Source organism: Scardinius erythrophthalmus (genome assembly GCF_964197995.2).
Source record: "Scardinius erythrophthalmus genome assembly, chromosome: 14".
In the NCBI taxonomy this organism is placed as follows: domain Eukaryota; kingdom Metazoa; phylum Chordata; class Actinopteri; order Cypriniformes; family Leuciscidae; genus Scardinius; species Scardinius erythrophthalmus.
In genome coordinates, this window is record NC_138234.1 from 33,154,858 (window position 1) to 33,226,946 (window position 72,089).

The following is a 72,089-nucleotide window of genomic DNA, read 5'->3' on the forward strand; positions in this document are numbered from 1 at the left end:
ATTCCCTTCTCAGGGAACAAGGGTTACAGTCATAACCCGTGACGTTCCCTTTCGAGGGAACTCGAATTGCGTCGACTACGACACTTTGGGGAACGAGTACCCACTATGCCACAATGAGCCCTGCCTGTCCCAGTGTGAACGAGGACGAGAGCATTAGAGTGCCTGGCGTAGAAGGAATGTCCAGGCTATATAATCTGATAAAAGTGTGAGGGGTGGCCCATCCTACTGCATCGCACACTTATGGGTTTGGGGCCCCTGAAAGGAGGGCTCAGAGGAAGCCATGCCTCTGGTTGAATGAGCCCTCACGGCCAAAAGTGAAGGCAAGCTGCGTACCTGATATGCCATAGAGATAGCCTGAACGATCCAGTTACTGATGGTCTGTTTGGATGCAGGAAGCCCCTTCTTGGGTGACCCGAAGCACACCAGCAACTGGTCTGACTTCTGCCATGAAGAAGACCTCTGGACATAAATCTTGAGAGCTCTGGCAGGGCAGAGCAAATTAAGTCTTTCTTCATCCGCCGTCACGTGAGGTGGAGGATGAAAAGCCTGCAGAACCATAGGCCGTGCCACATTAGATGGCATTTTAGGCACATAGCCCGGCCTGGGATGCAAGATAGCCTTAATGTCGCCTGGAGCAAACTCCTTAGATCTATCGTGACAAACCAGTTCTCAGATTTGATCTGACTCACGATGATGGCAATAGTGAGCATCCTGAACCTGAATCTCCTCAGAGACTGATTCAAATGTTCCTTTTTGGGAACTATGAAGTAGCGGCTGTAGAACCCTATGGCCTCCTTTACCAGGGAGTTTACTTCCAGTTCCAATACCTGACCCTGCACTGGGTCGACTGCAGTCCACACCAACCCGTTGAATTTCGGTGGGCAGAATTGAACTGCAGCCTGTAACCCTTCTCTATTGTGCGTAGGACCCAAGGAGAAATATTTGCCAGGTCTTGCCATGCTTTGAAATATTCTACTAAGTGAACCAGCCTCTCGAGACTGATTTTGGGTATTATTCGAGATTTGTTTTCGATCCCCTGATGCGGCTCTCTGGCAGGGTTTGGTCGAAACGATTCTCAATGTACAGACGTGAGCGCCGTCTGGCCGCAAGCCTGTGGAGCAGACAAAGCAGTGTGCATTCGCTGGAAACCGATGTGTCTCGAAGTGCACTTAATGGTGGGATACAGACATCGATTTCCTCTTTCGGTTTCATTCTCGACACCCTGAAGCGGAGGACCGGCAGGAAAAAATTATCGAAGACGATTTTCTATGTGCGGACGGACACTGCATGTCTTCGATCGAATCCTATCATATCTTTGAAACCGTTAGACCGATCGAGACAAAACCACCATAGGAAGTTTGGAAACATAGGTCATTGGATATATGCTAATACCCAAATGTCAACATTTTGATAGTAAGTGGCAAAAAAATCCAATCAAAGTCGCCCACGGGTCATTTTTTATGCTCTCATACATATAAATGTCTATAACTCTAAATCAAAATGAGATATTTTCACCAAATTTGACACACACATGTATGGGCTCACTCTGAGAACTGCTGTGGAACTGCACCACTTGGTGGCGCTATAATAGAACAAAACAAGGACATTGCCATTAATTACAATATAATATCATGATATTAAATGCTACACTTTACGAATGCATTGTGGCTCTTCAGCTATCAGGTTAACCACAAGCTACATTAGCATTAAGATAGCTTAGCATGTTAATCTGGTTAACATGCTTTTGTGTGCTAATTCTTACACTGTAGCCTCTCCTCTGCAATTTGGTAAGTAAGCGTCAACTGAGTGGTGCAAGCTGCTAAACCACGTGCCACGAGCCCCGAACCATTCATGGGTTCAAATCCTGTGTGGCACATGCCCAGACCACAATAGGTACTGTTGCCATAAGTGGTGCAAAGATGCTTCAGTTCCAGACATGGTGTCTATCTGAGAAGGAACTCAAAACATGTGGCACATATAAAAATTATTCATTTTGAGTTGATTCTCACTTGAATTATGGAACATCGGCATCTTGGCGAATACATGTCTTCCCAGTGGCGTGACGAGATAAGTGACAGGCATCTGATCCAGAAATAATGGGTTTGAGTTCCGTGTGGGAAAAATTGTGTGGAATATTGTGTCATTTCGATTCCTTTATTATTCAAGCATTGTACTAATCTTTCTTTCTATTGGATTAGAAATAAGTATGTTTTTGTTCATTCTGTGTTCATTCTCATCTGAACTTCTGTTCATTTTGAGTTCATTTTCACCTGTACTTCTGAACTAGCTGTTTTTTCATGTATACACAATTTCTGCTGTTTTTTTTTTTTTTTTTTTGCTTGGCCCCATATTGCTGCTTGCAGCTATATTTTTATTTTATTTCTTTTAAATTGATACTTTTATTCAGCAAGGATGTATTAAATTGATAAAAAGTGATAGTAAAGACAGCAATTTCTATTTTGATTAAATGCTGATCTTTTTTTTTTTTTTTTACTTTTATTCTTCAATGAATCCTGAAAAACGTATCACAGGTTCCAAAACAAAACTGTTTCCAACATTGATAATAAATCAGCATATTAGAGTGATTTCTGAAGGATCATGTGACACTGAAGACTGCAGTAATGAGATTGAAAATTCAGCTTTGCATCAGAGAAATATATTATATTTTAAAGGATATTAAAATAGAAAACCATTATTTTAAATTGTAATAATTTTAAAAAATCAATTAAATGCAAGCTTGATGTGCATAAACATAAAACATAGTAATGTCCAAATTTGTTGACCAATACTGTACATACTATTATATATACTATTGTCAAGTGTATTTTACTGTGAGGTGCCCACACTTGAAAAGGACTTGGGATTTCACTCAGAATAATATTTATTTTTGATCAGTTGATGGTAGCAATGCAGTAGGATCAGATGTAACAGGTGAAAAACCTTTAAATAAATAAAAGAAAAAGAAAACACAAACATTTTAAATAATCAGGTATTTTCCTTACACAGGAAAGGTCAAATGCATTTTTACAGGCAACACAGCTTGGTACTTTTACTCTGCATTTTACAAGCAACACTATACCAATGAAAGCATTTGGTCTTATCAGTTGTCAGTTTCTCTTTTTTAAACCATGCAGTATTAATTTCTTTCAAACTACACCTGTAACATTAACACATTTAACACATTAAATACCAAACAGACAAAACAGACAAAACAAACAAGGTCCAAACGAGAGTCTGTGAAACAAGAGTCCATGTGAGCTTACCGATAGCCCGTCATAATCAAAAAGTCCCAGTTCCTCACAGTGAATGAATTTGTGCCTCTGCTGACCTCTTTGTCCTCCGTCGTACTCCAGTCAAATGACTAATGCGCATATTTGAAACACTGAACTAGGCGCGAGCTTCTAATTTCCCCAATTAAGTAGACCTGGTTGAGCCTGCAGCAGATCGCGCACAGTCACGTGAGCGCCGGCATGCAGAGCGCGCGCAGGGGAGGCGGCATGCAGGAGAAAGAAATGACAGGTACACGGAAGACAGCCACACCTCCACCGGGTTAGCGCGACAACTATTGTTGCATAATTATCAAAAATGTTAGAATAATAAAGTCCTTTCATGTCACCATTTTGCGTGTTGTTGTCAGCCTACACTTCACATGAAAGACCTGTAGGTGCCGCCTGGGCTTCATTTAACCAACTATGATAGTTTGATCAAATGGTAAATGGTGTATAAATATACATAGACTAAATACAAGTGACTTGGATACTACTGAACATTATTGTGACTTTTGGTGCTTTTGTGAAGTGCTTTGTAGTCAAATAACATCCATTGTTTCAACAACACTGATTCAGATCACTTCATAAATTTAAATTCATCTGTCCATGTCATTTTCTAATGATTTATGGAAAATTACCGCTCAACTTCACATTGTTCAATGAAATTTGAACATGTTGTGCCAGATGATGATTGCTCGGTGTATTATGACAAACAGGCATCAATGAATAATGTAATATTTTAAAATATGTAATATGGATTTTTAATTGAATCAACACACTACCTACCGCACTCACTGAAAGAACTATATTTGGCTCAAGAGCATCGGTTCCCGAGCAGACTGTGAAATACCTGTTTACACTAGTGCATTTTTGTTTTAAAACGCATAACTTTTGCTACGGTTACGCCTGCCGTCCACACACTACTCCGGAGTTTTAGACCCTTGAAAATGTAGACTGACCCCTTCAGTCAATCAAGTCCGACACACACAAGTGACGCAACCCATAGCAACGCGTCGGCAACGACACCTCAGACTGACAGATACGTAAAAATAAACATGAATTTAGGCTACTTTAGTTTTGTACACATTGCCATGTTAATTATAATCAAATGCATTTTGTTTTATTGACCACAATATTTTCATTGACATTTGTTTGAAAGGGGCACTTTTGATTGATTTTGACTCCATAGCAGGTAAATAGGTGAGGAAGCATGACCTGGTCATCAGGTTCCTCGGCGGGGCGAGAAGGTTAAATCCTCCTCGCCCTCACTCCATATCCTCTTGGGATTTGTCTCTGGTGCTTAGAGCACTCCAGAACGCCCCATTTGAGCCTTTGCAGTCAGCTGAGTTGAAAGTCTGTCGATGAAGACATTTCTCCTGGTTGCATTGGCCTCCATTAAGAGGGGACCTTTAAACATTTTCAGTTGACGATTCATGCCTGGAATTCGTGCCGGCTGACTCTCACGTGATCCTGAGAAAGACCTTCAGGGACCAGGTGGTGAACCTGCAATTGCTGCCCCTGGAGGAGGTAAAACCAGCCCTAGCTTTGCTTTGTCCTGTCTGCGCTTTGTGCCTGTACGTGGATTGAACGCAAAGCTTTCGGACCTCAGACCAGCTCTTTGTCTATTACGGAGGCCAGCAGAAGGGAAAGGCTGTCTCCAAGCAGAGGATGGCACACTGGAAATTGGATGCCATCGCCTTGGCCTACCAAGCCCCAGGCGTGCCCTGCCCGCTCGGGTTGAGAGCTCAATCTACAGCCCCTTTCACATAAAGATTCCGGAAAATACACGGAAAAAGTGACCCAGGATTTGACCCGGGTTCGTTTGATTTTGGTTCATTCATACTGCCAGTGATTTTCCGGAATCAGAGAGTGCGTTCACACACAGCCCGGAAAAATCCCGTAAAGACACGTGACATCGATGTGAGTTGTAATATCTCAGCAGCGACTTAAGTTTGCTTATGAGCTGCGATTTCTCTCTTGAGAAACCACGCTTGTGCATTCTTTTCTCTGATTCGATCATAAACTTGCGCATTACGTACCATTTCACTCGCTGGCGAACGATCCGGGCTTCAGCGTCATCACTACGACAGTTACCTATGGTTTAGTTACCTATGATCACGCGCGTGAACTCGACAATCGACTACTTTGGCCTTCAACCGAAAACAGGATGTAAATACAGGTATGTGCGCTGGCTGAAATAACATAATTTTTATTCATATCTTTCACATCTACTGCAGTCAGATTAACCCACGTTCACCCCGAAGGAATCACTTACATTGGCTGTGCACTTGTAATGACACATCAAGGATGTTAAGAGGCTAAAAGCAGGTTTAAAACTTGCCCCATTGAAGTCAACAGGGTGCAAATTTTAAAAACCGGATAACACGGTGTAGGCAACACCGATTTTTGTCGTTGTTCTCTGTACTGACAGCACTCCAAATTTACAAAAAAAATGAGCTCAATGTTAAAATTGACCGGAGTTCTCCTTTAATTAGAGTTTGCGAGTCAGTGACTAAGCACGCTGCAGGTGGCTTTAGAGGCACTTCCCCAAAGTAATCATCAAACATGCTCTTAGGCAGAACTGAGACAGAAGCACCAGTGTCAACAGTCAGTGTAACAGGCCTCTGAATCGCACCAGCTTTGACTTGAACAGTACAGTGCCGTTTAGCGCTTACATTCTTATCTTGTAGTAACACAACAGTAGTGTGTGCATAGGCATTACTACTTCATGCACTACAGACACATGCAAAATGTCCCTTTTTCTTGCAATTTTTACTGGTTACCTTGACTGCTGGACATTCTACTGCATTTGCAAGATGTTTATCTTATCTGCACTGAAAGCAGGTATGTGCTCTCCAGCAGATTCAACTTGTTGCGAAACTGTAACAGCATCAGCTAATGTTAACTTATGCAATCGTGGGTCGCCACGTCACTAAAATGACGATGTTAATTTTATTATTATTAATTATAAACAATTATAACAGACAATGTTAATTACATATTTACTTTATTACTAACTTAACACACATGCAACTCGTGCTCATCATTCCTCTTTTCTACTCTCCTATTCATATTCATATTCCCCTCTTAATACCTACTTCCCCCTAGTGGTTTCAGTACGTATTGCACTGAATAACAGGACACCATAAATGGTTTTATTCAGTTCTGGAATGTTGTCAGTCTGGGTTTGTAGTTTGTAAACTGAAAGCATTATTGCACTTTTATTCTTCTGGGTAACACTTTAAAATACGGATCCTTCGTTAATGAATAACTACACAGGAACAAATGAGTAACACAATATTAACAATCTAGTAACTACAATTAACTAACAAGTAACTCTGATTAACGAATTAGTAAGTAATAGCACACAGATTTAAGTGGTAGTTCACTATTATCTAATCAATAACTACTATTTTTTAATACTTCACAGAGAACTACTGATTTTTTTTTACAGATTTAAGTGGTAGTTCACTAATAACTAATCAATAACTACTATTTTTCAATACTTCCCAGAGAAATAATGAAAAAAAAATCACAATTCATGCAAAACTAATTAATAACTAATGCAGGACAAATTACTAGCACTAGATTAACATTACTTCTAGATACTGTACACTAATTATCAATATGTAGTAGCGTAGCAGACTTATGATTTGGGAAAGCTGTCAATAATTAGCCTATGCACTGCTGTCTTTTAGAGAACTATTCATAAACTAAATAATTTTTAAGAATTGTTTTTATAAATGCACTTGTCTGGAACACTTACCCTGTGGCCGATTTTCCGGCATTCCTCTGGACTGGCTTTAAATAACTAGACTCATCATGGTGAGTACTGGAACATACTGAGTCATCAGCCATCCAAATACCAGTTATTTTATTATAGCTTGAGTCACTTGAGACACTTGAGTCATTACTAGTTAGTTAACATGATCTTCACTTTAGAATACGGATCCAAATAATTAGTAGTTCATATAGGGGTATGTAGTAACACTTGAGTCATTACTAGTTAGTTAACATGATCTTCACTTTAGAATACGGATCCAAATAATTAGTAGTTCCTATAGGGGTATGTAGTAACACTCGAGTCATTACTAGTTAGTTAACATGATCTTCACTTTAGAATACGGATCCAAATAATTAGTAGTTCATATAGGGGTATGTAGTAACACTTGAGTCATTACTAGTTAGTTAACATGATCTTCACTTTAGAATACGGATCCAAATAATTTGTAAGTCCTATAAAAGTATGCAATAACACTTGAGTCATTACTAGTTATCATGATTCCATGCTGTAGTTACTAATGAAGAGCCAACCCGAAAGGGTAGAATCATCTAATCATTCACAGGATATATATACACACACATATTTATATATATATATATATATATGAAGAGTTCAGATGCAAAAGCCTCTAAATGCCATCTGAAATTTTCTTCTAGAATGATCATTTTTATCAAGCTCATATATTTATGTTCAATAATTTCACTTAAATGGCAATTAATAGGTAATTTTCATTGCCATTTAAGTGAAATTACTGAACTTAAATATACAACATTCATAAAAATGATCATTCTAGGAGGAAATTTCAGATGGCATTTAGAGGTTTTTGCATCTGAACTCTTCATATATATATATGAACAAAGAGACATACATAAAAACAATTTTGAGAGGTAGGTTAAATAATAAAATAACTGGTATTTGGATGGCTGATGACTCAGTATGTTCCAGTACTCACCATGATGAGTCTAGTTATTCAAAGCCAGTCCAGAGGAATGCCGGAAAATCGGCCACAGGGTAAGTGTTCCAGACAAGTGCATTTATAAAAACAATTCTTAAAAATTATTTAGTTTATGAATAGTTCTCTAAAAGACAGCAGTGCATAGGCTAATTATTGACAGCTTTCCCAAATCATAAGTCTGCTACGCTACTACATATTGAAAATTTATGCACAGTATCTAGCAGTAATGTTAATCTAGTGCTAGTAATTTGTCCTGCATTAGTTATTAATTAGTTTTGCATGAATTGTGATTTTTTTTTCATTATTTCTCTGGGAAGTATTGAAAAAAATTTTAGTTATTGATTAGTTATTAGTGAACTACCACTTAAATCTGTAAAAAATTCAGTAGTTCTCTGGGAAGTATTAAAAAAATAGTAGTTACTGATTAGTTAATAGTGAACTACCACTTAAATCTGTGTGCTATTACTTACTTATTCGTTAATCAGAGTTACTTGTTACAGTAGTTAACTGTAGTTACTAGATTGTTAACATTGTGTTACTCATTTGTTCCTGTGTAGTTATTCATTAACGAAGGATCCGTATTTTAAAGTGTTACCTTGTTCTGTTCTCATCCTCGTGTACATCTGTAAGGTGACAGTACACAATTAAAGTCTTTGGACAAAAAAATAATTTTGAGGTAGAAAAATCAACATTTCTCTTATTTGATCAGGTGAATGAATATTAAATGGCATAACTGGAATTATCTGAATCAGCGGATTGTTTAATTTATATATAGCAATTATTCTGTACACTGTTAAAAACACCAATAAATATACAGCTGATGTGAAACATGAAATGGACAATCACACACACACACAGACACACAAACTGATCTTGTCTATATGAGGATTCATTACACGTTTATTCTGACATTATTTCAGTGACAGAAATTCAGCTGTAATAATTAAGCAATATTTATCAAGCAGCTCAAAGTATAACAGGTAAAATCTCTCTACGGTCTATTCTGATGCATCAACACAGTTTCACTGATGATTTATAAACATAAAACCCAGGATAGAGTGGCTGAGTGAATGTGGTCTGGACTGTGTGGATGAGGCTCATTGTGTCTGAGACGCTGTAGAAGGAGAGAGTTCCTGCACTGTGATCCACATACACTCCTATTCTACGGCTGATGGACACTGCAGGAAGATCAGACGCTTTCTTATTATGTCTGAATGAGTAACTGGAGGGAGTGCAGTACAAACTCCAGGACTGATCATTCCCTCCAAACACACACTCAATGCCCCGTCCCTTCCTGCTGATGCTCTTATATGACACTGATATATACACACCATTATTCCCACTCCACTCAATCTCCCAGTAACAGCGTCCACTCACACTCTCTCTACACAACACCTGCAGATATCCATCAAATCTGTCAGGATGATCAGGATACGGCTGCTCTATGTCAGTGTTAGTAATCACTCTGTTGTTCTCAGACAGACTGAGGCGTTTATTCACTGTGTTCAGATCCAGAGTGAGCTGACGAGAATCTGATGGAGAGAAAACACATCAGAATCAGGAATTATGAATCTGTCTGATCCTTTAATGTATCTGAACTCTTCATGACTAAATGTTCAGTGTATCAGCAGTGTCTCAGTACAGCTGATAATCGTTTAAATGATCAGTTATTAAACTCATAAATCATGATTTCTTTCAGCTTCTACAGGAAGAACATGAACACACTCAGTGAGTTTTTCTGCTAGTTTTCTTAGTCACTTACATTGTAGGAAGTCGTTCCTGGTTTTGGGATTAATGTTGGTGAATGTGACTGTGGAAATAAACAGACATGAACAGTGTGAAGAAAAATGTGAAGATAAAGTTAATCAATTTCTAAGACATTTCTAATGTGATGTTTTTCATATTAGATGATGTTGGACTCATTTCTGAGAGCAAATGAATCTCCAAGGGCCTCATTTATAAAACACATATATTGGATTTGATCCCAAATTCCATGGATTCCATCCTACATCAATAAATACACCATATTGCCAAAAGTTTTGAAATGTCTGCCTTAACATGCACATGAATTTTAATGACATCCCATTCTTAATCCGTAGGGTTTCATATAGATTTGGCCCACTCTTTGCAGCTATAACAGCTTCAACTATTTTGGGAAGGCTTTCCACAAGGTTTAGGAGTGTGTTTATGGGAATTTTTGACCATTCTTCTAGAAGCACATTTGTGAGGTCAGGCACTGGAGAAGGCCTGGATTGCAGTCTCTGCTCTAATTCATCCCAAAGGTGTTCTATCAGGATGAGGTTGCAGGCCAGTCAAGTTCCTCCACACCAAACTTGCCCATCCATGTCTTTATGGACCTTGCTTTGTGCACTGGTGCAGTCATGTTGTAGCAGGAAGGGAACATCCCCAAACTGTTCCCACAAAGTTGGGAGCATGAAATTGTCCAAAATATCTTGGTATGCTGAAGCATTAAGAGTTCCTTTCACTGGAACTAAGGGTCCATGCCCAACCCCTGAAAAACAACCCCACACCATAATCTCCACCCCCTCCACCAAATTTTACACTTGGCACAGTGCAATCAGACAAGTACCATTCTCCTGGCAACTGCCAAACCCAGACTGGTCCATCGGATTGCCAGACAGAGAAGCGTGATTCGTCACTCCAGAGAACAGGAGGAAATTTCACGAATGAACTTATTGCACAGGTGGCAGCCTATCATGATACCACGCTTGAATTCACAGAGCTCCTTAGAGCGACCCATTCTTTCACAAATGTTTGTAGAAGCAGTCTGCATGCCTAGTGCTTGATTTTATACAATTGTAGCCATGGATGAGATTGGAACACCTGAATTCAATGATTTGGAGGGGTGTCCCAATACTTTTGGCAATATAGTGTATACATATGCTTGTCCATGATGATGAGTGCCAAACCTCTGAACCATTAAGGGATTTTTGTGACCGCTCTGTAGGTGAAAATGATGTGCTTGTTCACAATCCATTTGCATTTTAGGTGAACTGTGATTTATAAAGTGGTATGCATTTGCAAACATTTTTTGTCCGTATAGATGTTTTATAAATTGTAGAAGCATTCCTGAAATTGTTAAACATTCACATTCAGGATCATTCTACGCACGTGTTTATGAACGAGGCCCAGGACTTTACCTCTGTCAGAGATCTTCTTGAGCTCCTCTTTGCAGAAATCCTCCAGTTTGACTTTCAGCTGATGGACAGATTCTCTCACTCCATCAAAAGAAGAGAGAGAACTGAAGGGAACGTCATTTACATCTGTAGATTCAGGAGGTGCTGAGAGAGACTGGAAACTCTACAGAAAACAGAAATCAAAACTCATCAGCTCCACACTTCCCTCAGTAACCTGCACTACTATCAGATCTGTGCAGCTCTTGTTGACTTGATTTATCTTCAGTAATTCAGCTCAATCCAGCACTTTCACACAATCAGAGACTTTCTTATATTATTCATTATGTGGCAAACATAGTGTTTGCCAGTACACTTTGGCACACTTTTAAAATATTAAAAAGTTATTCTCAAAAGCAGATTGAATGTAATGTTCCCTTTCGGCCGCTACACCAGAGGTCTATGAAAGGACCATCATCTCTCATGGCACATCAGTTGCCTGGAGATGTTAGCTGTGTTTCTAGCTCTGAGACATTTCCTTCCGGACCTCAGAGGCCATCATGTTCTAGTATGAACAGACAATACGTCGTGGTCTCAGCCTGTCTGATAGACATTTCTGGCTGGATAAAGGACCACTATCTTCAAACCTTGCGAAGACAGAGCTGATTGTGGTCCCTGCCAACCCAACACTACACCACAACTTCTCCATTCAGCTCGGTTCGTCATCCATAACTCCATCAAAGTCAGCCAGGAACCTTGGAGTTGTGATTAATGATCAATTGAACTTCACAGACCACATTGCTAGAATTGCCCGGTCCTGCAGATTTGCCTCATACAACATCAGGCCTCCTCTCCTCACGAAATTGCACTGGTTGCCAGTTGTCGCTCGCATCAAATTCAAGTCACTGACGTTTGCCTACAGAACAACCACTGGCTCTGCTCCCTTTTACATAAACTCATTACTTCTGACTTATGTGCCATCTAGAAACTTGCGCTCTGCAAGTGAACGTCATCTTGTGGTGCCATCTCAAAGAGGCACAAAATCCTGCCAAACTCTGTAATGTAATGACCTGCCAAACTCAACTCGGGCTGCTGAGTCTTTAGCCATTTTCAAGAAATAGCTGAAGACGCATCTTTTTCGGCAACACTTGATCCATTAATACTAACACTTTCTATTCTATATTGAGTTTATTTTTAAAGTACATGTTCTGCGTTAGATTAAACTGGGAAGGGTCATAGCACTTGCATTTTGTTGTCCTATTGTAAGTTTAACTGTTTCTCTTGTTCTCATTTGTAAGTCACTTTGGATAAAAGTGTCTGCTAAATGAATACATGTTAATGTAAATGTAGTCTCCTATATGAATCGTCAGGGGGGCCTGAGGTTACGCCCTCTGTGCGTCTTCAGCAAGCCTGTGGGAGATTTTTCAGTGGGTGAGCAGCTTTATCATCTCCGTCAAGGAAAAATGTCAATTCATTATTTTTCACTGAAGTTTAGAACCCTCACAGCCGCCAGCGGTTGGAATGAGAGCTCGTTCGTCACCATAAACCAGCAGGGATTAGATCCCCGAGTGTGGTTGCATCTCGCTGCATATGATGACTCCATCAGACTTGAATGCTTAATCCAATCATCTACCCGCATCACCAATCGTATGCAGTTGTGTCTTGAAGAGCACCAGGGTCAAGCACCGTCCTTCTTCTTTCGCCAGCAAGAGCACCTCAGCACTCCAGAACCAGGTAATGAACCTATGCAGATCAACTCAAATCGGCTACCGTTTACGGAGTGGCAGAGGTGGCTGACCCAGAGGCTTTGACTGTACTGCGGTGCTGGGGGGCATAATCTCTCCGAATGCCCAATTCATCTTCCCTGTCCTATGGTGAGTGTACTGAAGAATCCCATTACAAATTAAAAACCTTCATCTCCGGAAACCTCTGCCACTAACTCAGACGACTGCTTCCCAGACAATCTACCAGGTCCAGTTGGTGACTGGACGACCACTGTGCCGCAAATATGTTTGCTACAGCACCGGTTCCATCGAACTACGGATCGGTCAACTCCATGTAGAAACCATCCATCTCCTGGTTCTGGAGAATTCCACCGCTGAGGTGATCCTAGGGTGTCTGTCACTAGTGCAGCATGATCCCATCATCTCCTGGAGAACCAGCGAAGTCCTGAAGTAGGGCAGGAAATGCTCTCCTGACTGCTTCCCTTCTGATCCCTCGTCCTGCTCCAGCTCCGGCCCGAGGTGAACTCCACATCCATTGAGAGTCCCGTCGATAAGCAGTCAGTCAACATCCCAACCTGCTACGCCCCCTTCAGTGACGCCTTCTACCCTAAAAGAGCCTCTTTGCTGCCTCCATATCAGCAATGGGATTGCGCCATCGATCTGATGCCGGGTGAGCCAGTGCCCCACGGTAACATTTATCCTTTATCACTCCCCGAACAGAAGGCCTTGGAGGAGTATGTAGTAGAGGTCTTCCAACAAGGCTACATCCAGCCTTCTATGTCCCCTGCTGCTTTGAGTTGTTTCTTCGTTGCAAAAAAGGATGGAGGCTTGCAGCCTTGTATTGATTACCGCTCCCTGAACAAGATCACCAGCAAATTCCTCTCTCCTCTTCCCCTTGTCCCAGCTGCACTAGAACACCTCCGTGGAGCCAAGGTGTTCACCAAGTTGAAACTCCGCAGCACATATAAACTCATCCAGGTACGTGAGAGGCACAAGTTGAATACCGCCTTTGTGAACCCTACTGGACACTAGGAGTACCTCGTCATGCCGTATGGTCTGATAAACGCCCCCTCCATATTCCAGGATTTCATGCATGAGGTGCTCCGGAAGTATCTCCATTGCTTTGTTCTTGTCTACATAGATGACATACTTCCAGAGCATGGCCGACCATCGCCACCACGTTGCGGAGGTCCTGAAATGCCTGAGGGAATTCCACCTGTTTCACAAGGTTGAGAAATGCTCCTTCCACCAACCCTCAGTGCAGTTCCTTAGTTACCACATCAGTGACACGGGTATCCAGATAGACGAAGGGAAGGTGGAAACCATCAAGAACTGGCCCACACCATCCACCATCAAAGAGCTCCAGTGTTTCCTTGGCTTCGCCAATTTCTACCGAAGGTTCATCCATGGCTACACCTTCATCACCAATCCTCTCAACAGTCTGCTGAGAAACAAGCCCAAGTCTCTGTCCTGGTCACCATCTGCCAACGAAGCCTTTCAACATCTGAAGGAGAAATTCACCAGTGCACCGCTCCTCATCCATCCAGACCCCAAGAAACCCTTCATCGTGGAAGTGGATGCCTCCACCAAATCATAAGTGCTGGTCTCTCATCCGAGGTTGTTGAGTCCACCTTAAACTCTAGAGCTCCTTCCAAGAGGAAACTTTAGGCTTTAAAGGGGAATGTGTTCACTTTATGGTGCAGAAAACATCAGCTGGACCCAGTTAACTACCCAGTGGCTTCAGTGCTGGAGTTCCTCCGCGGTCGTTTCTTTGATGGGCTCTCTCCACACTTAAGTCTATGTGGCGGTCATAGCTGCCTTCCACATGCTGTTAAGTGAGGGCCCAATGGGGAGGCACCAACTAATCGTTTGTTTCCTTAATGGTGCTCAGATGATGAGGCCTGTCATCCAAGCCAGGGTTCCTCTTCGGGACCTGGCAGTGGTTCTCGAAGGGTTATCCCTGGCACCATTCTCCATCTGGCCTGGATATTTGCCCAAGGTGCCATTGAGTGTGGTACGGTCTGTGATCCTGCAGGCTTTTCATCCTCCACCACATGTGTCGGCTGTTCAAGAGAAGCTACATTTACATTTACCAGCTGCTTGTGTGTTTTGGTTCACCAAAGAAGGGTTCCCCTGCCTCTAAATAGACCATTAGCAGGTGGATTGCGGAGGCTTCAGCTTCTTCTGATTAGAGCCCACTCAACTAGAGGGATAGCATCCTCTAAAGCACTGCTATCAGGGGTCTCCCTTCAAGAAGTCTGCAATGCTGCTGGCTGGGCCTCCCCACACACTTTTATATACAGCCTGGATCTGTCCTGCACACTGGGTTCTCAAGTTCTCACGTTTTGAGTTGTGCCAAACTTGCTTCACACTAGGACAGACGCTAGTCAGTGTGGTGCAGTGGGTATTTCGTTCCCCAAAGTGTCCTCTTTCGAAGCAGCACCAGTTCCCGCGAAAGGGAACGTTTCTTTCTTCGACCTATCAGAAGCTGACACTGTTATGAGCCTCTGTCCCTTTATAGGGACACATGTGCCGTCACATGTGACGTCATGATGCAACACCAATCAAGATTGGACTAGTTCCATACATACTTCAGACATTATCATGCTTCTCAGGGAACGAGGATTACAGTCGTAACCCAAGACGTTTTCCGACACTTAATTGAATGTTATTTGCAATTACCTGAGTGTATTATAGTTTCAATTTACATTAAATGTAAGTAGCTGAACTTTAGAATGTTTTTCAGCCACTTAAGAAGGATTTAATTACATCTTTAAATTCTATGATCCTGTTCTTCTAGATCTCTGTTACCTGCAGGAAATGAATGTCATCCTGTGTGTGTGAAAGCTGCTCCAGCTCAGCGTCTCTCCTCCTCAGATCATTGATCTCCTGCTCCAGTCGCTCCAGTCGTCCTTCAGCTCGACTCACTGCATCCTTTTCCTGATCTCTGATCCGCTGTGTCGCCTCAGAGCGGCTTCTCTCAATGGAGTGGATGAGCTCAGTAAAGATCCTCTCACTGTCCTCCACTGCTGTCTGTGCAGAGCGCTGTTAGGACACACATCACAATCACACAGTGAGTTCAGTGGGACTGAAGGAGGAGAGTCCTAACTGAGGCTTTATAAACTTCTCTTGTTCTCCAGACTCACCTTATGAGACGCCACAGCCTCTCTCATCTGCTGAAGATCTTTCTCTCTCTGCTGGATTCTCTGACGGAGCTTTATCTGAGTCTCCTTCAGCTGAGTCTAGAGGACAAACCAATAACAGGAAATGTCACATAAAACTTCTATCACAAAACCATAATTTAAAAGTTAAATTAATACAGAATTGGTGAAGTGGATAAAGATATGGCATGGTAAGTTTATACTGTAGCTTTAATCCATAGATTTATAGTTTCCTTAAAAGATTATGAATTATTATAAAAACAAAGAGTCAGCATTATTTCATTAGTTTTATAGGTGAATGTCAACCAAACTACACATTCAATACAGTTAAGCACACTTATTAATTTTTTTAATCCCTGAAGTTTAGATTAATTTTACACTTCCTTTGTCTCCTTTTTGGAGCTTGAAATGCTTGTACCCCATTCACTAACATTCAGACTAAGAATAGATGAGACGTTCTGATGTCATATTTTACATTCCACGGAAGTATGTCAAACTGGTTTAGAACGACTTGGCAGTGAGTAAATGAAGACAGAATTTTGCTAGAACAATCTCTTTAAGTTCATACCTGTTTCTCAGTCCTCTGTGCTGCAGCTGATACAGTTTTGTGTTTTTTATGTTCATACTCCTTACATAGCACACAAATGCATTGTTGATCAGTGATACAGTACATTTCTAGCTCTTTATCATGTTTACGGCAGATCATGTCCTGCAGTCGTCCAGTGGCATCAATCACTTTGTGTGGCTTACGTGAGTGATATTCCTCATGAGGGTCAAAATGAGTTTGACAGTAAGATTCCTGACACACCAGACAGGACTTGACGGCTTTGTATTTTCTTCCAGTACAGACGTCACACTCCACATCTCCGGCTCCAGCGTAACAGTCAGCAGGAAGTTTAGTCTTCTTCAGTTTCTCCACCAGTTCAGCCAGAATGGTGTTTTTGCCCAAAGTAGGTCTTGGACTGAAGGTCTGTCTGCACTGAGGGCAGCTGTAGACTCTCTTCTCATCCTCCTGATCCCAGTGGCCTGTAATACAGATATTACAGTAACTGTGTCCACAGTTGATGGTCACTGGATCCTTCAGAAGATCCAGGCACACTGGACACATGAACTTTTCCTGAGAAAATCTGGCCTCTGCCATTTTACTGCATAAATACAGAGAGACACAAACACACAATAGTTGAACGTTTCAAATCCGTGTATCATTCGTTCAATCGTTTTTTGATTTAATATTGAAAGTAGAAAAATGAGAAAACAGTTCCTTTTTCGATTTTTCATTTTTTCCAAAAAACGAAAAACAAGAATTCAGCTTGATTTTTCGTTTTTCGTTCTGAGGTAGCAAAATTAATAAACAGCTGGAAAATTCGATTTCTACACGTGGGCGGGAATGAAACGCCCCTTTCCTCTGATTTGTCAGCTGAAGATCAAACTGTCCCGTCATCAGCTCTTCCTCAGTTCTGCACTGCAGAATAAGAGTCCTCCGTTGTGTGGATTCTTAACGCGTTTATTGCAACTACATTTAATCTTTTTTTCATCAAACAACCAGACTAACGAGTGGTTCGACACAACCCGTACTGGGAAATAAACTAGACAGGGCTTTCTTCTGTGTAGATATAAATTCACCTAACTTTATGCTTTGCATCAGCTCGGTATGCAGGGTAAATGACAACTGTTAGCCTAACATGGTCGCCCTCGATCGCCCAGTAATTTTTTTAAAATAATAAATGTAGATATAGATAATCAATATAATTAGTTATAAATTAAATATTTTAACACTTATAGAAAAAGAAAAGAATAATGCATTGACTATATATAGCCTAAGCCTAGGCTATATTAACATAAACGCATGAAATGTCATTCAGACTGACTATCTAACAACCGGAGAACAGAGAACAACATAGATATTAAAATACATACTCTTCTGAGTTTTATAATGTAGGCCTTATTGTGTTTTATTAAAATTTATTAATTTATATCTCAAAGATGTGCGCTTGTGCGCAGTGCACTGGGTCATGTTGAGAGGGAAACAAACGCATTTTTATTATTAGCCTATTCAGAAAAAAAAAACGGTAAATAAAATTCAACATTAACATTATAAACACTATTAATAACATATAGGCTATTTCTATGCGTATTTTACTTCCCCTTACCATTACTTCCCCTTTGACATTTGCCTATGTCAAATCCTTAAATGAATGGTATTCAGAAAACAACAAGAATAAAAAATAAGTAGCCACGTATAATAAAAATATAACCTAATAGCTTATAATAATAGCCTATTGTGTCCTTTATTATAAACAACATTTAGCCTATTTTAAACGCCAAGCCTAAACAAATTTAGGCTATTTGAATCGAAACTGAAACTGTACCGGCGTTGGTTCCATATAGTTTCCATATTTGCAATGCAAAATTTCGATGCTAACTATAATGTAAAGAAGGCTTTAAACTTCAGTCGAGTCCCAATATAGGCCTACACGTATAGGCTAAATCATCCTCTTCACAGCATGGGAAATGAGTTTGGATTAACTGTGCGGCACAGCCTTTATATTGTACAACAGACGAATTAAATTAAGCAGAATAACTTTTTATATATTTGGTTGACTGTGTTTTATTTTAATAATGAACAGGCTGCGATGTCAAGTTAGCAATGCCAGAAGTGAACTGATAATAGCCTATGTTGCCTATGTTGTGAGAGCGAGCGATGCGTCAGCGCCATCACTTGGAGTTGTTGCTCAGCAGGGGAAATAACTTCGTTATTCGTTACTCTGTCATTCGAAACAGTAAAAATTTATGTTTTTATTTGTTTACATTCAAAATGACTACAAAATGTCATGCCTTTGAAAAATAAAGAAAACAACATGATTTCTACTTTAGTGCGTCTCAGTCTCCTTGAACATCTTTCTGGCGCACACCAAAAATGAACCAAAATAGAGTGAATAGCCTTCGGACGCGCCTACTTTTCAAAGTCAACATTTAGATTATTTGAAGTAAAATGCATTATATAGTCACTCAGGAATAAAACTCAGCGTGGTTCATGATAAAAAAAAAAAAAAAAAACTTTACAGTTCGGAAAATATGAAAATAGCAAACCCCTGGCACTTGAGAACTCTGGTCTACAAAGAAGAAAGCCCCGTCTAAGTCTATTCCCCAGTACGGGTTGTGTCGAGCCATTCATTAGTCTCATTGATGGAAAACATGAAAAAGTTGCAATAAACGCGTTAAGAATCCACACAACGGAGGACTCTTATTCTGCAGTGCAGAACTGAGGAGGAGCTGATGACGGGACAGTTTGATCTTCGGCTGACAAATCAGAGGAAAGTGGCGTTTCATTCACGCCCACGTGTAGAAATCGAATTTTCCATCTGTTTATTCATTTTGCTACCTCAGAACGAAAAACGAAAAATCAAGCTGAATTCTTGTCTTTCGTTTTTTTGGAAAAAAACGAAAAATCGAAAAAGGAACTGTTTTCTCATTTTTCTACTTTCAAAATTAAATCAAAAAACGATTGAACGAATGATACACGGATTGTTTCCCTAAACTGAGGATTTGAATTAATTTCCTGCTTCTGTGTTTGATTGACATGTGTAAAACAGGTGTGTCTTAAAGCAGCTTCCTCGTTCCTGGTCAAGAGAGTAAATTTCCTAGGCTGCATTAAAGTGCACTCTTATATATATATACAGAACTGTGCAAAAGTCTTAGGCATGTTAATATACCCCCCCCCCCCTAATTTCTAAACATTATTTTTGCCATTTATTGTAATAATCCAGTGAGATTTATGTATGCACAAGGAATCTGACAACAGCCAGGATGATCTGATCTCACCATCATCGAGTCCGTCTGTGATTACATGAAGTAATCCTCCTGACATTTCATGAGCACCATTGTGCCATTCAAGAAAATTGTTATGGACCTAATCAGGTCATTAGAATATTCAGCACACAGATTTCGCTTTGCATTAGTTCTATTGGATTATGCAGCACGATATCTGGAAGCACTGCCGTTACGCACAATTTCTGCCAAAAGTGTGGCGGACGCACTATTTAGCATTATCTCCCGAGTGGGAATCCCCAAAGAGATTCTCACTAGTCAGGGCACGGTGTTTATGTCACGTACATTAAACGAATTATACAAACTTTTGGGCATTAAATCGATTCACACCAGTGTCTATAACCCAAAAATGTAATCACACTTTGAAGTCCATGGTTCGCAAATTCGTAAAAAAAGACGACAAAAATTGGGATAAATGGCTCAAGCCCCCTCTCAAGCGGTGCGGGAGGTTCCACAAGCCTCCACTGGGTTTTTCCCATTCGAACTTCTCTATGGTCGTCAGCCCCATGGGGTGCTTGACAGCATTAGAGGGGCTTGGGAGGAGGGGCCTTAAAACTGCGTAGTGAAATTTAGTATGTCATGGAACTCTCTCTCAAATTCTCTCTATGGAGAATTTGCTCAAGGCACAGGACAGACAAAGTCAGCTGTACAACAGGGGTATGCGAGAGTGTCAATTTGCACCGGGAGATAAAGTGATTTTATTACTTCCAACATCTTTTTCCATGTTACTCGCGGAGTGGCAAGGACCATTTGTGCTCACACAGCGAGTTAGGGATCTGGATTATGAGGTAAGGCGAATGGACAGGGGTGATTCATGTCAAATTATTATCTCAATCACACTGGAATGTGGTGATGTCGTTTGAGTTAGCCGCGGCCGTTTCATGCCGGGGAAAATCTCGGGCCAGAAGCAGCTTTCAAACCCAATCCGCTCGCTCTGGTCTCGGGGGGAGATCACCGCTCACCGCTGCAGCTCACCAATTTAGCCAAGTTGCAAGCAGATTTTGCAGATGTGTTTTTACCCCTGCCCGGTTGCACAGACCTCATACAGCACTTTATCGAAAGGATCCCTGGGAAGACGTGTGCAGCCGCCCCTATAGTTTACCTGACCACAAGTAAAAAAGTGATGAATTAAAGGCTATGCAGTTGGGCAGAGTTGCTGAGATGCTTGATTGTTAGCTTTGGCTTGCTTTTACTCAACATTTTTGTAAAAATATTTAACAAAAGGATATTGGCAGATCCCCTTATAGCCTTTGTCTAAAGAGAAAACAGCCTTCACTATGCCATTTGGATTACACCAATTTATTACTCTTCCATTTGGGCTGTTCGGGGCTTCCGCAACCTTTCAGCGTCTCATGGACAAAATCCTCTGGCCCCATTCCACGTATGCCGATGCCTACATCGACATTATCATTATCTACAGCACCTGGAACACACATGTAATGTCCTGAGATCGCTGAGGGTGGCTGGACCCTTGGAAGCGTGCAATTGGGCTTGTGGAGGTACAGTATCTGGGCTTCCACTTTGGACATGGACAGGTGCGTCCTCAAATTGACAAGACTGCTGCGATTGTAGCCTGCCCAAGTCCCAAGACCAAAAAGGAGGTGAGACAGTTCCAGGGCCTAGCGGGATATTATGGGAGGTTTATTCTTAATTATTGGGAGCTCACCAGCCCGCTGACTGATCTCACTAAAAATGAAGCACCAGATCCCGTCCAGTGGACGGAGCTGTGCCAACAGGCCCTAACCAAAGTGAAGGTTTGGTTGTGAACTCTTACACTCTAACTTTGATCACCCTTTTTTGTTGCAGACAGACGCATCGGACAGGAAGCTGGGTGCAATCCTGTCCCAGGTGGTCGGAGGAGAGGAGCGGTGGGTGCATTATCTAAGTCAAAAGCTCTCAAACAGAGAGACTAGATACTGCAGCATTGAAAAAGTATGTTTGGCCATTCGTTGGACCGTCCTCACCCTCCATTATTACCTCCTGGGATGTGAATTCACTCTCTGATTGGACCACGAGCCCCTCCAGTGACTCAACCACATGAAGGATATCAACGCGTGGATCACCCGTTGGTATTTAGCTTTACAGTCTTTTAAGTTCAAAGTGGTTCACAGGCTGTAGCCGACTTCATCTCTAGAAATGGGAGAGGCGGCTGCATGCCGGATGGCTCCCCGGCCTGATTCGGGTGGTGGGGGCATAGTAAAGCAGAGTCTGCAGAGGGGGAACGAGTGCGGAGACGGGCGGTGAAAAGGAGGTCAAGTGAATGATGACTAACACCTGTCTCTAATTGTAGTGATTGGTGGAGAGACGGATATAAACGGGCCGCACACCTGGGACGAGAGAGAGACTGACCCGGATTTCCACCAACTGCGGAACGGCTGCAGATCGGCTCCGCTACGTGTCGGCTCCGTGCTCCGCTGTCCTGCAATACCCACCAGGTCCGGATTTGTTGCGGAACGGCTGTGGCCATGACTAACAGCTGAAGTCACGAGGACCCACGATCTCGTGAATTCACGTATGATCGCGCAATATAAGTGCTGAATTGCTGCAGAGCTCTCCGGCATCCGGCAAAAATAGAACCTCTGCGTATCTGCTCCGGAGGGCTGCGGATCGCCGGAGTCGGAACGCAGCCGTTCCGCAGTCAGTGAAAATACACACATTGACTTTAATGGAAACCTATTGACTCCGCCGCCGTTCCGGAGCGGATCCACAGCCGTTCCGCAGTTGGTGGAAATTAGGGGTTATGTGCTACAATCCGGAACTGTTGTTTCGTTATATGAGGCAGTGTGCCCTGCAAAGCTTATTTTCTGTTTTCCTTTATTTTGTCCAATAAAGACTTAGATTGCTTGTCACCTCAACTCCTTTGTCATTTATATTTCTGAACGTTTTACACACACACACACACACACACACACATACACACATATATATATATATGTAGTGGGTTTGTTGTGTCTATTTATTTTTTATCATTTTGGCGGACGTAGGATTGCATCCCGCGTAATTTCCGCCTAAACGAGAACGGGTGCGTGATGCGATACTGTGGGAGACACGCACATGTTGGTTTGGCGTGGCATTGCTGTGAGCGTAGAGAGCTGCTGCACGCTGAGTGTACTGCTATCGTCCGCTTGCCTGTTCATGTTGCTGATAATTCCAGGGTAGGTTGTTTGACTTTATTATGTGCAAATAGCAGAATATTGTTGTTCTTGAGCATGTATGTTTTATATGTGTTGTAGTAACAAAACTGGCATCACGGTCATTCATTTGGAGCTGTAGGCCTACGTCTCATATCGCTCACTTGTTCCCGGTTAATGTTGCTGATAATTCCTGGGTAGGTCGTTTGATTTATGTGCAATAAGCAGTGCATTGTTTGTTCTTGAACGTGTATGTTTTGTTTGTTTAGTTGTAGCAACAAGCTTGGCATCGTGGTCGTGACTTGGGATATGATGTGTTCAGTATAAAATAGGACACATTGTGGAGGTAATTGAATGTTTTATGTGGTTTTATATTTTATAGAAAAATGTATAACTGAAACGTATGGTCCAAAGGTAATTTGTATATTTTAATGGTGTATAAATTTAGGTGTACTGAATGTGTATTATGTTTTGGCAGATTCATCTGGCAGCTGATTGTGTACTAGACCACTGTTTTTTCCAGTATTTAAAGTTTTGTACTGGACGAGACCAGATCTCAGCTACTAGGAGGTGGTGTGATGCATTGATAACACTATCATTTGATTTGTTTGATGGTTGTATATTATATTACACGTGTGTTACAAGTTTTCAGGGTTTTACTAGAAATAGTTGAGACTGTTACTTCCAGTCCAAGACTTTGTCTAATTAAATCAATCTGGTCCCCCTTACTACTGCCATTTTTCTTGTTTGTATCCTGTGTAGGGTTACTTACTTTTGTTTTGTATTGTTAATATTTTGACTTTATTTATTTGTGTAGTTTTCTTTTAAAGAAATAAAGTGACCGTGTACTTCACCAGTGCCCATACATTCATTTAATTGAACAACTTGAGCAGGTCTACTGCCCCTATCTATTATAGATGGGCGGGTGTACGCTCAGTTACATATGTATGTATGTATGTGTTTTGTATGTATATTATATGTGTGTTTTCTCACTGGAACTTGCTCACTCCTTGCTTTTGAGAGAAGCACCCATGTGGGGACATATATTTACTCTTCTAGCTGACCATGACAGCCTAGGCCACTGGGGTCACTAAGGCCTGTCTCCTACAGCAGTGGTTCCCAAACCTGTCCTGCCGGCACCCCAACACTGCACATTTTCTTTGTCTCCCTAATCAAACACACCTGATTCAACTCATCAGCTCATTATCACATGGGTTAATGAGCTGATGAGTTGAATCAGGTGTGTTTGATTAGGGAGACAAAGAAAATGTGCAGTGTTGGGGTACAGGCAGGACAGGTTTGGGAACCACTGTCCTACAGTGTGACCAATTCACAGTTATAGCATTTACTTTAATCTTCCTCTTAAATAACTAGAGAATAATGATGAATATTGTCTGAACCTCTTACTGAGAGAAAGTACATCTTTTCAGTATGTTTTCTGAAAGTGTCCTGATCAGAGCTGGTACTCAACCAACTTTTGTGAGGTGAGCAAACTTTTTTTTTATATTTATTTATTTATTATTCCGAATGCATAGACATCCCCAAACATTTCAGCAGGTTCAAGATAATTCATCATGTTAACACAAAGAATATTAATAACAGTAAAGATAATCTGCATTAAAACAAAAAACTGAAAAATGTCCGTAAAAAATAGGGCACAATGTATATGATGCAATAGGCCATTTCCGTATTGGGTTTTTACAGCTTTACCAGTAATTATTTTATGTTTTTTACCAATTTAATTTTTTTTTTTTTTTTTTACCTGTATTTTGAATTACGCAATGTGTTGTGTTTTACGGTTAACTGAGATTTCCTTAAAATTACTGGATGATGTCCTGGTAAAAAAAAAAATACCATTCGATTTTCCATTATTCTTTACATTGTCTGTGGGTGTTAATCTGGAGAAAGCTCAAACTTGCTGATTTCTCACTAAAGTAGAAGAAAAATAATATTACACAAGAGAAAAGTTTCCACATCAAAAAAATTAAACATCTGGGCTTGCTTTAAACATTTTACAATATTCAATCATTCTTATATAACAAAGTACACTTTTAAATTAGAATAAAGTAATATTTCTCAAAGTGCTTTTCAAACGCACATGTTGAGGAGTTCAGTTTTATATTGGTTACTTTTGATTTTAGCTTGGAAAACCATTAAATCCTGGTGCTCTCCATGGTTAGTCCATCTCTTCTTACACTACAAACAACGTATATAGTTTATATTCAAGTTCATTTGGTCACTGTAGTTAAGCAGATTCAGTTTATCAGTGATTCAGTAGACTTTAAGTAGTCATTAGAGAAAGTAGTCATGAACATTATTCTTCAAATTCAAAAACAATATAAACTACTGACAGGTTTTACACTAGGTGTATTCAATTCTGTGGCCTTATTTTAAGTATAAAGAATGCGCTTGTCTTGCCCAGAGACGAGTAGCCTATAGTTGTGAGAATCTCAGAAATATATTGTTATAATATAGTGTTATTTAAATAAACTCCTGATGTACTTACAAACTTTCCAATGCCTCGTTTTTTGAGTACAGAACCTATTTATACTACTGTAGAAGTTTGGTGCCATTCTGGGCATTATTAGTGGGGTAATTTACGAGATACAAATTTGGAGTCATTAGCGCCTGCATTAAGCCATTCGGCTGATATCTCTAAATAAGCTCTAACTTTAATAATGCTCGTCCAAGGGAAAAAGGCTTCTGAAGGGGTGTTTGGCTCGAGGTCAAGGTGCAAAGGACCCTATAGGTTGATTTTACTCTGAACCATCCCTTTAAGTAGTAAAATGACTATGTTTTGCTGAATATTATCACGATTGCAAATGTTACATTGATTAAAGTTAAATGTGCAAGTTTGTTAATATTAAGTTACTTACATTTTAGTGACTGTTTTTGTTCTATTTTACCAACGAAAATAGTTCCAAACACAGAAAAGCAGCACTTGACTCAACAGTGTTTTACTAAATGATTCAGCGTTTTGAATGAATCGGTTGAATCAATGACTCAGTTATTAAGTGACTTGCTGCCACCTACTGGCGGTTTAGTTTCATGTTTAAAAGTTTCATTATATTTTTTCCAACATTTCTTATTTGTATATTCAAAAGTTTATTTAAAAAATTAATCTCATTTATTGCAGTTGTAATTTCACAGTATAAATTATTTAATTTGATTGGTCAGTGTGTCACTATTAACACTGAATGTATTGATCAAATGTAAACATTTGACATGAAAGATGATGCATACATTTACTAAGGTTAAAAAATTGGCCTTAAAAGCAATTAACGCACTGGGATGAATATAAAAAATGCATAAGTATATAAAAGCTGATAGAACACTGATGAGGATATTACTTCAGAATAAATTATATTCACACCACCAAAAATAATTTTCCCTACACAGAAAAGTAACTTTTTTTACAGAGGGTTATGGGGTGTTAGGGTTAACAGATAATGAGTTAATGGCTACTGCCTTATATGTTTGACTATTTGTCTGACTAGTGTAACTAGGCTTACATAATCAGTTACAGTTGTATATCTACTGCATCTTGCAGACTATGCATCATTTCTTTTGATGCTCAATATTTCCTGGAATTTTTCCCGAAATGCATTGTTTTAATTTTTTTATAATCAAAATATTCTGGATTCCTTATCTTTTTGATCAATATAAATAAATAAATAAATAAATAAATAAATAAATAAATAAATAAATAAATAAATAAATAAATGCACTTTTACTCTCTTTGTCCTCACTTGAGGTCTGAAACTCAAACTGGTCCTCACAAAGATAAGTACACACACACTCACTTACACACACACACACACACACAATGCTGGAAACACATAGAAAATGATTATACTTTAAAGATTTCTTATCCAGCGTTAGTATTACAGCGTTCATCTTTTAGTTGAAATGGCTGATAGTTCAGAATTTACTGTTTGCCCTCTCTGAGCATCATCAATTCATGAAAATAAGCATATGTCCCCCATAACAGGTATAACTATTTTTTTATATATATTTTTTTTTTATTTTACATATACCATGGGAAGCCTAATTGCCACCCCTCATTCTGCACTTGCCTCATTTCACGTGGTTAAGAGCCTTCCGAACAATCAGAAAATCTTAAAACATTTACTATACTAGGCCTATTTGTGATTTATATGTTGCTTGCACAATTTAAAAATATATTGTAGGTTAGGCTACACGCGTTTTACAAGGGCTGGTAATGGAGAAAGATCGTTTTAGAACCAGGGTTGTGTGATAATGAATGGGTTGATCCAATTCAGAGACCTATTTTAACGATTCGTTAACGAATCATTCAGAAGTCAAACCCAACCCTGTTCAACCGGCTGAACTAGAGATCCTGAACCACCGCATCTGTGAACTTGAACTTGAACTTGAACTTGAACTTGAACGTGAACTTGAACGCGTCAGCGATAGCAACTTTAAACCTCCATCGGACCAGTCCAGCAACAGACCAGCACATCCGGTTTTTACTTTGTTATTATAATACTCTTTGCATGCTCGGCTCGTGTAAAAGAAAAAAAAAAAGTAAGAGATCAAGAAAAATCCGGAAGCGCGGGACTTATATGCAAATGATAGAGCTTAAAAATGTATACTCTGCTTATTTAGATGACAGTGATAAAAACTACAGTCTTAGGCTTAAATTGCACAGACAATTACATAATTTATTTATTATAAAAAGTTTTTTTAAATCTCTAAAAGTGCATGTGATTCATTTTGAGTTTATCCCAGTAGTGCAGTGTTGTTTTAGGCGCGCTTTAGGCTGCAATCGTTGAGTTGAAAACATGTTAAACTTGATTAAAACACGGTAAACATATTTATAATATACTGTGCAGACAACACTAACTGAAGTGTTAAAGCCATAGCTGACCCAAACATGACAATTATGTCTATTTACTTACATGTTGTTACTTTTTTATTTATTATTGCATGAAACAGAATTTTTGAAAAATCTTTATGTAGTTCGGACATAAATTTACCCTTATAGGAAAAACCTTACAGCTTATAGTGATTTCTGATCCATTTATTGCTCCAATTGATTTACCAATAACCAATTTTCTTTTTCAATCTTCAGCCATGACAACAAAAGAATCAAAGCCAAATCTCAGCCATTCCCAGGTGACAGAGATTATCAAACGTCTCTATGGCTTGACCGTGTCCGTCATTCGACAGTTGCCCGGTTATGATGATCAGAACTTTTACGTGGCCCCCAGTGAAGGTGGAGAATATGTGTTAAAGGTTATGAACTCTGCAGACAGTCACAACATCACTCTTATTGAGGTGCAAACACACTCCATGACCTTCCTACACCAAAGAGGCTTTCCTGTCCAGAACGTTTTTCCCACTCTGACTGGCCAACTCATGAGCTTGGAGGAGTTTGGTAAGAGTATTTGTCATAAAAGGCATTAAATGTTTATTTCTCAAAACGGGCGGACACACCACATTTTCAAATGCATGCAAATTTTGGAGACCGGAAATGCAAGCTCACACAAAGACGGTTTGCATTCCGCTCTGGGATGTTTCCAGTAGTGTTTCTATACTCCCAAATTTATTTATTTTTACAGTCAGACAATTAGCTGAGGTAACGTGACGGCTAACAGACAGCAGACAAACGGCTAATGATGACTAATGACCACAGCAGCACAGGAATCCACCTGTCACTCAAAAGTGGATGCCCTTAATTATGCAGAAATTTAAGGCTTAATATAATTTAAACAGATGAGTTATAAAAAAAATTCACCCCCCTCACAGTTGTCATGAAGGGCAAAATTAGCTGTATAGTATAGACCAAAGCCATTTTTTTTCTCCAGGCTGTAAACATGTTTTTTTCTGCTGTAAAGTTGGGCATTTTAACATGGGGGAGATGCAGATTTGACTCACTTTTGCAGCCAGCCTCAAGCGGCCAGTTGATGAATTGCCGTTTAATTCACTTCCGTGTTGGTTTCAAGAGAGAGACAGGGAGGTTGCCGCTTGGTATTACATGTTCAGTCTATAGCGTTTTATTGCCATCTAATGGCCTGGCAGCGGAATACAGCGTTTTTAGTCGTTTTGGCGGATCCATGTGAATGGGGATCTTGGGGATTGGGGATTTTGGATTTATTATTTGTTAGACATTGAATATATATATTTTTTTTAAAAGACACTGCAGAGTGTGACTTCATGTCTGTTGCAGTGTCTGAAGAAATTTTGCATGCATTATGCTGTTTAATTTGCTGTTTTTTTTTTTTTGTTGTTTTTTTTTATTACACAATGAATACTATTACTATTTTAAAGTTGTGGTGTCTGCGTGGTGTCTGCTACTTATATAGTATGCTCGTAATGATGATTGACAGGACTGAATGTTAAGGCTCCTCCCAAACCAACTTTTTGAACTTCAAGCTCGCCTGCCCGTTCAGCCTTAAAGGTTAATAGTAAACTAACTTGGCTTGCTGTCCTTGGAGGAGGCTCGAATCCGAGTCTCAGCTTGAGCGCCGAGTTAAACCCCCAAAAAAGCATTGCAAAGAAAGCAAGCTGGGCAATGAACCGTGAATGGTTTGGCGATAAAGGTATACGTAGAAAAGACTCAAGACATTAAGCCCTCTCCCTCCCAAAGTTGAGTAAAATATTTTGCTGAAGTCGCTATGGAGAAATATAGGGCGGCTCGTAGGGTGAATCTCTTGTGGAAGCTAAGAGAAAATGAAGGAGCTCCTGCGGGGAGCAGGGGTAGAAATCACTGATGTGGTTGTGAAAAGATTGGAGGTTATTGGGAGTGGAGTGAGAAATCATTGCTGCACCGGGTAGAAATTTAATTTTGTTTGAAAGTTGGTGCGAAATCACTGTTGCGGCAGCAAGAAAAAAAATGTATTCTGAAAGCTGGCGTGAGAGCGGTGGCCGAAATCACTGCTGCGGCAGTGAAAAATAAATAAAGTTTAGTCCGAAAGCTGGTGTGAGACCAGTGACCAATATCACTACTGCGGTAGTGAGGAATGAAGTTTAATCAGAAGCTGGTGTGAGACCAGTGGCCAATATCACTACTGCGGTAGTGAGGAATGAAGTTTAATCAGAAGCTGGTTTGAGACCACTGACCAATATCACTACTGCGGTAGTGAGGAATGAAGTTTAATCAGAAGCTGGTGTGAGACCAGTGGCCAATATCACTACTGCGGTAGTGAGGAATGAAGTTTAATCAGAAGCTGGTGTGAGACCAGTGGCCAATATCACTACTGCGGTAGTGAGGAATGAAGTTTAATCAGAAGCTGGTTTGAGACCACTGACCAATATCACTACTGCGGTAGTGAGGAATGAAGTTTAATCAGAAGCTGGTGTGAGACCAGTGGCCAATATCACTACTGCGGTAGTGAGAAATGAAGTTTAATCAGAAGCTGGTTTGAGACCACTGACCAATATCACTACTGCAGTAGTGAGGAATGAAGTTTAATCAGAAGCTGGTTTGAGACCACTGACCAATATCACTACTGCAGTAGTGAGGAATGAAGTTTAATCAGAAGCTGGTTTGAGACCACTGACCAATATCACTACTGCAGTAGTGAGGAATGAAGTTTAATCAGAAGCTGGTTTGAGACCAGTGGCCAATATCACTACTGCGGTAGTGAGGAATGAAGTTTAATCAGAAGCTGGTTTGAGACCACTGACCAATATCACTACTGCAGTAGTGAGGAATGAAGTTTAATCAGAAGCTGGTTTGAGACCAGTGGCCAATATCACTACTGCGGTAGTGAGGAATGAAGTTTAATCAGAAGCTGGTGTGAGACCAGTGACCAATATCACTACTGCAGTAGTGAGGAATGAAGTTTAATCAGAAGCTGGCGTGAGAGCGGTGCCCGAAATCACTGCTGCGTCAGTGAAAAATAAATAAAGTTTAGTCCGAAAGCTGGTGTGAGACCACTGACCAATATCACTACTGCAGTAGTGAGGAATGAAGTTTAATCAGAAGCTGGTGTGAGACCAGTGACCAATATCACTACTGCGGTAGTGAGGAATGAAGTTTAATCAGAAGCTGGTGTGAGACCAGTGACCAATATCACTACTGCAGTAGTGAGGAATGAAGTTTAATCAGAAGCTGGTTTGAGACCAGTGGCCAATATCACTACTGCAGTAGTGAGGAATGAAGTTTAATCAGAAGCTGGTGTGAGACCAGTGACCAATATCACTACTGCGGTAGTGAGGAATGAAGTTTAATCAGAAGCTGGTGTGAGACCAGTGACCAATATCACTACTGCAGTAGTGAGGAATGAAGTTTAATCAGAAGCTGGTGTGAGACCAGTGGCCAATATCACTACTGCAGTAGTGAGGAATGAAGTTTAATCAGAAGCTGGTTTGAGACCAGTGACCAATATCACTACTGCAGTAGTGAGGAATGAAGTTTAATCAGAAGCTGGTTTGAGACCACTGACCAATATCACTACTGCAGTAGTGAGGAATGAAGTTTAATCAGAAGCTGGTGTGAGTTCAGTGACCAATATCACTACTGCAGTAGTGAGGAATGAAGTTTAATCAGAAGCTGGTTTGAGACCATTGGCCAATGTCACTACTGCAGTAGTGAGGAATGAAGTTTAATCAGAAGCTGGTTTGAGACCAGTGACCAATATCACTACTGCAGTAGTGAGGAATGAAGTTTAATCAGAAGCTGGTTTGAGACCACTGACCAATATCACTACTGCAGTAGTGAGGAATGAAGTTAATTAGAAGCTGGTGTTAGACCAGTGACCAATATCACTACTGCGGTAGTGAGGAATGAAGTTTAATCAGAAGCTGGTGTGAGACCAGTAGCCAATATCACTACTGCGGTAGTGAGGAATGAAGTTTAATCAGAAGCTGGTGTGAGACCAGTGACCAATATCACTACTGCGGTAGTGAGGAATGAAGTTTAATCAGAAGCTGGTGTGAGACCAGTGACCAATATCACTACTGCAGTAGTGAGGAATGAAGTTTAATCAAAAGCTGGCGTGAGAGCGGTGCCCGAAATCACTGCTGCGTCAGTGAAAAATAAATAAAGTTTAGTCCGAAAGCTGGTGTGAGACCACTGACCAATATCACTACTGCAGTAGTGAGGAATGAAGTTTAATCAGAAGCTGGTGTGAGACCAGTGACCAATATCACTACTGCGGTAATGAGGAATGAAGTTTAATCAGAAGCTGGTGTGAGACCAGTGACCAATGTCACTACTGCGGTAGTGAGGAATGAAGTTTAATCAGAAGCTGGTGTTAGACCAGTGACCAATATCACTACTGCGGTAGTGAGGAATGAAGTTTAATCAGAAGCTGGTGTGAGACCAGTGTCCAATATCACTACTGCGGTAGTGAGGAATGAAGTTTAATCAGAAGCTGGTGTGAGACCAGTGACCAATATCACTACTGCGGTAGTGAGGAATGAAGTTTAATCAGAAGCTGGTGTGAGACCAGTGACCAATGTCACTACTGCGGTAGTGAGGAATGAATTTTAATCAGAAGCTGGTTTGAGACCAGTGGCCAATGTCACTACTGCGGTAGTGAGGAATGAAGTTTAATCAGAAGCTGGTTTGAGACCAGTGGCCAATGTCACTACTGCGGTAGTGAGGAATGAAGTTTAATCAGAAGCTGGTTTGAGACCAGTGGCCAATGTCCCTACTGCGCTAGTGAGGAATGAAGTTTAATCAGAAGCTGGTTTGAGACCAGTGGCCAATGTCACTACTGCGGTAGTGAGGAATGAAGTTTAATCAGAAGCTGGTTTGAGACCAGTGACCAATATCACTACTGCAGTAGTGAGGAATGAAGTTTAATCAGAAGCTGGTTTGAGACCAGTGGCCAATGTCACTACTGCAGTAGTGAGGAATGAAGTTTAATCAGAAGCTGGTTTGAGACCAGTGACCAATATCACTACTGCGGTAGTGAGGAATGAAGTTTAATCAGAAGCTGGTTTGAGACCAGTGACCAATATCACTACTGCGGTAGTGAGGAATGAAGTTTAATCAGAAGCTGGTGTGAGACCAGTGACCAATATCACTACTGCGGTAATGAGGAATGAAGTTTAATCAGAAGCTGGTGTGAGACCAGTGACCAATGTCACTACTGCGGTAGTGAGGAATGAAGTTTAATCAGAAGCTGGTGTGAGACCAGTGACCAATATCACTACTGCGGTAATGAGGAATGAAGTTTAATCAGAAGCTGGTGTGAGACCAGTGACCAATGTCACTACTGCGGTAGTGAGGAATGAAGTTTAATCAGAAGCTGGTGTGAGACCAGTGACCAATATCACTACTGCGGTAGTGAGGAATGAAGTTTAATCAGAAGCTGGTGTGAGACCAGTGACCAATGTCACTACTGCGGTAGTGAGGAATGAATTTTAATCAGAAGCTGGTTTGAGACCAGTGGCCAATGTCACTACTGCGGTAGTGAGGAATGAAGTTTAATCAGAAGCTGGTTTGAGACCAGTGGCCAATGTCACTACTGCGGTAGTGAGGAATGAAGTTTAATCAGAAGCTGGTTTGAGACCAGTGGCCAATGTCCCTACTGCGCTAGTGAGGAATGAAGTTTAATCAGAAGCTGGTTTGAGACCAGTGGCCAATGTCACTACTGCGGTAGTGAGGAATGAAGTTTAATCAGAAGCTGGTTTGAGACCAGTGACCAATATCACTACTGCAGTAGTGAGGAATGAAGTTTAATCAGAAGCTGGTTTGAGACCAGTGGCCAATGTCACTACTGCAGTAGTGAGGAATGAAGTTTAATCAGAAGCTGGTTTGAGACCAGTGACCAATATCACTACTGCGGTAGTGAGGAATGAAGTTTAATCAGAAGCTGGTTTGAGACCAGTGACCAATATCACTACTGCGGTAGTGAGGAATGAAGTTTAATCAGAAGCTGGTGTGAGACCAGTGACCAATATCACTACTGCAGTAGTGAGGAATGAAGTTTAATCAGAAGCTGGTGTGAGACCAGTGACCAATATCACTACTGCGCTAGTGAGGAATGAAGTTTAATCAGAAGCTGGTGTGAGTTCAGTGACCAATATCACTACTGCAGTAGTGAGGAATGAAGTTTAATCAGAAGCTGGTTTGAGACCATTGGCCAATGTCACTACTGCAGTAGTGAGGCATGAAGTTTAATCAGAAGCTGGTTTGAGACCAGTGACCAATATCACTACTGCGGTAGTGAGGAATGAAGTTTAATCAGAAGCTGGTTTGAGACCAGTGGCCAATGTCACTACTGCAGTAGTGAGGAATGAAGTTTAATCAGAAGCTGGTTTGAGACCAGTGACCAATATCACTACTGCGGTAGTGAGGAATGAAGTTTAATCAGAAGCTGGTGTGAGACCAGTGACCAATATCACTACTGCGGTAGTGAGGAATGAAGTTTAATCAGAAGCTGGTGTGAGACCAGTGACCAATATCACTACTGCGGTAGTGAGGAATGAAGTTTAATCAGAAGCTGGTGTGAGACCAGTGACCAATATCACTACTGCGGTAATGAGGAATGAAGTTTAATCAGAAGCTGGTGTGAGACCAGTGACCAATGTCACTACTGCGGTAGTGAGGAATGAAGTTTAATCAGAAGCTGGTGTGAGACCAGTGACCAATATCACTACTGCGGTAATGAGGAATGAAGTTTAATCAGAAGCTGGTGTGAGACCAGTGACCAATGTCACTACTGCGGTAGTGAGGAATGAAGTTTAATCAGAAGCTGGTGTTAGACCAGTGACCAATATCACTACTGCGGTAGTGAGGAATGAAGTTTAATCAGAAGCTGGTGTGAGACCAGTGTCCAATATCACTACTGCGGTGGTGAGGAATGAAGTTTAATCAGAAGCTGGTGTGAGACCAGTGGCCAATATCACTACTGCGCTAGTGAGGAATGAAGTTTAATCAGAAGCTGGTGTGAGACCAGTGACCAATATCACTACTGCGGTAGTGAGGAATGAAGTTTAATCAGAAGCTGGTTTGAGACCAGTGACCAATATCACTACTGCAGTAGTGAGGAATGAAGTTTAATCAGAAGCTGGTTTGAGACCAGTGGCCAATATCACTACTGCAGTAGTGAGGAATGAAGTTTAATCAGAAGCTGGTGTGAGACCAGTGCCCAATATCACTACTGCGCTAGTGAGAGAAATGTATTTTGACGAGGGGAGAAAGCATTGCTGCGGCAGTGAGACATGAAAGTTTAACTGGATAACCTGAAGGGAAACCCACGCTAGGTGGGCTCGCAGTACTTGATCGCAGATAAAGGGTGGAGGGGAAAAATTCTGCAATTGCGTAGGAGGAGAGCAGGTGGAATTGATTTATTCATGAACACGTGCACAGCAAGTACATTGCTGAGTGGGCAATTGATGAGCTTGTGTCACAGGTTTGAAATTATGTCTGTTTGGCAAGCATTTTGGAACCAATGTTATTTTTAAAGAGATGGGAACATTATTGTCGTTGACGAAGAGGGTATCGGAAGGACATATAATTTTGGAATTTTGTGAACTGAAAATAAGGAAACTGCCTGGGTTAGGTTGGAAGGGTGTGGGTAAATTAACAATCAAATGATCGAATGGTTGCTCGTTAACAAATCCGTTTTGCTATGCTTGATATTAAAGCGGATAGTGTCCCTGTACAGCACTTGAAGATTGGAGAAAGACAAAATGGATCTGCGGATCAAATTTTAGAATTGCAAGTAGATTCTAAGCATCTGAGAAATCAGAAGAATGTGAGGATGAATAGAGCGTTGATTGTTCTATTGGTGTTTTCTTAGTGACTTCCTGAACGGAGGAGAAATAATCAGTTATTTAATACTTCACGAGGAAGACTTGGATGTCAGGTCCACGTAGAGAGGACACTGGGGTGCGTGACGGGCCTGTATATGGAGCCAATGTCCTAAATCTCTGAAAGGCAGACTTTGAAAAAGAGCGATTTGTATTTTAAATCCTGCTATATGTTCTGCTTTGCTTATGAATTGCAAGCGGAAGATCAGATTAGCCGTCTGAGGAATTGCATTAGTTCAGAAGAAATTAACACTTCTTTTTTTTTCTGCTATCACAGATTGTGGTTTTGGCACACAGAAATATTTAGTGCGCTTACTTGCCTACCTGCCTGGCACTACCATAGCCAAGATTACCTGCAGTCCTCAGATCTTGTACGACGTTGGGAAAATGGCCGCCACAGCAGATACAGTTTTACTGCAAGTAAATATTTTATTGCATTCTATCATTAAAGGAATAGGTCACCCAAAAATCATGATTCTGTCATTATTTGTATTTTTTCCAATGGTTTCTTGTTTTATTTAGGCATTTGTTTGTTTTTGTTTCTTTTTTCTTGTGTAGATGGAGCATCCAAACATCAGTTCCCTTCAGAGAGAGAACTTTATATGGAATCTCTCCAGCGTTCCTCTCTTAAATCAGTATATTCATTTGATGGACGGGGACCCTGTACAAAAGGTTGTTAAAGCCGTTATTGAGCAGTACCAGATCCAAGTCATGCCAAAACTACCATTGTTTCGCAAGTGTAAGACATATTTTAATTTTAAAGTATTTCACTCCGAAGTCAACGCAGTTTTTTTCTTACAACATTTTTATTGCATTGCAGGCATTAACCATGGAGACTTCAACGACCACAATCTCTTGGTGAAACCTGATGGACCTTCAAAGTACAAGATCTCCGGGATTCTTGATTTTGGAGACATGAGCAGTGGGTATTTCATATTTGAGCTGGCCATAACTATCATGTACATGATGATTGAGAATCCCAATCCGGTCGATGTCGGAGGACCAGTGGTGGCGGGATGGGAAAGCGTTTTTCCTCTCAATGAGGCAGAAAGAGATTCGCTGTATTTGCTGGTTCTGTGTCGGTTCTGCCAGTCCCTGGTTCTGGCCCGGCACGCTGTGATCCAGCAGCCAGAGAATGAGGAGTACTTGATGACCACGGCCAGGACAGGTGTGCAGCTGCTCAGTCGTCTTTGGGAGCTGGTAAAGAGGAAGTGGAAAGAGTTTGGTTCCAGAGTGCAGCACAGTTCAGCCAACCCTGACTGAGCACTCAAGCATCCCTTACGAAAAAGTTTATTCAAGTGTTCTACTAGAATACTTCTTTTAAAGTAAATATAAGAAAGTATACTTTCAGTCTACATTTTATATACTTCTCAAAAATATACTTTATGTACTTCTCAGAAATATACTTAAAATTACACTTAAGTGTAATTGACTTATACTGAGAGAAAAGTCCAAGTATATTTGGCCTGTAGTTGTAATTGATCGAGATATACTCAAAAGTATTATAAAGTATACTAGGCTTGTAGTTGTGTTAACTCTTTTGATCGAGTAGCCTATTAAATATACTTTTTTTACATAGTTTTTCATACAGTCTTATGAAACTTACATTGTTTAAAAATATTGATTAGAATATTGATATAAAACAGATATGTTTCTAATTCTGCGTATCTGAATTTTTGTGTAAGCTAGTCCACTGGTAGTGTATGGGAATTTACTCTAATTCTACTTTTCCCCTAGCCTGGCAAGCCAGACCTACATCAAGATGTTAGGTCTGGCAACTCTCCATAGACACGGCTCAATCCGAGGGGCGGGATAAACGGCTGTCTTTCAGATTCACTCCGCACGCAATAGGACAGCGCTTCAACCAACCAGAGCGTTTTCCCAACAGCGGAGCTAACGTTAGTTGATAGATTCAACTTTTGCCATATCTGGGCGGCAAAACTACGAACACATCTTCCTTTTTTTAAGAATGACTTAAGTGCCGTTCTTTGCTCTTTTCTCAAAGAAAAACCTAACTCGAAGTCCTCCAGAGTCGCGGACAAAGCCGATTCGAAAGATGTTCGCCAGCAGCAGCCGCCATTCTTTGTCATCAAGTGGCAGGTAACCGTCGCAACTCTGTCGCCATTATGTTAAGCCCGCCCCGCCTACTCTATACGCGACGTCATTGGCCTGACCCAATTTAGGTTTTTGCAGCTTGAAAGTCAATGGAGAGTTGCTAGACTACCCTGGCTGCAAAATACATTTTGCTGCCGCTAGGGTGCGTCTAGATTTCTAGGCTACTTTTCCCCACCATTGACTGAATTTTCCAGCTATCCATGTTTTCACTGTTATACGGTAGGGGGCGCTATGACACATCTTCTAGTACAGAATCTCCAGATCAAAACACATGAGAAGAGGCTGAAACAAGTGATAGAAGATTGCTCACTCAAATGTAAAATAACGTGATCATCAAACATTAAACAGCTTGTAAATCAAAACTGCTTAATGTTTCCAAATGAAATGAAGCGTAACCCATGAAGAGAAAACGACTGTGAAGCTTTGGGGAGGTTGGATCTACTCCATCTGTTTTGATAGTCTTTGACAAAAATGTAAAACGGGCATGATCTAGAGCCCATCAGGAGATTTTATTCCTGTAAATCTAGTTTTTCCTAGTACTGGCCTCCTCTTACTACAAGAGTCGTCTAGCCATGGCCCGTCTTTTGCATTAGGTGTAAAAATGCTAGTGGTGTAACAGGGTAGATAGCAGCATAGGTAGCAGGCTATCTTCAAAAAGCCTCCAATGCAGACATCTCATGGGCATTGTCAGGCCTTTCTCTCTAGAAAGTAAGATCAGGCCTCCGCCCTTTAGAGCTGAGAATAGGAGCTAGAATACCCAGCTTTTTTCTTTAAGCCCCTTGAAGAAAAGGAATTCAAGTCATTAGGTCGAATGCCGTTGGCCTCTTACTGAGGCCTCCATTCCTTTGGGTTTAGTAGGGAATATATATACCTGTCTTGTAAAAATTGCAAGATTATAGGCCTCAACCCTGATACATTGCTCAGGGTAATGCTGATAGTACTCCCCTTGTTAGGGTTATTATTTAGAGTACTTTGCTACCCATAAGCTCGTATGTTATCACCCTTCACCACCAAGGCTCACGTAGAGATAGATAAGTTACTCCCTCCCACTTGGGATGGTTGAGTATGCTCCCTTAGAGCCGAAGCACTGCCCAGGCTGATGACAAAATAACGCCAACTTTTATTTAGCAAATCTAGTAGCAGTGCTTTATGGAAGCTTATGGGTAGCAATATTCAATTTGAAATGTAATATGCAAAATTACAATGCAATATGTAAAATGGCAATGCATTTCTGTATTTCAATTTTAATTTACCCATACATTTGTGCAACGTTTGGTGCAAAATGAAAATGAAAATTCAATTTAATTTACATTTGCCATTTCATGCTAGTTTTAATATGTAAATTGAATACTAATTTTAACGCTTTATAAGTTGCAAAATTAAAATATATTACAGAAATGATTAGATATGTTTAACATGTTCAAGCAAAAACTGTGGCAAAATTGTAATTTAAATGTATTTTTTTCTTAATTGCATTTACACTCACATTTAAGACACTTGCGATTGCATTTCCATTAAGTGTCCCGCAATGAATGTAGCGAAATTCAATATGCAAGTTTTAAAATGCATTCTGAGCCGATCACGTGCCCGCCCCGCCCTGTCAATCACTGCGTGAAGGCGGGGCGCAGCAAAAGGTAAACATACGCTATGGTGCTATTGGTGCGTATACTGTCTATGGTGTTGGAAGGAAACACGGCGGCGGCAGAGCTGACACGAGCGTTAAATTCACTGGCAGATGAAGTGGAGCGTGAACAGAGAAATGGTAGTGTTTCCGAAGATTATTACGTGCCTGCAGGTGTAAGAACCAGTACGATGTTGGACCGTCTGGGTCTGGGAGAATGTTCTGCCTTATCAAGCGTCGTCGACACCCATGTCAAAATTCTGCTGCACTGCTGTTGTCTGATGCTGGACTGTGTTGATGGTTTCGTTTTGTATAAAAATATTATAATTGTATGATACATGCTTATCTTTATTCATATTAGCCTACTATCAATACCCAATATTGTTGGAGATCCTATAATTTTTCCTTACAAATGCATAGGCCTATCACTCTGAGATCACATAATATGACAAAGCTCCATTCGTATTCGGCATTAATAGCTACCGAAAAATGTGACCGCTCTTTATTTATTTATAACTGACTGTAATGTTCAATAAAGTGACGAATGTGATGTGTGACCATCTCTGTTTATTCAGCTGTATAATCATAAAATATGAGGCAGGCATACGAGTCCCTTGCCATTTTATAATATTGATAAGGTATTAATACATATGTACATGGTCACGGAATCTGACCGGTCAAATTCATCGACCTAGCCTTTTTTGGGTGAATGTGGAGAAGGTCGAGGGCTGTTGACGTCATCGTCTGTAATACAGTGTCTAATATTTTAAACAACGAAGCAGCACATGAAACTTTAACTAGCACAAACAAACGAGACTATTTTGGGTGAATGTGGAGCAGGTAGGGGGCTGAGTGACCTCAGAATGACTAATAAATATTATTTGGTACTATAGTAGGCTACCTATTTTTTATATATATATTTAAGAAACCGAAGCAGCAAACGTTTATCAGCGAAAAATTAGAACAAACATATGAGTCTATTTTGGGTGAATGTGGACTATTTTGCCGACGTTTTGCATTGGGTTGGGGGCGGGGCCAACTTCACGCAGTGATTGACAGGGCGGGACCGGCACGTGATCGGCTCAGAATGCATTTTCAAATTGCATATTGAATTTCGCTACATTCATTGCGGGACACTTAATGGAAATGCAATCGCAAGTGTCTTAAATGTGAGTGTAAATGCAATAAAAAAACAAAACATTTAAATTACAATTTTGCCACAGTTTTTGCTTGAACATGTTAAACATATCTAATAATTTCTGTAATACATTTTAATTTTGCAACTTATAAAGCGTTAAATTATGTATTAAGTGTACATATTAAAACTAGTATGAAATGGCAAATGTAAATTTTATAATTGAATTTTCATTTTGCACCAAACGTTGCACAAATGTATGGGTAAATTAAAATTGAAATACAGAAATGCATTGCCATTTTGCATATTACATGGTGAGAAGATGGCTGTGTCTCATGTGACCTTGTTATTTGTACACGCTGTGACTATACAAATCACAACATGTAAAATAGGGAAAATGTTGGCGTTATTTTGTCACTTATTGGGAGCAGTATGCTAGCTGGAGCCATTTACCTCCAGTCTTTGTGCTAAGCTAGGCTAGCGGTGGGTGCGTCAGACAGAGTTACGGCACGTATGGAGATGAGAAGGGTATGTATGGACTTATCTAACTCTGGGGGATACGGTGAATAAGCTAAAGTCCCAAAAAGTCGGCGTGTTCCTTGAACTCCGTAAGTCTGTTCGGAAGGTCAATGCACTCTCACAAGGCCTCCCTATTAGATCAGCCATAGAGCTGGAGGCTTTCCGCTTATTAGGGTCCCTTTAGAGAGCCCAGCCTCCACATGGCCTTGAAGCACTGTGTAGATCCAGGATCCAGTAGAGTAACTCCCCTTGTTTGCATGGGTTAGAAGGCGCTATGCTGAGTTCTACTCTCCAGGGTGTCCGCCTCTATGATCTGGTCTGAGAGAGATTACTGCCACTATCTGAAGTCCTCTCTATCGGATGCCTTCACAAGTTGAAGCAAATAATGTCAGAGACCAAGCCTTGGTTCCAAGCCTTTGAGCGGCCTTCTAGAGCACAGATTTACAGACCCTAGGTTAAAATAAACGCAATTCTGACTTTTTTTCTTAAAAGTGAAAGTTTATTTCTCGCAATTCTGACTTTATAACTCGCAAATCCGAGTTTATATCTCGCAGTTCTGAAATCTTTTCTCAGAATTGTGAGAGATAAAGTCCAGTTGTAAGGAGCATTTTATTGTTAGAAAAGTTTATAGGCTATCTCACAATTCTGACTTTATAACTCGTAAACTCTGATTTTGTAATCTCGCAATTGTGAGAAAAAAAGTCAGAATTGTGAGATAAAAAGTCGCAATTACCTTTTTTATTTTTTATTCTGTGGCGGAAACAAGCTTCCATAGTTTTGTGATGGATTTTTAATTGTAAACTATATTTAAACTAATAATAATTCTAATAACTAACATTTAATTTCCTTGCAGGAATAACATTTATCTCTTTGTGAAACTAGATTATAAGGCTTATTTGTTTGATTTACTTGCATTAATAGTCAGATATTTTATTGCAGCTGCCTTCTCAAATGCAGTGTTTACTCCTGCCTTGTAAATGCGTTTAATTTTATGATTTTTTTTCATAATCTTCAAAAGAGAAATGAATTGTACCGGCTCTCTCGGCGAGAACTTTGTAGCGCTGTGAGACCGCTGACACTGCTAAACCAGATTGGATTTATATGAATTTGTCAACTCAAAACCTAGCCTGAAACTCAGAGTTTGTTCAACTAGCTTCATGCAACAGGCCTCTGATCTCTCTTAATATCTGGAAGTTCAATTATGACTTGTAATGACTCTCATTGAGGAGACAAAACAAAACATTGAATAAAACTCATAATATTAAAAAATCGCAGATCTTTAATTATTATAAAATTATATAAATTATAAAAATGGAGGTCTGAAAGCCACAGTACTCAAACTGAATTGGATTAAATAGCATAATTCAATATGTTTTCATATACCAAAGTGTGTTAGTCTTCGGATTAGAATTTTTTGCTGAAATGTGATTTTGACATTTCTAAATAGCCTATTAAGTTTACGTTTTTCCACAAGCAGATATTTCGATATACTGGAAAATTATATTCACCTAATACCTATTAACTTCACACCGCATGGCGCCACCTTGTGGAATAATAGACCCAATACAATAAATAGGAAGATATTATTCAAACAAGAGTGGAATGAGAAAAAAGTTGTATATGTTGTTAATTTTATAAATGAAGCGGGCCGATTTATTCAATATAATTCATTCATGGAGAAGTTGTGATAAAATGTTCCTTGAGAGAATTGTAGAGAAATCCCTCTTTCATTAGAACAACTAATACAAAACACTCTTAACATATTGAAATGTATTTGTTAAGTTGCCTGAGTTGAAGTTTGGCAAAAAATACATTGGGGACAAAAAGGTAAATTATTTTACGATAATGACGAATCTTTTGATAATGAAACATTTAGAAACAAATATTGTAATTATATTAAATGGGAAAATGTATCCTAAAATGAGGAAAATTCAGTTTAAAGTCATTAAAAATGTTTATCCTGCTGCTGAAATTTTCCGGAAAACCAGGCCTATACACACAAAATGATATATAGGCTATATAAGCTACGACTGGAGATATGTGTGTATATTTTCATATGCATATTATTGTCCCCTATTTAGTATACTGATGTTGTTCAATAAAAAAAAAAAATATATATATATATATATATATATATATATATATATATATATATATATATATATATATATATATATATAGCATTTTAAATGACGTCAGTGTAGTGGTAGTGAGCAAGGATTCGGTTTGAGTGACAACTGCTTTCTACCAATAGCGTACAGACTCAGAATACCCTCGGCCCAATCAGGAGCAGGTGGGCGTGACCAGAGGATTAGTGCGGAATCAAGCTGTGTTGTTGTTGAACTGGTTACTGTTATATTTATATAATATCTCCACAATAACGCAATAGTGTCGCAATGGTTTCGCACTCGCTGGCTTTACCCGTGATCTGCTTCACCACGTTGTGGGGTCTGGTCGGGATTGTCGCCCCGTTTTTTGTCCCGAAAGGACCGAACCGAGGGTGAGGAATGATGCTGGAACAGGCCGAACAGAGATTCATCCATCCATCTTTACACGCATCCACTCGCTTCAGTTAAATATTATTGCAGTGCTATTCCTTATTGCATTATTACATTGAGTGTGTTTTATATTTGCAGTGTCATCATAACCAGTTTGGTGCTGACCGCCGTTTGCTGCTATCTATTGTGAGTATAATGTAAAATAAAATTGAAAGTACTGTCAAATATATCCTTACATGGTAAAATAGACGTTTATTCATATTTGGTAGGCTAATTGGATTAAAATATTAACCCTCTATGCATGCATGCATGATAATGTAGGATATCAGCGTTACAAATTCACAGTTTGCAGTGCATTTGTTGCTGATATTGTAACTAAAATGTGTGAAATAATATACAGATTATTCTGAATGTTTGCTATCGTATGCACCCATTTCAGCTGGTTAATCGCAATACTGGCCCAAACAAATCCTCTATTCGGACCTCAGCTTAAAAATGAGACCATATGGTATCTGCGGTACTTCTGGGAGTAGATGGAGGTAAACCTGCACTCATGTCAGAGTCAATGTTGGATTCACGAGGATACCATAATGATTGAGACTTGATTCATTCGTATTCTCATGTCTTGCAGGTGTCGTGTGGAAGATTCAGAGTATTTATCTCAACTGGCTTTACTATTACAATCAATAAACCCACAAAACAGCGAAGGAACAGTGAAGGGAAAACATTAAACAACAGTTACAATGTGTTACTTAACATAATGCAACGTAATGAATCAAATATGTGGAAAATACTACTGAAAGCATTCTATGTACAAAATGATAATGATATTATTGTGATATGTGAAGAATTCTGCAGATTTGTCTGAGAGTAATATGACTATACTGTAAGAGTAAATGGAATGTGTGACTTTAACTTATTTTTATTCTGTTGTCCTCACTTCCATGTGACACTGTATCCACTTTTACTTGCTTGTTAAAATGATTTTCATTTATCGGTTTTATTTTTTTATTTGTACGTGAATGGCGTCCTATTGATGTTTTCTGTCGTCGGATGTAGATTTTGAAGCTGTGTCAAACGTGTTAATGAAAAACCAGGAAACTCTTCAGAAAATAAAGCGGAGTATTGAAGCGACTGAAGGTCTGTGATGTTGTTATGATGGCGTGACCTGCTGTATATGAAGTATGCAGGACTGGAGAATGTTTGATTTATGAATGCGTGTCGGGCCACAGGTTTATATCAGTTGTGTTTGCATGGGTAGGGCAGAAGAAGCGTACAGATTTTTTTGCAATTCAAGGACAGTTTACAACAATAAGAATTGATTAAAAACTATTATGACTCGTTTTGAAAGGATTTGATGTTAATACTTAGACAAGCAAGAAAACAAGCAAAACAACCTTGATAGCATGCGATTCATCTGGGGTTTTTTTGTCTAAGGTTGATTAATTGTAACATGTTTGGAAGAATTGAAAAGCGTTTTATATTTATTCTGTGTATTCATACCATAATAATAACTACAAACTTTGACCGTAAATTAATATTTATATGTTTGATAACAGAATGAATCAGAAAGTTCATCTGTTCTTTTTTTTTATTATTTTTATTTTGAGCCAGAATTTATTTTTTATATATATTTTCCCTTATTTTATTTTTTTAACTCTACAAATGTATTAGGCTACAGTCTTGATCATATCCATGACTTATGGCTTTCATAAAGGAAAAAATAAATAAAAATGTTTATGTTGATCTACATCTAAATGCCAAAATCCTGATGCATGATTGATTATTAATGCTTAAGAACAGTTTTTCAGCCTTTCGTTAAATATGTTTTGCCATTTATTTATTTATTTATTTATTAATTTTAAGTGTTCATTAAAGAGTTGACCAACCTCTGAGGTAAATAAGAATATCACAAACTTTCATATGAAGCAAAAAAAAAGTATCTGAAAATCCAACTTAGACTATGTGCTTAAAATGTTTAATTAAGAAATTAACTGCAATCCCATTAAGCATTGTGAACAACGTAATACAATTTTTTTAACCGGCAGAAAAACATGAAACTATTTTAGTTGTTTATAATATAAATATTTTAGTTTTTTTATAATATGATTTGTTTATTTATTTAGCAAAATAACCAGATTCATATATATATATATATAAAAGTAGTTTATACGTGTAGAGTTTATTTGTAACTCGTTTATGACATTAGCGACATTCGGAGCGCTTTCAGAGAGTGGGCGTGGTCACCGCAGAGCTCCGATTCTGTGATTGGTCTATATTTCTCTGCAGGCTCATGGGTAGTGTAGTTTTTAACTAATGGTAAACATGGTTTTAAAAAATTAAATAACGCGAACTGACCGCTTAAACTGAAGTAGGCCTACACATATAATTAATAAACAAGCTCGGAGCTCATGGTACATCTGACTTTATAAGTTGTCGTTCAAAGTTAAGTCCCCTGTGGAGAAAATGAGAGGGATTTATACTTCCGGAGCCTGACTGCGCTGAAAGGCAAACGCTGTGGTGAAACTACCAACTTATTATTATTTACAATAAGCGACAGAACGTTTTAAGGAGGTTTCCAGGCAACTCCAGGACAACCTCCTCATTTATATTCAAAAGCTAAACCTGCGCTACTTTGCATACGGACCTTTTTCATTCAATGCCGTCACGTGAAGACCCATTTCTGCTTATGCAGGAGAAAGTGAACAGAGCTAATCACTGTTTCTCTCCTTCAGATACACAATAATACACATTAATAATAACGAGACACATTGTGACACTGTTTGACAAAGTTTGTCTGGACATCTGCAGCAACCAGGTATGCAAAACTCAGCAGCATTTTAAATGCTTTAGCTATATTGATTTATTTATGCAATAGTTGCCTATATTTTAAGACTGTCCATGCTTCACGAATGCATAGGCTACTACTAGCGAGGTTTAAACAAAACATTAAGTGTTTGCTAGTGACTTTAGTTCTCCTAAATATGTGTTCCTACATTGTCAGCATGTTGAGTTGATAAGTGTGTTGATTATTAACTGCTTGGTATACAGTTCACCTTTTCCTTTAACCATCTATTTTTCCCCCTTTTTCTACAGTCGGATCCCAACCAGAGGCATGTTTGCAATTCGCAGTTTCAGTCTTCTGTGCAGAAGATCAACAGTGTCAACATGGAGAAATACAAGTCAGAGTGCTGGGAAAAGGCTGGATATAAGTGGGATTTATCCTCCCATCGCCACTCCGTTTACCCAGAGTGAAGATGTGGACTATCAGAGACTTGAAGACAATCTCAAGAAGTACAGCAACTTACCTTTCAGAGGCGAGTTAAAGAGGTTTGCAGTCATTGTTTGACACGTGCAAAACTTCAATACAGCATATCATGTAATGAAGTGTTATATGAATATGAAACCTACAACACCGAATATGTGGCATATACAGTAATAATGTAGATGTTAGTAAACAGATGTTAGTGAACCGTTGCAGGTTAAAGTCCACCTTCAAACCTTTTACAGTGCTCGACCTAGTGGACTTCACATGTTAATGTTTTTCCTCATCCTAAAAGTCAGTTGAAATGTGTTATTTGACAACTCTTGCACCGGCAGGTCTTGTAGTGCAGGGCTCTAATGGGGAATATCCATACCTGACCGCGGAGGAGAGGGTGGAGGTGGTGAAGAGGGTCAAACAGGCCCTGCCAGGACACAAGCTGGTCATGGCTGGATCTGGCTGTGAATGTAAGTCTCTTCTGCCTGTATTTATATATATATATATATATATATATATATATAAATCAGGGCTGTATGTTCACTTTTTTGCACATAGTATTGGTGCTACAGAGGTTGAAAGTACGGGTCACGCAATTGTAGCACAAAGATAAAACAGACATTAATGTTCCTTACAAGGCACACAAAATACAAACATTAACTTTTTTTCAGACAAACTTTTGCTTTTTTTTGCCCTTAATGGCAGACTGCAGGATGGCAACAGCTCTTGCTTAACATTAAAGGGATAGTTCACCCAAAAATGAAAATTCTGTCATCATTTACTCTCCCACAAGTTGTTCCAAACCTGTATGATTTCCTTTCTTCTGCTAAACACAAAAGAAGATATTTTAAAGAAGGTTGGTAATTAAACAGTTGCTGGTCCCCATTGACATCCATAGTATTTTTTTTTTCCTACTATGGAAGTCAATGGGGTCCATCAGTCGTTTGGTTACCGACTTTCTTTAAAATATCTTCTTTTGTGTTCAGCAGAAGAAAGGAAATCATACAGGTTTGGAACAACTTGAGGGTGAGTAATTGATGACAGAATTTTCATTTTTGGGTGAACTATCCTTTTAAGTCAATTCTGTTTACATAGGCCAACATCACCAATCACGATCCAACAACATCCCTCCGTTTTGGTTGAGCGCTTGAAAATACCACTTCGTTTTCCTACCTATCATAAGAAAGGCGAACAATTTTACTATAAAATATTGAATTGTTATGATAAAAATCTGTGACGACACATTCGTAATTTTTGTAAGGAAATCTTATATATCCACTGAGAGGAGAAAAACCTGTACACTTCTCTACACTGGAGAAAAACGTATGGATTTACATGTTCACTATTCCCTGTTTTTCCCCAAAATAGAGTGTTGTGAGCATTATTGTGGTCACGCGTTATGTAATGTCTGTTTCATTCATCCTCCTTGCCAGGGGGCGCCCTCGTGCAGAAAGTCCACAAGTGACTCGATAGAAGTCATAAAACTTATGATGTTCAGGAAGTCTTTTATATGGATAAAGACATCTATGGAAGCTTGTTTCCGCCACAAAAAAAAAAAAAAAAGATAATTGCGACTTTTTATCTCACAATTGCGAGTTTACATCTCGCAATTCTGACTTTATTTCTCAGAATTGCGAGATATAAAGTCAGAATTGCGTGAAATAAAGTCGCAATTGCGTGTTTTAAAGTCAGAATTGCGTGTTATAAAGTCAGAATTCTGAGATATAAAGTCAGAATTGCGTGTTATAAAGTCAGAATTGCGAGATATAAAGTCAGAATTGCGTCTTATAAAGTCAGAATTCGGACTTTTTTTCTCGCAATTGCGACTTTATATCACGCAATTCTGACTTTATATCTCAGAATTCTGACTTTATATCACGCAATTGGGAGATATAAAGTCAGAATTGCATGATATAAAGTCGCAATTGCGTGTTATAAAGTCAGAATTGTGAGATATAAACTATTTTAAGGTAAAAAAAAAAAAAGTCCATATTTTTTCCCCCTTAGAATTGGACTTTATATCTCACAATTCTGAGAAAAGATGTCAGAATTGCGAGATATAAACTCGCAATTATGTGTTATAAAGTCAGAATTGGGTGATATAAAGTCAGAATTGCGTGAAATAAAGTCAGAATTCTGAGATATAAAGTCGCAATTGCGAGAAAAAAAGTGAATTCTGACTTTATAAGACGCAATTCTGACTTTATATCTCGCAATTCTGACTTTATATCTCAGAATTCTGAGAAATAAAGTCAGAATTGCGAGATGTAAACTCGCAATTGTGAGATAAAAAGTCGCAATTATCTTTTATTTTTTTTTATTTTGTGGCGGAAACAAGCTTCCATAGACATCCATATATTATACAGATATACATCTAATCTATGATAAGAAGCCGCATCCGCTCACAAAAGACAGTTATTTCAAACACTCGACTGACGTTATGAAGTGAGTCTGGAATGTTTAAATGTTCTCTTTTGTTGCACAACAGGATAGTGAACGCTTCTCATCACAAGTTTAGAGAGGTGTTTGGCGCATGTGACTCAAACTCGCAGTGCTTTCAGAGATGGAGCATTTTCTGCGAACCGATCGATTCGCACTTTAAAATGTTGCGGTTTCATAATCGCATCAAGCCAAATTGCAATTTCGGCTCAATTTCAGTTTAATCAGTCAACAAACTCTCACTTCACACAAACGGCTCTGCCTCACACACATGCAAAACTGAATCGCACGCGAGCTACTGTGGTAAAATTATTCATCGCACAGACCAGTGTTTTTGTGGCACATGCTCTGTATATAATACATAAGATTTACACACCAGATGCCAGTAGTTTTGTCCTTCTTTGTGTGTTGTTGTAGCCACCCGAGGCACAATCCTCATGAGCCAGAGAATGGCTGAGGCCGGGGCCGATTGTTTGTTAGTGGTAACACCGTGTTTTTACCGAGGTCAGATAGACAGCCGAGCTCTTATAAACCACTACACCAAGGTAAGTCTTGAGCAATTGTTTTTCATTTTCATTCCATTCAGTTGATAACATGGACTGTATAAACTGGAGAGAATATTTTCATGAATAATGATCCATTTAATCAAGGACTGTTCTCTCCGTCGTGATCAAATGAAACCGTGGACATTATGCATATCTTTTTTGCGCTCATTTGCATTTTACTTAGTTCAGTTGTGGCTGAGCTTCACACTCCGTCTTATTAAAATGCATTGTTGCTTCCCTCTTTCCCGAGGTGGCAGATTCCAGTTCAGTGCCGGTTGTGTTGTACAGTGTTCCCGCAAACACTGGTCTGGACCTGCCGGTGGACGCAATCATACAACTCTCACAGCACCCCAACATTGTCGGCCTCAAAGATAGTGGTGGTGATGTAAGAGCTACCATTAGACAGATTAAGTATAGTAATATATATTTTCCATAATAACATTTTAACATTTAAGATGATTAGCTGTATATAACATTTCAGTTGAGAGCTATATATATATATATATATATATATATATATATATACACATACACATGCTGGGTAGTAACTGATTACATGTAATCTGAATTACATAATCAGATTCCAAAAATTAAGTACTTTTAATTAGATTGCATTACATTTTAAAATACTCGTAATCTATAGAAGCTTGTTTCCACCACAAAATAAAACATTTTAAAAGATTATTGCGACTTTTTATCTCACAATTGCAAGTTTACATCTTGCAATTCTGACTTTATTTCTCAGAATTGTGAGATATTAAGTCAGAATTGCGTGAAATAAAGTCAGAATTGCAAGATATAAAATCAGAATTGCGTGTTATAAAGTCAGAATTCTGACTTTTTTTCTCGCAATTGCGACTTTATACACATAATTGCGAGTTTATATCTCGCAATTCTGAGATCTTTTCTCAGAATTGTGAGATATAAACTGACAACTGTGAGATATAAAATCCAAAAAGACACTTTTTTTTTTTACCTCAGAATAGTTTATATCTCAAAATTCTGACTTTATATCTCCCAATTGCGACTTTATTTCTCAGAATTGTGACTTTATTTCTCAGAATTGCGACTTTATTTCTCAGAATTGCGACTTTATTTCTCAGAATTGCGACTTTATTTCTCAGAATTGTGAGATATAAACTGACAACTGAGATATAAAGTCCAAAAAGACACTTTTTTTTTTTTTACCTCAGAATAGTTTATTTCTCAGAATTGCGACTTTATTTCTCAGAATTGTGACTTTATTTCTCAGAATTGCGACTTTATTTCTCAGAATTGCGACTTTATTTCTCAGAATTGTGAGATATAAACTGACAACTGTGAGATATAAAGTCCAAAAAGACACTTTTTTTATTTTATTTTTTTACCTCAGAATAGTTTATATCTCCCAATTCTGACTTTATATCTCCCAAAGCGACTTTATTTCTCAGAATTGTAACTTTATTTCTCAGAATTGCGACTTTATTTCTCAGAATTGCGACTTTATTTCTCAGAATTGTGACTTTATTTCTCAGAATTGCGACTTTATTTCTCAGAATTGCGACTTTATTTCTCAGAATTGTAACTTTATTTCTCAGAATTGCGACTTTATTTCTCAGAATTGTAACTTTATTTCTCAGAATTGCGACTTTATTTCTCAGAATTGTGACTTTATTTCTCAGAATTGCGACTTTATTTCTCAGAATTGCGACTTTATTTCTCAGAATTGCGACTTTATTTTTCAGAATTGCGACTTGCATTTCTGACTTCATATCTCGAGTCGCAATTCTGAGAAAAAAGTCACAATTCTGACTTGATATATCGCAATTGTGAGAAAAAAAAAGTCAGAACTGTGAGATAAAAAGTCGCAATTATTATTATTTATTTACTATTCAGTGGCGGAAACAAGCTACCATAGTAATCAGACTACAGTTCATTTTTTTATTGATTACATGTTATTTTCACAATGGCAGTAAATTATTCATAATTCATTTATTCTTCCAACTACTTCCTTTTTATCTTTTAAATGTTCCTTTCTAAAACGTCAACTGCTTATATCCATTCAGAAGGTTTTCCAGGTTTGTGGAATCACACACACGCACACACACACACACACACACACCAACAGACACTGGTCATGTGACTATCACTGAAAACTGAGACCCACAGCATTTGATCACAGAAAACAAGTGTTTTCTCAACATTGCAACAGTGCATCTCTAATCAGCTCCTGACGAACACATTAATTAATATTTGAATTATCACACAGTGAGTGATTTAACCATGTATTACATGTCTTCGGAAGGATTTTGTCTTTCAAACACATTAAAATCTTCAAATTCACTTCATTTCATATTTACCTGCAATACAGGGATTCCCCAACTTTTTTTGTCAGCTGAACCTCTTTGACCTAATATATTTACTTATATAGATTTTAAATGAATAAATTGGGCTAGTAATAAAATTAAGTCAATAATAATAAATAAATAAAATTAAGTTCACGGTTCTCTAATTTCGGTTAATGGACAGATGACACGCAGGTAAACAAATACAATTTATTTTGCTTGTTTTTATTTTGAAATTATTCATTTAAATTTAAAAAAAAATATGATTTAATTACTTAATAGCTTTTCATTAAACTCACAAACGCTCTGCAGTTTCACCACGAACCCCAGTCTGTAATAATAATAGTAACCCTGATGTGTGTGTACTGTGTATAATTAATTTTGTATATATAAATACACACACATGCATGTATACATTTAAGAAAAATATTTATATATAAAAAAAATTATATATAATATAAATTATATATAAATATATACAGTATATGTATGCAAATATTTCTTAAATATATACATGCATGTGTGTGTATTTATATATACAAAATAATTATACACAGTACACGCACATATATTATGTAAACACAAACTTTTATTTTGGATGCGATTAATCACGATTAATCTTTTCACAGCCCTACAAAGAATGGAATATATTTTCTTTCTCTTTGTATTTTATAAAGTACAAGTTTATAATCAAATCAATGTGATAAACAAATCAGTTAAAAAGTAATCTAAAAGTAATCCAAAAGTAATCCGATTATAATACCTTAAATGTTTAATATGATGGATTATGTTACTCACCACAATTTGTGTAATGTAATTTGGAATCAGTAAACGACTAAGTAATCGACCCAGCACTGTCTCGGACATAACTGACAGGAAACAAAATTACATGGAGAGAAACTGGACGCTCTCTCTTCGTCACTGGGAGTGTGTTAATTTCCCACAGATGCTCCAGTGTTGTTTTTTGACTTGAGTTGACAGAGTAATCACTGTATTCAAAGTTAAATGTTTTGTGCCATTCTTAATTGCCCTCGCCTCTAACCACTCTAAATACTGTGTAGCAGTTCTGTTCACGATCTCCCTTATTTTACAGTCTTCTATCACCTTAAAACACATTCATCTCTGATAATTGATAGATCACCAGAATAGCTCTGATCGTGCAGAAGACCAGATCTCAGGCTTTCCAGGTGCTTGCAGGATCAGCGGGTTTCCTCATGGCTGCGTACGCTGCAGGTGAGAATGACTTCCTTATCATCTTTACACAGTCCAAGTATTAATACTCTTATAAACAATAAACTTGGATGCACCCTGTCATAAAATATGTATGTAGGTTTAAAAAAATAGATAATCAGAAATTAATTGCAAAACGTACTACAGCTGTATAAACTTGCAGTTGTACTTCACAAATGAATACATTTTTTCACTTTACAGAAGGCGACTAAGAATGGTGGGAAATTTCGTGTAGATCTGTTTAGTCACAATGGAATTATTTTTATTATTATTATTTTAGGTTAATTATGATCTGTTTTTGACATTGCACATTGTACAACTGATTAATATGTACTGTTTGTCTACACAAATCGGTGAAAATTCATCATAATGTACTGGTAGTACGTGTTGAACATGTCGTACAATTTGCTACCGTAATAAAAAAATGAATTATGCAAATTCGGTCACCATCCACCTTGAAGGGCGATTGATTCATGTACATGACAATGGAGTAACAGTACAAATAGGGTCCTTAATAGAAACATATCAGTCATAATACAATATCCACTGCATTTTTCACATAATGGCAAGGTTTGATAACTTCCACGGAGACTAAACTATGGTTAATCACATGTCAGCTTGTGGGAGAGCGTCTGGAGTCTGTCAATTAATCAACACAATCAAAGTGGCTTTAATGTCTGTCAGAAAGCCTGGCGAGGTCTGGGCTATTATAATGTGCATGGGTGGTGTCGGCCTGTCAGTCAAGCTGTTGTTTATGTTGGAGTGGGTTATACGGTGTCAGTCAGATTGTAGAGGGAAAGTAGGGGTATTGAGTTGCGAAATATTTTACTTGGACATTTTCGGGCTGTATTTGTTGCATGCATGCTACTAATGTGGTTAAAAGGGACCAATTATGCAAAATTCAGTCGGCAGTGTGTGTACACAATCACCTTATAATGGTAAAAATCCACCCTCTCCTCTTTTTTAATCCCTTAAATCATAATCAGTGTCTCAGAATAAGCCGTTTGCAGTTTCTAAGCGATGTCACATTGCACAGGCCCCGCCCATGACTGCTGACAGGCTCCGCCCTATTAGCTTAGCTCCTCCCCTCAGTGATCTGAACACAGTCCACCATGTTTATCTCCTCACCAGAGCATTAACAGCAGCATTCAAGCAAGAAATATATTCTTATTAAAGCTACTAATGTTATTCAGTCAAGAGCAGTGAGGGATTTTCAGTTTTTCTTTTGTTGTTCGATTCTTATTAACAGCATATATAGCATTACAATCTGTATATTACGCTGCTTTCACTTTAATACACAGATCTAATATACACATGCAATTTCTTTCCCTGCTGTTTATGTTCACAGACATAACCGACTGTGTTTTTGACAATTTAAGCGCAAAAAGACGTGAAAGAGAACTTAGTTTAATACGTCTGACATCCGGCTTTCTGTGCGCTCAGAAAACCATACATCAGAAGTTTAGACTGATATGGCTTTAAAATACACACAGATATTAAACTTTCATGATGATGAAGAACTGCAATGTCACGTGAGAGTGACCTCGATAGAGATGATAATCAAAACAAGTTAGTTGTTAGAGCATCTGAGGCACGAGCTGTAAAGGCTCCGCCCTCTTCTGGAAAGTGGGCGGGGAGCAGCAGCTCATTTGCATTTAAAGATACATGCACGAAAACAACATTTTTTTGCTTTAACCCTCTGGGGACCAGAAACGCGCCCGCGCGTTTTGCTCGTTTTTTTTTTTTGCAATGAAAATAAACACTAAATGCTCTGTTAATTTTGATCTTTCATTTTCGTGTAATACATCAATCGATCCTGTTCAGTTTCTATTTTTTTTCTGTATACTCACAATAAAAATAAAGTGTTTTGCTTTTTGACAAATAAAGAAAAATTAACATGATGCGATTTCTGCCTTCTCTCTGTCAGTAAACTCCCATTTGAAACGCGTTCGAAAATTATCTATAACTCCGAAAATTCAGTCAAACAGGCAAACAGACCCACGGCTAATTCACAGTAATGTGACCACTCCCCGGAGAGCGCGTGCTATTCAAACGCAAATTCTGAGAACCATTTCACACCTGTGAAACGCCCACATCAGCTGTAAACAAAGCGCGTCGCGATCGAGTTAGGCATAATTTAGCCTACCTTATGGAGAAAAGATGTTGCTGATATGAGGAGCAATATATCCTGATATGAGGAGCAGATTCCGCTGAGGAAAGAGTTAGGCTGTTTTCTTTTCTCACGTGTGGAATAATGTTATGGAATAACGTTAGTGTAGGCCTATGTAAACCGCAAAAAGATGAATCGCATTTCTATAATATGACTCGCCTTTCTGTGAGATGAATGAAGGGGACATATTTGTAAAGACTGTTTAGCCTAAATATAAATCGCGCGTCTGTGTGTGAAAGAATAAACTGCTTTGCTATAGCCTACTGAGATGAGTAAAAATCGACTGGAATATGTTGAAATAAAATGAAATAAAATGTATTTGTATAAGCAACGTATTAAACTGCAAATTAGCATGTATATGCCCTAATATTTCATAAAAACAACGTTACAGTCAGTCACTTGTTGACTAGATTTGGGTACAGTTTTTAGGCTACTGTAGAATATACTGCCACATCAAATAAGCTTTTGTTTAGCAATTGTCTATATTCAAACTAATGAATACATATGATAAAATGTAGGCCTATAATCTTTTTTCTTTTTTACAAAGAAAGAGTACACTTGAAATATTGTTGAAATTGTAATTATTCTTGTAATTGTAACATTTTTAATAAAATAGCAAAACATATTTACAAGAGAGATGTAAGCGAAATCTTAAATGGTCAATATAAGTCTTCTTCTAAATACATCTTTTGTCCTTGCATTGTGGCTCAGTCAGTGTCACACCTGAATGAATGGCTCATTAAGCAGAGTCATTATGCAGAGTGGGTGGGACATTGTAATCTAAGGTGTAAACTACTCCTCCCCCTCGCATATTGGCTTTCCAAGCAAAACCTGTTTTACACCATTTAAATCAATGTATTTTTTTTTTGTGAACGATAAAGCAAGACTATTTTAACATAATTTTGAAGCTAGAACTCAAAGGGACAACATCCATTAGTCAAAAGTCTTGTGGACACATATTTAATATGTGTTTTGTGGTCTTAATTCAGCAACTTTCATTTTAATTTTTTCCAATAACCACGCATAAACATTATTCTCTTAAAAATACAAACATCTACATACACGTTGCTCGCATATTATGGTAGCCCTGTTTGTGTTATATAGAGTGAATTTACACCTTTGCCATTAACGTCTTAATAAATAACTGAAAAAAGCACAAATGTCAAGGCATGTCAGAACATCTCAAGGACCCCAAAAACAGCCTGGTCCCCAGAGGGTTAACTCAAAAATGGCCATTTGCAACATGTTATAATAAATGATATGGGTAACACTTTATTTTACAGTGTCCTTGTTACATATGTTACATGTACTTACCATAGTAATAACAGTAAATTATGCATAATTACATGCAACTAACCCTCGACCAAACCCTAACACTATAGTTGCTTAATATTACTCAGTACTTAAATATGTAACAATGACACCCTTATCTGTTTGGTATTTTGAGCTGAAACTTAACAGACGTCTACCTGAGACTTATATTAGATCTTGTAAAAAGAGGTATAATAGGTCTCCTTTAAAGGCCGCTTTCTCTCTGTTTGTTGCAGGGGCCGTGGGAGGCGTGTGCGCCCTGGCGAATGTCCTGGGTCAACAGGTGTGTGATCTAGCACAGCTGTGTGTTTCAGGACGCTGGGACGAGGCCAGAGAGCTCCAGTATCGCCTCATCGAACCCAACACAGCAGTGAGCATCAAATCGCCATGGCAACGTCGCGCATTTATACCACATGCCATATAGGCACGATAAACACTGGAAGCAACCCTTCCCCCAAGAGCTGTTGAGCTTTGCTTCAAAGGCCAAGAGAAAGATTTGCACTACGGTGCAAGTGCGCTTTTTAAAAACGAACATAATTGGCTGGGTCCATAGGGTTTGATCAGAATGAACAGACTCTGAATGATGTCTTTGACCTTGTTTAAACCAATGATTGACTTTAACTGTATTCAGTAAAGCACAATGTCTCCCTCTGGTTTTTATAGGTAACTCGACAGTATGGCGTTCCAGCTTTGAAACAAGCAATGGAGTGGTTTGGATATCACGGTGGCGCGTGCCGGTCCCCTTTACAGCCGCTGTCAAAGGCAGATTTAGCTCGGCTTCAGCTGAGCTTCTCCTCCAATGGATGGCTGTAGACGTAGAGAGCGCAACAGAATCAAAGTGTTACAGTAAACCCAATGTTTAATTATTCTTTTTGTGATAGCATTAATTTAAACTAATGTTCTCATGAGATTTTCCCTTTCAAGAAACGTTTTTTCTCTTCCATTCTGGATGTTTAATGTTGCGTGCTTATTATAAACCAAACTGTTCATTCAGTTTTTGCATAGTTTCAGTGTTTTAATTATTATTTTCCTGCATCACAGTATTGTTTCTCTATGCATGGTGCAACACATCTTTAAAAGCCATTCCCGATGTGATATTACGTACTGCATTCACTCTCAAGAAGAGTGAACTTCTCTTTCATTGCTAGATGTGGTGGATGGACTTCAAAATTTAACATGCAACTGCATGTACAGCTTATAATAAAGCAAAACGACACTTAAAATACAGTATGAAATCCTTATTTGAGTAAGAGAGGAAACAATACTTTCAATATTTGTTACATTCTTGATTTAGAAACGGAAATACATTTTTATGATTTTGACTGGACAATATTATGTTGTTTTGAAGTAAAAAATATTTTGAAAGTGCAATATTTGTATTCATCCACCTATTCTCTGTAGGATCACGAGACAATATTAGTATATAGTTTTTTAATTAAAACAATATTTTCAATTCTTTCAAAACTTTTAAATGCAATGTTTGTGAGACGAAACAGTATTTTGAATATTATAGTGAACCAGAGGGTTCAGTTTCATGTGCGACCACAAGTGGGCGCTCTTCACCACCAAGCGGCGTTTATATTGTCTGATGAGGCGCAAACCTGTCTTTTTTAAAGATATAAAGGATAAAAAGCATTGGTATAAGTCATGCATCTCTAAATGGTAGATTGTTGGTGGATGAGAGAAAATGAGAGAGAGAGAGACTCTTGCTGGGAGCAAAATGACAAGAAACTCTAGACAGAGAGCAGTCATTATCCTCTCTCTTCACCTCATTCTCAGTCTATTTAGAGAGCTGTTGCTCTGACATTTCAGTTTTTTTTTCTCTGTAAATTTCTTGTCTGACTGTCCTTGTTGCCAAACCTTGTGTGAACTATTCTTTTCTTCTCACATCTCCACAACCATTTCTGCAGCACGGGTCCTCACCCAAGGCGATGCGTCGACCTCGAGACAACACCAACACGTTGCCCTCTCAGTCATTAATGCAGTGGTAATGAAGAAAGATGTTTTTAAGGTATTCATATCATTCTTCATCCTCCTGACCCGTATGTGTCTGCTGTGCTTTCAGCCCGAACCCTTTGTGCAGAGCCGAGATGCACATGGTGAACTAGTTCCTCAGGCAAAGCCTCGTTTCTTCTGACAATCTCTAACATGTAGAGCGTTAATTAAACTTGAAACCAAGTTTGCAAATATGTTGTATATTTCCATTCTAAGTTTTGGGAGTAAAAAAATGTATTTAAACAGCGCCTTCAGGCACATGACCAGAAGTGTGACTTTTCACAATTCACACTTGGTTCGATTGCCTGGTCCGAACCCGAGTTGTAATGTATTGTAATTATAATTTAAATCGGACTACTTTTCAAATTGTATTTCATAAACCAACATCTAAAGGAAAACGTTATGGGGTTTCAAATCAAAATATGACTTTCTGTTACAAGGGCATTGATTTCACCATATCAGTCACACACAATCATGTTTATCTGGCATTTTGGGAGACACAACAAGTGAATAGGGAAATAAATGATACATCAATATTCCTATGAAATATTAGATGATATTATTCAATTTTTGCCAATTATTACTCGCATTATTATACTTCTTTCATTGCATGTTGCCCCAAGAACATATTAATATACAAATTAGATACAGTGTATAGATACATTTTACTCACATATTGCATAAAGGAAAATGGTGTATCAATTCATTCTGTTATACCTTTCATAACACACTTGAGAATCATCTTTATGCAAATTTTGGTTAAAAAAAATCCTGAAACCCAAAAATTGATTGGTGAAAAGTGCTAGACATAAGGTGTGCTCACATTAGATAAATATTCAAACCAAGCAGCTTTCTATGGAAACTTGTTTCCGCCACTGAATAAAAAAAGATAATTGTGATTTTTGTTTTGCTAACTTTTTTTTCTCCGAATTGCGTGATATAAACTCACAATTCTGAGAAATAAAGTCTTTTTCACAGAATTTGACTTTTTAACACGCAATTGCGAGAAAAAAGTTAGAATTGTGAGAAAATGTCAGAATTGTGAATTCGGGAAATAAAGAAAAATGGTGTATCAATTCATTCCGTTATATCTTTCATAACATACTTGGTCAAAAAAAAAATCCTGAAACCCCAAAAAGCTAAATATAATTGAATTTTAAACAAAGCAGCTTTCTATGGAAACTAAATAAAAAATAAAAAAGATAATTGTGATTTTTTTTTTTTTTTTTTGCGAACTTTTTTCTCCGATTTGTGTGATATAAACTCACAATTCTGAGAAATAAAGTCAGTCTTTTTCACAGAATTTGACTTTTCAACATGCAAGAAAATGTCAGAATTGTGAGATATCTCACAATTGCTTGAAGAAAAAAAGTTTTTAATAGTTTTTATTCTGGGGCGGAAACAAGCTTCCATACCTTCGTTTTCTCTGTGTCAAAATTCAGTCATATTCATGGCATGCGAACGATTGTGTCGGTCAAATCGATGCGTTACCTGCCGCTCATTCAAATGAAGATGTGAATTGCACCAAATAGTCGTTTTGATAGGCCTCAACAATCAGACTCAAACCCAGTCTCATGTTGAAGTTGTGTTTCCCCAGGTTACTGCTAGGGTTAGGGTTAAGGTTAGACAGTTAGACAGACACCACACAGTAATGTAGAGTTACGATAGTGATGTATTATGATGATATAATTGTCTAAAATGTTGACTAGACTACGCATTTGAAACTATAGTGTCATATTGCTTCTTGAAGAAATTATTTCAAAATGTAAATGTCTTGTTTTTCTCATCAATTCCAGAGCAAATCCACTTGCACACACCTGTCATTAATTTCAGTACACATTTAGTATTTCTGATCGATGTCTTTCCAATAATATTGGGGAAAAAGCTCCACCTTTCTTTCAGACTAATGCTTCGAGGGAAAGTCATGCAACTCCGTGTCCATACTCGTATACTTTGGTTAGAAATGTAAAGCTGCCAAAGATTTAACTGAACACGGGGGAAATATAATGTGCAAAATGTGTCAAACAAAACAGACCTTGGTTTCGATCTATCAAAAATATATAAAATAACTCCTAATGAAAAAAAACGATACCATTTAAAATACATTTAAGTATAGTACAAATCCATTATCATACAGTATTTACTGGCATGTCACTTGAGACTAATTGGTATAGATATTATAATTAAAGTTAATTTGGAGTACTTCTTTATTGCACATTTCTTAATATTAAGCCTAAAATGTGTTTTAATATTACTATTAGTAAGGATAGCATGATGATCACTGTATAACATCAGTCTTTAAATGCAAGTTATTTAAAGAAAGTATTCCAAATAAATATCTTTAAAGACAAACTAAATATCTGTAGTTGGACCTCAGCACTAATGAAACAAATAAAGTGCATTAAGTGTAACAGTAGTTGTTCCAATTTAGCAGACTTCAAGTTTATCAATTTAGTAAACCAATTGCAGGGTATTTTTTTATTAAGTACATAAATATGTAAATGCATTTGTAGTATACTTAGCATGAAATAAATGTATTTCAAATACATATTGGTATTTTTATTTTTAACTAGGGGATAGAATTGGCAATATATATGTTCAGTCCCTGAACAAAGAATATATTTGCGAACACATTTTGAATGCCAGGTAAAGCCTGAACAGTTCTGAATATTTCAATATTTCGCCATGGCAACAGGCCGTACGCTTGGAGCAGGCTAAATTGTTGCAGCACTTCACACACTGCAGCATTGCAAGGTGATGCAAATTAAGGTGACTACAATGTCCCTATGTCAACAGAGCAGTTGGTGAGGTTAAAGTCCATTTTAAACACAACCTGTAGCAAGTTTTAGGAAGATTTAAATGGGCACTGGCCTTAGGAAGGCATGTGGACAGCAAGTGAAATTTTAAAGAGATTCACTCGAGTTATGCGCTCACTTGCAGACGTATAATTATCCATACAATTATGAAGCAAAACAAACTTTCAGTATCATTACTGGCAATGTCTTTCAATTGTATTTGCTTAAACTATCATTTTACTTTACAAAGGTCTTAAAGGCTTCAAATCAGTCATCCTTCATATAAAAAATAAAGTTTCTAAAAAGCTTCTGGGAATAAAAATATCACTAATATCATCAAGTCAAGTTTTTCTTTTTTTTATTAAAAATGTTCGCTTGTAGTTAACGGTTAAACAGTGCCTAAAATATCTCTGTTTATATATTAGGATATGTTTTTTATATAATACTGTCTAATATGGTCACTAAGCTTTAGTTACCAACAAATACAAAAAAGTGTTCTGCGTCCTGTGACTTGAAATACCTTCGTCAGCCAAAGCGTCTTGCACTGGACACTAATTAATTAACAAGTGATTTACCTAATTAGGCATTTAGCGGATGCTTTTATCCATAGTGACACTGAATAAAACAGTTACTACAGAGGGAGTCCCCCTGGAGCAACCTGGGGTTAAGTGCCTTGCTCAATGGTGCAATGCTTACTGGATCATCCTTGAGGAGTTTGAACCTACAAGCCTTTCAGATACCAACCCAGAGATTTAACTACTACTGGGCCACAGCACGCACATTCATCAAACACAATGGCCCATGGACACACTGGCGTAAACATTATTATCCACCTGTTAAACCACCAGAGCTGTTTATTTCTGTCAAAACTGGCATAATTGTTTCTTGTTTCCTAAATCATCTAATATCTCCAATGGCTAACCCACACTTTCACCTCTGGAATCCCACAGGGTTCAGTACTGAGTCCGCTTCTAATCTCCAAATCTGTTCACAAAATTGCTCGGTAATTTCACCAAAATGTCTCCGCCTGTGCAATCTGAGAAAAGATCTCAGCATGCCGATCTGATATATCAACCTGGTTGATTACTATCACGAGGCTGACGTGACATTTACACCCACAAATTCTCCAAATTTTGAACGCCATTCACAAACACATCCTTACTTGTGCGCTTGTTAATTAGCCTACAAATGTAAAATTTCTGAGGTAGTAGTAAGTCACGAAAGCCCTTCCCGCACACAATGTCCTTCAATTAAAAGAAAGTCTGCTAAAGTAAATGTCTGAGGTAGTATCGCACAATCTGAAACAAAAATGCTTATTTACTCTACATGATAATCAGGAACTGAAATGAAATCAGTTCTGTAATATTCAACAAACAACACAATGCATAGCTCACTGTCAAGAAGAGTGAACTTATCTTTCACTGCTAGATGTGGATGGACTTCTAAATTTAACACACAATTTGTAAAAACATCACAGAAAACATGAAGTAAAAGAATCTAAATAATCAATTTAAATAACTGAAAGTGACAAGGAAAGCAGCAGTAGGAATAAAAGCAGTAAACATTAAAACAAACAGTAATTTACATAATGTATTCTTGCCGTGGTGCATTACTGAGAACTCAAGTACCGCATCTATTACTGTATTTTTGTCCACAGATTCCACACCTCGCTCAAAATGCCCTCCTTCAACAGACACAGAAAATAAGTAAAGCTGACTTTGAGTCTTAGTGCTTAAATTATCACAGTACAAGCATGAAAGAAACACAGATTATCAAAAGGACATAAGTAAAAATAAATGCAATTAGTCTGCAAACTAACCTTTCTGCAAAAGTCTGCTCTTAAAGTGGTCTGTGTATATATGTACCTTTTTAGATATATTTTTGAAGTCTTGTGTTTCTATTCTTTCCTAAAAAATTCTAGTTAACAACTTTGGAATTCATGAGGGACAAAACGCTCTACTCGCTCTACTTGCTTCTACTCAATTGCAATATTTACAAGTTCAGATCAAAACCATTTCGTCTTTCTGCATCTGTAATATGTATAGCATAACAATATGTATGCATTGCCGACAAAATGCCTGCAGTTAAAGAAAAGGGTTGTTCTCCAAAAGGCTGCAAACTCAATTGTGAAAGGGTTCAAATGTAGGCTAATACATTAAGTCTTCATGTCAGTTCACTTAAGATGCATTTATTTGTGATCGTGCTGCAGAGTGAGATGATGGGTCATGATTATGATGTTTCCTTGTAGATATGTGGTACAAAAAAAGATGTGTGACAAAAGACACAGTTTAGATGAAATATCTAACACAATGAGTTTTCTTGGATTGAATACTGGAAATAGTGGACATATTATGAATTGAAGTACTTAATAAAATGTATTGGTAACACTTTATTTTGATGGTCCCTTTTGAACATTTTTTAATTAAACTTTTGAAGTAACTTTGCAACTACATGTCAACTGTCATTAGAGTTTTAGTAGAGTGTTTGCTTAATATCAGTCAACATGTCCAACCCTACCAGTCTATTAATACTCTAATGAGAGTTAGTAGACATGAAGGTGGAACATTACTTATAGGCAACAGAATGTGTTAAAGGCACCATCAAAATAAAGTGAAACTGAGTCGATTTATTTATACTCATTAGATAGGAATGAGAGAGAAGTGAAGCAATGGAAGGATAAGCTGATAAAAAAATATTTTTTCTTTTTTTATGTTTTTAGCTGTAGATATGTAATAATGTTTACATTTTAAGTGTTTTGTACCTGTAAATGTTACGTCTTTATACCTACGTTTAACAACAAGACCAGGCTGAGAATTAAACTAAAACCAAAAAAGAGTGTTTTTCCCATTACTTTTCATCAAAATAACGTAAGCAATTTAACCTTGGTTTAATATAAAAAATAAATAAGTTGAAATTATTTATTCACCCAATTTTTTTAAGTTGAATTAGAGAAAGTTTTTTTACAGTGAAGAAAGGATCAAGAAACTATGGAAGCTTGTTTCCGCCACAAAATAATAATAAAAAAAAAAGATAATTGCGACTTTTTATCTCACAATTGCGAGTTTACATCTCGCAATTCTGAATTTATTTCTCAGAATTGCGAGATATAAAGTCAGAATTGCGTGAAATAAAGTCGCAATTGCGTGTTTTAAAGTCAGAATTGTGAGATATAAAGTCACAATTGCGTGTTATAAAGTCAGAATTCTGAGATATAAAGTCACAATTGCGAGATATAAAGTCGCAATTGCGTGTTATAAAGTCAGAATTCTGAGATATAAAGTCAGAATTGCGAGATATAAAGTCGCAATTGCGTCTTATAAAGTCAGAATTCTGACTTTTTTTCTCGCAATTGCGACTTTATATCACGCAATTCTGACTTTATATCTCAGAATTCTGACTTTATATCTCAGAATTCTGACTTTAAATCACGCAATTGGGAGATATAAAGTCAGAATTGCATGATATAAAGTCGCAATTGCGTGTTATAAAGTCAGAATTGTGAGATATAAACTATTCTGTAAAAAAAAAAAAGTCCGTCTTTTTTTTCCCCTTAGAATTGGACTTTATATCTCAAAATTGTGAGAAAAGATGTCAGAATTGCGAGATATAAACTCGCAATTATGTGTTATAAAGTCAGAATTGCGTGATATAAAGTCAGAATTCTGAGATATAAAGTCAGAATTGCGTCAAATAAAGTCAGAATTGCGTGATATAAAGTCAGAATTCTGAGATATAAAGTCAGAATTGCGTGATATAAAGTGGCAATTGCGAGAAAAAAAGTCAGAATTCTGACTTTATAAGACGCAATTGCGACTTTATATCTCGCAATTCTGACTTTATTTCACGCAATTCTGACTTTATATCACGCAATTCTGACTTTATTTCACGCAATTCGGACATTATATCTCGCAATTCTGACTTTATTTCACGCAATTCTGACTTTATATCTCGCAATTCTGAGAAATAAAGTCAGAATTGCGAGATGTAAACTCGCAATTGTGAGATAAAAAGTCGCAATTATCTTTTAAAATGTTTTATTCTGTGGCGGAAACAAGCTTCCATAAGAAACAGTAGCCTACATATCATTCTTAAAAGGACAGAGGGGGTATATGAACGAAATGCTGAGTTTTGCCTTTCAATTAATTCTACCCCACCGTAAAATAACATTAAAACTGAGCATGTATTTCTAGCAGGTAAAATGCCGTAAATACATGACATCCAATCAAATTACCTCATCTTTCACGGTCAAAACTGACTGCATCCACACAAGCACAGTGCAGAGCATGCTGCCCTAGCAAGCTGCACTACATTACTTCCATTCTTGACCATGTACCTTTGGAAAAGCGAGAGAAAGGCTTGTTGTCCCTTGCGATCTTCCAATGAGCGAGACTCAGTCCTTCGCCTAGCTGCCACAAAGACATCCGCCAGCCAGGCCTCCTCAGTAGAAGATGGACCATGCTTTTTAATCCAGGTAGTTCTGGACACAAAATTCTCAAAACTGATTATAGTCTCTGCAAACTGCTGTATTGTCTTTTCTGCAGGTTTCACCCACTTGTAGAGTAAATCCTTGAATATTTCTCCAGGATTGCCTCTCTCCCCTCCCCATAGTTGCTCGCTTCTTCCACATCCATAGCCACATATAGGCCGCACGGGCCTTGCCAGTGAGTAGAGGAACTAGTCGAATGGCCCAATCCTCTGGAGGCCATTTGCACACGGTAGCAATTCACTCAAAGGTAGTCAGATAATGCTCGATGTCATCCATCTCACCGAGCTGCTGCGTCTTTGGCTCTTTCAATGGACCCCCAGCAGTTGGATGTCGAACTCCATCAGAATTTCTCGAAGAAGTGTCTGGGCCCTCACTCTCCCCAGGCGGTGGATTTGCGGTGGATGTTGCATGGACCTCCATCTTGTTTCTTGTCGTGCATTTTCTTGTTCTTGACGAACTTGTCTTTCTTGTTGATCCACCAGGAATTTCTGGAACATATCCTTGAGCTCACCAATGTCCTTTCAGAGGGAATCAGCTCAGCAGCACCTCCACTAGCCCCGTCGTCCTCCCCATCTTCTCCAGGGTTCATTTGCGCTAGTGTCTCAGTAATGCTGCCATCATTCCTGAAGATTTCACACAGCAATGCTCCTCTTCTGGATTATCCCACCGCTGCCACCATAAGGTGGGGACATGGCCAGAGCAAAGCAAAATGTTACTGACTTCAAAACTTGCAACAAAAAAGAACAACAAATCAAAAAGAACATAAAGCAAAGACACTAAAGGTGACCCTCCTCACAGAGTTCCCTCACCAGAACTGACTTGAAAAGACAAAACAAATAATTTTATACTCAGAGGTTCAACCATTTCATAATAATAGGGAATTTAAATTGTATGAATACATAAACTTAAATGAAAATGAAATTCCAAATACATTAACATAAATTTTACATGGAAAAAAAATACAAAATAATAAACAATACATTTCTACATACTATCAAAATAAACAATGACTCCACTCTGCTCACACTGGAAATTAGACTATGCCTACACTACCCAGAATTCCTTGGGATTGCATTAAATGAGGAACAGGAAGGCCCCTACCCCCCCGAACCATGCTGCAGCCATGAACCCAGAGACAAAAGGTAAGTTTTGAAAATGTGAATATAATACTAATATGGTTGATGTAAATTCTAAATAAAGAAAGAAAACTCTTTCATTCGTCTAATGTGCACCTTAGACTAGAAAAAAATGACCGAAATCATATTTAAACACACAGATAGACCTAGAGCCAGACGCCCCCGCGCCATTGACTGCCACCGTGTGCTGGAGGAACTCCAAGCAGGGTTGAAGCCCCCTTGCAAAGGGCGCTTTCGCTGGAATGATACAAAGTGGCATCACATCCCTGAAGCTATCCTAGGTGTTTATGACTTTCTTAGGGAATACAATCAGAGTTATATAAAAAAAATGTCCTGTCTCCTCCAAGCTTTATAATGGCAGTGAATGGCTGGAGAAAATTTGAAGCCCAAAAAAGTGCATCCATCCATTATAAAAGTAATCCATATGGCTCCAGGGGGTTAATAAAGGTCTTCGGAAGTGAACCGATGCATTTGTGTAAGGAAAATACCCATGTTTAAAACTTTATAAACTCACGAGCTTCTGTCAGACGGCCCTACGCATGGCTTTATCTTATCGAAGACCAAGCCCTGACCCGACGCACAGCATACTGACGAACGCAGAAGCTCAGAGGAAAGAGCAAAACAAAAAACGTAGTCGACTTGCGAAGTATGCGTACGGTCGTCTGGCGGAAGCTAGTTTTTTTACTTTATAAAGTTATAGATATGGTTATTTTTCTTACAAAAACCCATGGCTTCACTTCAGAAGGCCTTTATTAACCCCCCGGAGCCGTGATGAGTATTTTTATCATGGATGGATGCACTTTATTGGGCTTCTAATTTTCTCCAGGCATTCACTCCCTTTATAAAGCTTGGATTAGCCAGGACATTTTTTAATATAACTCCGATTGTATTTGTCTGAAAGAAGAATGTCATATACACCTAGGATGGCTTGAGGGTGAGTAAACCACGGGGTCATTTTCATTTTCGGGTGAACTATCCCTTTAAAGGTCCCGTTCTATGCCCCTTTTCACAAGATGTAAAATAAGTCTCTGATGTCCCCAGAGTGTGTATGTGAAGTTTGAGCTCAAAATACCCAACAGATCATTTTTTACAGCATGTTTAAATTGACATTTTTTGGGGCTCAGAAAAACGAGCCGTTTCAGTGTGTCCCCTTTAAATGCAAATGAGGTGCTGCTGGACGACACAGGGGGCGGAGCTTCATGAGCTCGTGCTCAGTCTGTCAGGAAAAATTCATCTCACGGAATGATGATAATATCAGAAACTCTCAGTAACGGCGTTCATTTCGAGTCGGACAATAATGCCTACAGAGTCAGATTGCTGTATAGAGATGAAACAGGTATGGTTTAGTAGTTTAATTACGGTTATTATAACGTATTTGTCATCTGCTTGTAGGCTATGTATCCATTATTTATTAATAGCCTACAAGTCTGCTGTCTGAATGATGATCAAACATGTACTGATGAGTTTAATAAAGTTTATTGTACATCACACAAAAGATGAAGCGTCAGTTTTACTTCAGAAAATCACCGTAAGAGCTGAGTAAACACAGTAGGCTAAGTTATAAGAAGTGCGCAAGTAGCCAGTAGAGTTGAGGGAGCATTCCTGTGGGCGGAGGTTAGTCAAGAAACGGTTCTGGTGATGTCACTAATGCAGGATGTAGAGGGGTGTAGTCCAATCGAGCCGTTTTTTGTAGTCAACTTCTGTTAAATAAAATATCTCGCTTGGCATTGAACTTTGAGCTTTATAATTTTACAGATATTATTTATGCTCTAACAGCAACATTACACACTAACTAAAGTTTGAAACATGGAATCGCATGCAACGGGACCTTTAACAGTTCTTTAAACTAACCCATTTTTTTTCTAAGTATAAAATAAAAAGATTCCTTGATGTTAAAGCTACACTGTGTAATTTTTTAAGTTGATTCTTAGCAAAAACACTGTTCTTTCAAAATGATATGTGCTCATTCATGAGTATATACTTCCACCAACTAATCAAGTATTCTCGTAAGCGTAGAATCTGCCATTCAGAATACATATGAGCGAGTCGCTCGAATGGCGGCAGCCATGTTGCGCCTCCATCTTGAAAATACATTAGCCAAAGAGGGACATACCTGGAAATTCAAGCTTCACCTTTTACGGTGTTTTTTTTTTTAAATTTTACACTCAGTGGGACCGAGACGAATGCGAGGGGGGGATTACTCGCGACTGGAATAATACGGCCACCGTAGGAGTTAAAACGCATGGAATGGGAGGAGCTAGAAAGTAATATTCAGTTGGTAGTCATATACAATTTCACCTCTAGAAAACAGTGGCGTTTTCTTGCGGAGGCCAAGGGAAGCCAGGCTTCCTCACTTTTTCAGAATATAATCGTCATTTAATAAACACTTTTGTTTTCACAGTTTACGTAATCCTTCTGTCATCTCCTTATCGTCTCTCTTCATTCATTACTGAGTGTTTTATGATGTGTAAAACAGCGCCCCTATAAAAGTGACATGGTGAATGAGCGTTGAAAACATGGTACTGCACCCTGTGTCTGTGAGGAGGCCAGGCTGAGTTGGCATCCCTTGATAGAAAAAAAAAAGAATGATTAACCAATCAGGTGACGCTATTGTCATGACACTGCTCCCCTGTGATTGGTCAGGACAGTGTCAAGGGAAGCCATGAACTTGTTGGCATCAGGCCAATCACATCACGTTATCATCGTCAATGAATGAATGAATGAAATAGCGGAAGATTTGTGGTTTTGTGCCCATCTTTTTAATTCCTTTATTTATTGACCATACACTCAAAACAAAACAAAGACACATTTAAATGTAAGCCTTAACAAACAACCTTTTCACACGTAAGTTTTTCAAGGCGACCGTTATTGATCGTAGTATCACTTTATGGTTCCCATGGAGACGCGTCTTTCATTGCTTGTCACACCGCAGGCACAATAGCGCTGAATGATCAGCTTTTATTTCCTTTTTTTATTCAAAATTTCACAAATTTATTAGCTATAGCAGGATATATCTGATATTCCGATTGTCAAATATGTGCAAGAGGATGTGTTTTGTTGTTCAAACACCTTTATAACAATCGCGTTAGTTGAGCTGTATGCGCAACATATTTTAGGTATCTACGTGCTCAAAGTGTTGGATTGTAACAAGCATAAGTCCCGGTAAGATGATGCTGGGCGCTCTAATAGTTCATCCAAATAGCAACATATAAATGGTAACGTATGATTTTCTGCCCCAATCCCTTAAAACACACAGCTTAGAGGTTATGTCTTAATTGGCTTCCTCAGAAATTTTCCCCACGCCACGCCACTGCTAGAAAATCTTACACAGTGTAGCTTTAAAGTTTCTTCAATCCATCGATCCAATATAGAAGTATCAATACATATTATTATTACAAATAAATATTACAAATAACGCGCACTTATGTGTGAAATATGTTTCACATCCCTGTTCATAGTGGCATTTCAGCACTGCAAATTTGTGATTTCTGCCTAATCTAACCTGATTCAACTCAAAAGTGTGTTAGGCTCCCGTCTCCTGTGCTGGAGAATCTCCCATGAGAGTGTGTCTGCTGTTGCCGGAGGGTATAGGATACAGGTAGAGCTAGGGGAATATTGTTTTTCCTATACTATAACCATCGTGACAGATAAGGGAGACAGTTGGAGAGACCTAAATAATAATGAGAAATTTCACAAAAATCACAAATTCACGTATTTACACTACTGTTCAAAATTAGTTTGAAAGGAGTGTCTTCTGCTCATCAAGGCTACATGTATTTGATAATAAAAGACAGTAATGTGTTAATTACAATTTTAAAAAGATGTGTTCTGAATTTTCAGCTTCATTTCTCCATTCTTCAGTGTCACATGATCCTTCAGAAATCATTATAACATGCTGATTTACTGCTCAAGAAACATTTATGATTATCAATGTCGAAAGCATGTTGTGCTGCTTATTATTTATCTGGAAATGGTGATACTTTATTTTCTGGCGTTCCTACTTTACTGCATGCAACTGTATTACACTTTCATGTTCTCCAATTGATAGCCACAGCATTTACATAACTTTAAACTCTGCTCAACTGTCACATCGTTCATACATACTCAAATCAGCGAGTCTGGTTTAAAATGAATTGCTGCATGCCTTCATACAATTGCATACATTCCTCAATCCTGTTCATGACACACTGGAGTGCAGTACTCCATTCAAATCCGTTTTTGCACACATGAAGACTGTCGAACAGCCTGCCACTTCAGATTAGACCTGCATCATGCTTACCATTTCAAAGTCATGACTAAAACTCACTTCTTTTCACCGGCTTTAAATTTATCACCAGCATTTTATGTATGGCTTCTGTCTTCTTTTATGTTATTTGATCAATGGTTTATGATGTATTGTAAAGCATGTTGCTCAGCTGTTGCTGTATAAATGGTGCTGTATAAATAATCTTTGACATATTCTGTCTAAGTGTAAGTCTGCAAACGGCATGCCAATCCTCAGGCCTCAGTGTGTGAGGATTTGAGTGAAGTGGAGGGAGGGAGCTATTGCTTCTTCTTTTTTTTTTTTTGCCAGCTAATGGTTTACTAAATTAGGCTCCCCATCTGTCGGCTCTTACAGAGCTATACCTATTCCCTAATCTACGAAGACATTCTTAGCCTAGAGATTTTGTAGGGGAGTGGGGGAAAGGGCATAACCCTTGGTTTTAGAGAATGTTTTTGATTGCTTTTGATTTCTGTTTGAATGCTTAAAGAGGAAGGGAGAATGGAAACTGACATTTTGTTTGGCAAAA

General features: G+C 38.6%; 4 protein-coding genes across 6 annotated transcripts; 3 read left to right on the forward strand and 1 right to left on the reverse strand.

The window, feature by feature from the left end:
* Positions 1-9,019: 9,019 nt before the first annotated feature.
* On the reverse strand, positions 9,020-17,168 carry LOC308702000 (tripartite motif-containing protein 16-like; the record flags this gene model as incomplete). The annotated part of the gene is made up of 6 exons (XM_081384550.1): positions 9,020-9,540; positions 9,771-9,818; positions 11,170-11,329; positions 15,678-15,911; positions 16,013-16,108; positions 16,596-17,168. The coding sequence occupies 6 exons, from the start codon at positions 17,166-17,168 to the stop codon at positions 9,020-9,022; spliced, it is 1,632 nt and encodes a 543-aa protein (XP_081240676.1).
* A 7,108-nt stretch (positions 17,169-24,276) lies between these two features.
* On the forward strand, positions 24,277-36,980 carry LOC308702219 (hydroxylysine kinase; the record flags this gene model as incomplete). Its single annotated transcript, XM_081384885.1, is given in 6 exon segments — positions 24,277-24,470; positions 28,082-28,387; positions 35,999-36,141; positions 36,280-36,460; positions 36,542-36,916; positions 36,919-36,980. Coding segments are annotated over 5 exon segments (1,065 nt in total). The 5' UTR covers positions 24,277-24,470; positions 28,082-28,083.
* A 6,416-nt stretch (positions 36,981-43,396) lies between these two features.
* atpv0e2 (ATPase H+ transporting V0 subunit e2) lies at positions 43,397-44,524 on the forward strand. The gene is made up of 4 exons (XM_081384304.1): positions 43,397-43,611; positions 43,748-43,795; positions 44,049-44,148; positions 44,241-44,524. Exons 1-3 carry the CDS (start codon positions 43,508-43,510, stop codon positions 44,140-44,142), a joined length of 246 nt encoding a protein of 81 aa, XP_081240430.1. The 5' UTR covers positions 43,397-43,507; the 3' UTR covers positions 44,143-44,148; positions 44,241-44,524.
* A 1,384-nt stretch (positions 44,525-45,908) lies between these two features.
* On the forward strand, positions 45,909-59,071 carry hoga1 (4-hydroxy-2-oxoglutarate aldolase 1). 3 transcript variants are annotated; one of them, XR_014031428.1, is made up of 11 exons: positions 45,978-46,129; positions 46,345-46,427; positions 46,706-46,926; positions 47,210-47,338; positions 49,725-49,852; positions 50,103-50,237; positions 53,313-53,409; positions 57,124-57,257; positions 57,551-57,733; positions 58,798-58,874; positions 58,953-59,071. XR_014031428.1 is itself a non-coding variant. In XM_081383635.1 (9 exons), the coding sequence occupies exons 3-9, from the start codon at positions 46,725-46,727 to the stop codon at positions 57,698-57,700; spliced, it is 975 nt and encodes a 324-aa protein (XP_081239761.1). In that variant the 5' UTR covers positions 46,067-46,129; positions 46,345-46,427; positions 46,706-46,724; the 3' UTR covers positions 57,701-58,347. The 3 variants fall into 3 exon arrangements, 1 of the variants encoding a protein (XP_081239761.1); XR_014031427.1 differs by having other exon boundaries at positions 45,909-46,427; XM_081383635.1 differs by lacking the exons at positions 58,798-58,874; positions 58,953-59,071 and having other exon boundaries at positions 46,067-46,129; positions 57,551-58,347.
* The last annotated feature ends 13,018 nt before the right edge of the window (positions 59,072-72,089 follow it).

Bases quoted from the DNA above. Each gene is read 5' to 3' on its own strand.
- atpv0e2 (XM_081384304.1), top strand. From the start codon at position 43,508: ATGGTTTCGCACTCGCTGGCTTTACCCGTGATCTGCTTCACCACGTTG. The intron at 43,612-43,747 runs GTGAGGAATGAT...TTATATTTGCAG, and splicing joins CCGAAAGGACCGAACCGAGG to TGTCATCATAACCAGTTTGG. The intron at 43,796-44,048 runs GTGAGTATAATG...CACCCATTTCAG, and splicing joins GCCGTTTGCTGCTATCTATT to CTGGTTAATCGCAATACTGG.
- hoga1 (XM_081383635.1), top strand. From the start codon at position 46,725: ATGTTTGCAATTCGCAGTTTCAGTCTTCTGTGCAGAAGATCAACAGTG. The intron at 50,238-53,312 runs GTAAGAGCTACC...GATAATTGATAG, and splicing joins TCAAAGATAGTGGTGGTGAT to ATCACCAGAATAGCTCTGAT. The intron at 57,258-57,550 runs GTGAGCATCAAA...TGGTTTTTATAG, and splicing joins TCATCGAACCCAACACAGCA to GTAACTCGACAGTATGGCGT.